The sequence below is a fragment of the Hyposmocoma kahamanoa genome, unplaced genomic scaffold (assembly GCF_003589595.1).
Source record: "Hyposmocoma kahamanoa isolate Upper Pololo Valley unplaced genomic scaffold, ASM358959v1 64, whole genome shotgun sequence".
Lineage (NCBI taxonomy): Eukaryota > Metazoa > Arthropoda > Insecta > Lepidoptera > Cosmopterigidae > Hyposmocoma > Hyposmocoma kahamanoa.
This window is the reverse complement of record NW_020653852.1, coordinates 4892500-4964588: the sequence shown is the minus strand read 5'-3', so window position 1 is coordinate 4964588 and position 72089 is coordinate 4892500.

The following is a 72089-nucleotide window of genomic DNA, read 5'->3' as shown; positions in this document are numbered from 1 at the left end:
CGAACGGAGAATGAGATTGGACCCCCTGACTGAAAACCATGCATGCATTTAATTTGAAGACTAAATTGTTGATTAAATGAGATAAAAATTAAGATATGTATAGTAATTAATGTCCATGGTATTGCAACTAGATTTTAGCTACCCGTTAGCAACCCATTTATACGTCTCACTTCTGGGCACGGGTTCTCAAGCAAGGGTTTAGGCCATTGTCCGCCGCGCGCTGGCCAAATGCGGGCTGGGTGAGTTCACACGTTTTCAGATGGTTGTGCACCTCCGACACGCAGGTTTCATAACGATGTTGTCCTTCTCCGAAAAGCTCATGGTAAATTTCAAATTAAATTTCGCATAAATTCCGAGAAATTCAGAGGATTCCAACACGCGACCTCTGCTTGGGTGGCGGTATGTCAAACTATTAGGCTGCCAAGCAAGCTTTTGGCAGAGTAACAAAATATTATCATAATTGCAATATAATCACTTATATCACTTATATTTTCGATACCTCCCACATAAATTGTTGTAAGTAAAAGTACCATTTTTTGCTAATTTTATATTTGATTGTTTAAGATTATGTGGCCAAAAGTCACAGTGCAGTCGCTATGGAATTACAACGGTCAGCGATTTCAAGAAAACTAGTGGAGTCATCGAGTATATAACCAGAAATAGAGACGAAATGTCATTGAATTTGTTTGAATAATAATCTGCCGTATCATTACGGTGACAACTGCGCTTCGATTGGCCAGCCCGAATTCGAAACAAGTGACGGGTCTCGTCAATTGTTTCACTTCAAATTGACTAGTTTAACTAGAGCTTTGCTGTAATGGACGAAAAAAAAAAACATATTTTATTACCGATGAAATGTGATTCCGTTTGTTTTGTAACTAGATGTTTTGCTGTTTTTCCCACACCACCGAATGGAACAGCCCTCCATAGTTAGAGATATTGTCTTTATTACAACAAATATGTAATATTTTTGGAATATATGGAGACTTGCACACAGGTTACATGTTGGCGCTGTACTATTCAGCTTTCTAATTTCTAGTTTCAGCGCAAACGAGAGTTGATATTTAAAAGTGATATAAGGCCCATTTGCCTGATAAGTTGCTAGGGATGGATGGCCCTTATTTCGCCTCTATTTCTGGTTATATAGTCGATGCTTGGGGTCTAGATGGTATAGCGGTTAAACGTATGTCTAAAATCTCATCTATACATAAAAAAGAGAAAATTTGCGTTATGTTTAGTTACCGTTTTGCCAGACGATTTTTCATTGCACCGTAGTGTGCTTAGCCTAAAATGTAAAAACAGGTCGCGCGTTTTCCGTAGAATTCTCACGCAGTCTCGGGAATTTCGCAGCTACCGTATCGTATCTAGACCATTATGCTGTGTACAATTTCGATAATTCTAAAACATGCATTCCGTTTTGCGGTAATGGAAATTAAGCCGTGGACCGATAACTCAACAGGACTCCTAATAGCGGTACAAGACCGCGTAGTCGGGTGTTTAGTTCCTATTGGTACACCAAATGCCGCGATGAGTGCGAAACAGTTATTTTTGTATCTTTGTTTTACACTCTTCTTCTTAGGGTTCCTCTCCTATCGGAGGTTGGATCCTCCAAAGAGCGAGGTGGTACTGTAGCCGAAACATTCCCTCAAAGTTTTCAACCAGGAGTACCGCCTTCTACCAAGACCATCGAGTATATAACCAGAAATAGAGATGAAATGTCATTTTATTTGTTTGAAAACTATTCTACCAAATCATTACTGTGACAACTGCGCTCTGGTTGGCCAGCCCGATTTCGATACAATTGACGGGTGTCTTTTGTTCTTCGCTTTGATAAATTGCAGCTTGATTGACAAGCTGCAATTTATCAAAGCTACTTTAATTTCTAGTGATAACAAACATATCAACTAGATGGCGCTTATTGCATAGATTGTTATGGATACTGCCGGCTATCCTTTTATTTTGTTTAGGATTAGCTCCATCTAGTCATATTAGGAAGCGTTAATTTATAAATTAGTTTATAACACACATCGGTATATAACCAGAAGACACCCTGAATACTGGCACCCTTAAATTAGTCATTTTCTGTCACACTTAATCAATTTAACGATTTTAAGTGCAATGGGCGTAGTAAAACAAACAGGATCCAATCCACAAAATTATCACAAACTCGAATTTTTTTTCCGAAATAACGTTTGTTCGAATTTTCATTACACCGAAAACCGAATTATGACGAAACCGCTGTTCTTTCAGGATATTTTGGATGTTTATCGCAAAGACACGTTAGGTTCGGTTAGGTTAGGTTAAGTTAGGTTTAAAAGAAAAAACATTTTCCTCTCAAAATTACTTTCGAGATTATGAAAATTCCAGCAAACGTTATTTCTGGAAAATGTTATTTCGGACTACTGATCGTTAACCGAAATGAAGATATTTTGAATTGAATTGCAATAAAATGCTGACTACATCAACGCTTTAAGAACAGAGGTGGGCAATGGGTTAAAACCCAATGGTACTCGCCCTGGGTTTTAACCCATTTATGCCCAATATTTTTTAGAATTAGGTATAATTATTCATTTGATTTACTCATATTACAACAATTTATTATCTAGGTACTTGCCACTCTTATACCTAAAGGGTTTGTGTGAGTGTTGCTCTATTCCATACGTATTACAAATTTCGATGTAAAAAACACAATACTTACTTTGTAATCCTGTGGATTCTCACTACTAAGGATGCACATTACGATTAGATTTTTATGAAAATTGATTCAATTAACGATTTTTTTGTATCGATTTACTTCAATGCGTCGGGTTAAATCCCGGGCGCCTGCCTATCTCTGTTCAAGAATGTAATTTTTTTGAAAGATTCTGGGGCGTTTAGGTCGACTTCTATGTATTTTACTCGAGTGAAAACGATATTTAGTTGGGTTGTGAGTTTACTTTAGGGCGAAAATCGTAATTAGCTTAATAATTATAATAGTGCTCAATTAAAAATATATATTTAGTTGAAACCAAAGTTATGCCTTGTATATGTATTTATTTTGTGCGTATAATTTATTTAGATGTACAATTGTCGTTGAATCTATTGAGAATAAATTATGTTACCATACATTTTGTTATCATTATTTTATTTTAAAGTGATAATTGAGCCTGTAGGCTCACATTCCGATACCTATTGCTATCAAACTTTTTTATTTGCAATGGTAGTAAAGGCAAGTAATGTTTGTTCTTGATTCCTTTTATAATGATTATCAGGGCTGTCAGGTCTCATTGAGAACTGGCAATTATGGCTATGGGATAAGTTGAATGAAGTCCTTTTGCGTACGCCACAACTACACAAATGACAATACAACATTGTGTAGTCGTTATATTTAATTCTTTTTTGCTTTTTGTCTGTTTTGTCCTATTTTGTGTTGCTTTTTTGTTTTTTTTTTGTAATTTTTATTTTGTTTATTAAATCTTTTATTTTTGTTTTGAATTTTGATTATTATTTATTTTTGTATCTACCTATGCGTTGTGGCGTTGCAATAAATGTCTATTCTATTCTATCATCATCAGATGCGGTAGGTCAAACAACTAGTCTGCTTCGCCTTTTTTTTGTTAATGATAATATAATTTAAACAGAAACCGGGGATAATTTAGGGCTAATTTCGGGGCATTTGATTTCATTTCATTCGACATACTGACTTCGTACTTGTAGTGGTTTTAGGGTCCGAGTCAAACGACATCTTAGGAATGACTGACGTTTATTGAGATACCTTCAATAACCGAACATTAATATAAATAATATTAAAGACTTAATACTACCTACTACATCTCCCTCCTTAAACTAAGTTACAAAATCGGAATTTACTGCTACATCTCCCTCTTTACTCTAATTTACAAAATCGGAATATAATGCTACATCTCCCTCTTTGCAATAAGTTACAAGATAGTAATCTAATATACTTTACATATATATGGCTAAATACAAACTAGACATTGATTAAAACTAACGATTTATTTTACACATTAAGAAGAAAAAAAAAACTACTTTAAAGAAAAAAAAAACTATTTTAACTTTTAGAATTTTTCAAATTTATTCACTTAAAGGAGATATACACCTAAAGAAGAACTTATTATTATACATTATGAAGGTTAATGACCATAAAAGATGGGCTGGCGCACAATTCTGCCACTGCGTGACTTTATTACATTTTGTGTTTCTGCGGGATTCGAACCCGCGTCACGCTGTAACTCCTGCCGCTGATTTGAAACCGAGCTACTGACATGTTCCCAGTCAATGTTTGAGGGATGGTAGGTAGGTCTATGGACAGGTGGCGCTGCCACTGGTACCTCGTTATCAATACCTTTAGTACTGGTACCTTTAGGTATTTTTAACAGATGTTGACGATTACGGCGAAAAACTCCTCCATTTTCCGTTTCCATCCAATAGGAACGATTACCTCTAGCCCTATTGATTATTTTTGAATTTATCCACACATTTTTGTTTCTCATTTTTACTGTATCATTTGGATTCAAACTTCCCAGGTTTCGCGTTCCTTTGTCGTAACTTTCCTTGTATTTATGTATTCTTTTCTCTCTATCTATTACCGTTTGTTTGTTTGCTGTTTTTGGTTGAAGATTTTTAACGTAAACTGGCAATCTAGTGTTTAGTTGACGACTCATCAATAATTGTGCCGGCGAGTACTGCTCTGCCGTTACCGGAGTATTTCTAAAATTAAGTAACGCAATTTGCCAATCTTCGCCTGTCTCTTCTGCTTTTACCATTAGTAGTTTTACTGTGCGTACATTACGCTCCGCGAGACCGTTCGATCGTGGATATAAAGGCGAACTAGTTTCGTGTACAAATTCCCAAGACTTACAAAATAATTTAAATTCTTCGGAAGAGAATTGCGTCCCGTTATCGGTCACAATTTTCTGGGGAATCCCGAATCTACTGAAAATATCTTTCAGCGCTTTAATCGTGGTCGCACTCTGTAAATTCTGTAACTGCGCTATTTCTACATATTTAGAATAATAATCCACTACCAGTAAGAACCTCTTCTCTTTTATTTCGAATATATCGGCCGCCAGCATCTGCCAGGGGCGGTCGGGCAAGGGGTGCGGCTGCAGTGGCTGCCGCGGGTTGGCAGCGCGATGTCGCTGGCAGGACTCGCAGCTCTCTACCACGCTCTGGATATCTGTCGACATACCCGGCCACCACATCACCTCGCGGGCGCGTCTCTGGCACTTTTCTATTCCCATGTGTCCTTCATGGATTCTCCTAAGCATCTCCTTCCTCAGTGCGGCTGGTATGACCACACGGTCATTTCTAAATAAAATTCCATTTACCACATGTAGTTCATTGTGCACGCTCCAATAGGCCTTCACTATCCCGGCTACTTGGTTCTTATTATTTAGCCACCCATTTTTATATTATTTAGCCACCCATTTTTATAATACTGACACACGGTTGTCAAAATCGTATCTTTTTCCGTTTCTTCTTTAATTTTCTTTAGCATTTCCGGTGTAGCTTCTATATTTTCATATAATGTATTTATGTGAATCATCACATCTTCACATAGGTCATCGTCGTTGCCCGATGCCGTTGTCGCTCGTGACAATGTATCGGCAATAAATAGCAATTTGCCAGGTTTATACTGTAAATCAATACAATAATGCTGTAGCTTTATCATTAGACGCTGTAGTCTAGCGGGTGTTTCGTTTAATTGTTTTTTAATTATTGTTTCCAAGGGTTTATGGTCACTTTCCACTGTGACCTTATCGTGGCCATATATATATTGGTGGAAACGAGTACACCCAAATACAACAGCCAATAGCTCCTTCTCTATCTGAGCCCAACGCCTCTCTGTGGGCGTGAGCGTGCGTGCCGCATATGCCACGGGCCGTCCGTCCTGCAACAGACACGCGCCCAGTCCGTGGGAGCTCGCGTCTACTGACACTGTCACCGGTTCCTCCGGTGAATAATATTTCAAAACAGGCGCATTACTTATTTTATTTTTTAATGTTTTAAATGCCTGATCATGATTGTGTAACCATATAAATTCAACGTCTTTACCAAGTAATTCACGCAAAGGAGCTGAAACCTCTGAGTACCTAGGAATAAACCTACACAAATAATTAGTTACACCTAGGAACCGTTCCAGTTCTTTTTTATCAGAAGTATCGTGGCCGGCCCCGCTAGCGCCTGCGGGCCGCCACGGCTGGCGGCCGCGCGCTGCCGAGCCGCCGGCGCCCCGCCTCAGCTGCTCCACGGTGACGTCACCCGAACCGGCCGCGCTGCCGCCAACTCGTGCCGCGGCGCAAGCGCTCGCTTGCTGTTCCGCTCGCTCCGCAGCTCTGCCCCATTGTATAGCCTCCTCTAGCGTCAGCGATGACTTTGCTAATAATTTTTCTTTCATATGCACGTCTTGTACCCCTCGTATTAATTGGGTCAATATCAGACTATTTTTTAAACCTTCGAACTCGCAATGCTTACTTTGAATCTTAAGCGAACTAAGGAATTTATCGAAACTTTGATCTTTTTGATAAATTTCGAAAAACTTGTGGCGTTCATAATTTATATTTTTTTTCGGATCACAGTGTTCGCTGTATTTTTTGCACAACGAAGCGTAATTATGCTTATCCGCTTCACTGATATCGAGTTCTTCTATAATTTCCCTTCCATACTTTCCGATAACGTGCATGAACAAGGCACATTTCTCTTTAGGGGATACCGAATCCTTCCCCGAGGCTATCAAAAAATAGTCAAAAGCCGATTTAAACTCACGCCAATTGGTAGCCATATTGCCATCTTGTTGTAACGGATCCGGTTGCTGTATCGCGGCGTACACACGACTCGCACTTTTCTCATCTTTATCGTCGTTATCCTTCTTCATTTTGATTCGAATTGAATGTATTTAGTTTTCACAAACACTGTAATATTATTTTTGTACGATTTATCGCGAAATCGATCACACCTGACACCATGTAGTGGTTTTAGGGTCCGAGTCAAACGACATCTTAGGAATGACTGACGTTTATTGAGATACCTTCAATAACCGAACATTAATATAAATAATATTAAAGACTTAATACTACCTACTACAGTACTATTATGACACGTGGTAAGTAAGCGACACGCCTAACAGTTGCAGTGCCACTCAGAGCTTTAAATCGCAAAAACCGCTGCGTACATCACCTTAAGACATAAGTTGACAAGACCCGAATGTAATATTAGAACATCACAGAAACTTTATAATGGCATTGCATGGGGTTCGAAGATATTGGGGTGGTTAACAGACACGGCTCTACCAGGGTTAACCCTATGTTAGAGAATGAGACTACCCCTATATTCTAGAGCTAACCAAACCACCCCTATATCGAAGATATTAGTCAAATATAAACTGATAAAGCGTTAAACTGAGAATGTAACGAAACTAAAATGCCTGCGTAAACTATTGATTTTCTCTGTCATAAGGAGATCGTTCTGCTACAGATTTAGAAATAAAATTACTACCTCCGAAGAAATATTTATTGCATACAGGATCACCAAAATTATTTGTACAGTAATTTTAATAACATTGACAAATATTTACAATAACTATTTACTAACTACAATTTCATTTATTTATTTACTTTAATATTATTTATATTTACATAGTAACCAAGTTTTATAGTTAAACAATAACTTAGAGTTTTTCAAGTATACTGATCATTGTGTTACTTTTTTTTCATTTGCCGTAATGTTACCATAAATGTTTCCTTCTAATTTTTATTTTATGACAACATTAGAGTTTCTAATTTCATTGGTCTTTGTTAATTGGACATCTATTTCTGTTATTTACTCTGAATTTAACTACTTGATTATTATTATTACTTGATTGAATCTACAATGGTGTAGTCATATTAAAATAAATTATATAGCATTAAATAAAGATAAAAAATAGTCATCTAGTTACAATGTAAAAATTTTTCCCCGAAAACTTCCTTTTCATAGTTAAGCTTATTAAAAAAGTGGCTGCCAGCGTTCTGGTCACCAAAATCTTCAACGAAGCTTCAACTGATTTACAAAAATTATTAATAATGTTTTGTAAGTAGCTCCACATTCTGTAGGGTTAGCACGACAAGACGAGACTTGCGCTAGAGTGACATAAAACGTGAGATATCTATGCGAGAATAGCAGTATCTCGCACTATATGTCGCTCTCGCGCAAGTCGCGTCCTGTCGTAATAGCCCTACTGTTCTTATGAAACAGTACAGTCTTCGTCAAATAATATCAAAGTAACATACTCAAAAAAATGATCAATTTTGTTTTTCGTTCAATGTTTAAAATCAAAATAATTATGAGTATATATTCCAATTTTTTTCATTCAATTGTTTTCATTTTAAATCTAAAGTGCACTTTATTAACTCGACTATGAGGCAACATGTTAAAATTAAAGATCTTTGCTGCAAGTCATTGTTACAATAGAATTTAAATACTACAACTGGAAATGCAATCGTCCTTGTGCCTGTTCATTGTAGATACAGTAAAATGAACACAAATTATTTCCGTACACTGCCTGCAAAATGCCCAGTTAATAGACCAATGTATTTAATAATAAATTGCTTAATAATCCAATTATACTAATTTAAATACCTCAGAATTTACATAATGTTATAATCCGTTATTAATAATATATACGTATTTACTAATAAAGTAAATAGAGCATTACGGACAATATTATTACAAGATTTACATTTTATTTTTTATTAAACAGAGTTTCAAATCATAATAAAATAGAACAGTTACGAGCGCCACACACCGAACGCGGCGCGGTTTCTGTCTATATTACATGGTTGAATTAGTAATGCTGCGCTCGATGAATATTATTTATCCGTTCTGTCGTATAGATTACACATAATAATGCGGTGTCAGCTGACGTCATGTCTAGCGTTTACATAGACTAGTAAGAATCAACAATTGCTAGCTAATAACGTACGTCGAAAAACAGTTCTGGTAGCAGTGATATTTTGCGGTTTGTATAGGTCTTCTGTTGTTGTCTTCTAATTAGTAGACATAGTGGATAAAACGACATCACTGTCAAAATGTTGACTAAAAAAAAGGGGGAAAATATTGGCCTGGGCTGGCCATATCTGCCCTATGGACCCAGAGAGATGTACATGTATTACTCGGATAGATTGTAGATGGCGGTAAGACCTAGACGCCAAGCATGTGGGACAATAGGGCAGGCTAATTAAAAAAATAGTAGAAACATTGTCAAAAGTTTGACAGATCATTGATAGAAACCGTGGTTTTAATCTTAGACGATATAAAAAATAAAGGAAGTTTTAATAGTGGGAATTGCATTGCCACCATAGTGTTTTTCACCTTACGATGCCTTTCTCAGGGCCGTATTCCAGGACTCTACTCAATGCTCAAGTCAGCATTTGAGTATGGTTTAAAGCACTCGAAATCATACTCAAGTCCCTGCCATTAGGGTCGTATTTCCAGTGCTTGTGTTTCCAGTGCAATTCTGACTTGAGCATAGAGTAGAGTTCTAGAATACGATTCTCAAACTCGTATCCTATAAAGAGGGATTATTCAGGAGAGGGCTAAACTTTCTATTTATTTAAAATTCTTATCAAAGGTGTTAATTTGGATGCTTTACTTTAAGAATCGGTAAAAGCCTGGGTGTGAATATGAAGGCAATGTGATGTGAAATCAACTTGCAAAATTTGTATATACAATCCTTTTTTGCATTTCAGTAACTATGTGTTTTAAGATACGAGTTTGAGCAAGTAAAGCGACGTTATACTGTTAGATGCGTAAATATATTTTCATCATGCCTGATTCGTCAGTGCATTTTTTCGTTATTCGAATGCACAACACTATCAATAATGATTTCGTTCCGCCAAAATAATAAAATTTACTCATGACAATGAAGTAACCGCATACAGACAGAATGCGTTTGTACGATTGTACAAACGCATTCTGTCTGTATGCAAATCATAATGTGCATGCTGATTAGCAAGCACATTATGATTTAAACAGTGAAATGTATAAAGAAAATCTATGTACCTAAAGTAATAAATTTTATTATACGTCAACGCGCTACTGTCATCATCAATTCTCTGTTGTAGAATAGCAATCTCTGATCGTAGGGATTGGGAAGCGCTGAAATTTCATTTATAACTGATTTTCAAATTGAAAGCATTTAATAAGGGCACCTTGACCGTATTGGAGCAATGTCTATACATTTGACAAAAGTCAGCATGTCTTGTATTTTCCATATAGCCATGAGTTCTTGTATTTTTTTATATCATGACTTTGAAAAGATAGTCCATAGATATCTTCGATCATGACCAAGTCTTACGCCTGGTTGGAAGTTTAATACCTACTCATTATATTAGGTACTGTTGCATTGTCATTCAGAGCTTTCACTGCCTGCAGACTTTATTCCCTGTACGCTCTAACTTGGCCTTTTTAAGGCGAGAGTGAAAGGCGTTATTTAAGTCGTGCTAGACCGGTTGCGGGGCACTGCCACCGCCCCCGTCACAGTCACATAAAGTTAACAATTCCCAGGTGCTTATAGTTTCAACAGCATCCTTTAAAACCGGAATACAGTAACACTACCGCTTGGCGGTATAATCGTACCACTGGTGTTATAATAAAGTGCGTCTAAAGTGCTTTTGTCACATAAAAGTAAAAAAAATACTACATGAAACAAATTAAAGTATAAGTAGGTATGTGAAATTTTATTTCTCATTTAAGCATAAACCATTTCGTTCGTAGAATCCTTAAACCTCTCTCCTGAAAAAGTTGTCTTTTACAGGCCTTATTACACCAAAGGTGCGAAGTAGGCGTATAGCGCATAAATAAAATTTACCATTTTAGATTTTTAGTTATTTTCACCGTTAAAATCAATGCGACGCAAGCTGTATTGTACGCATATACCCTATTTATACTATGTCCGTGTCATATAATATTATAGAACATCTCACAACATTCTAAAGGTGTCAACCACAACATCATGAAATTCTTAGTTGATATTATCTTAACTCTGGCACAACTATGTTTAATCCATCATCAATATTATTTCGTGTTAGTGTCCTTAATTGACGTTTTTTTCCAATATTATTTTTCATTTATGTCGTTATTACAGTATATTGTTTTACGGACTAGAATGCTTTATACAATTTTCATACTGCAAAGAGCAATAAGTTTTATATTAGGAAGGAAGAGCTTACATACAGGTACTATTTACGTATAGTTTTTAATCAAGTCAGTTGAGGAAACGGAACGCATTTGAAATTTGTTTCAGCTCAACGTATAATGGGCCTGTGTCTTTAATCGATATAGAGACAAATTAATTTAGACCTATAGAGTTTCTGACGCTCGTCTTGTTTATCTAGTCACTTTCTTAACGATCGTTGTTAAGAACCACTATATGTTGAGCTTTGAAAAGTACGTAACACACAGTGACACCATTTTATCGTTAGTAAACATCTTTAATTTGAACATTGAGATATAAGTTCTGTCCGAGTCAAATATTTAGACCACTCAGAAGATGAGGTAAATGTGAAAATGGTGTAAATGAATGCGTGCGTTTGTCATTTTGTGCTACCTATATGCGTGTTTGTCTTTGCATGCAAGCGTTCATTTAATACATTCATGGATATATTTAGGGGAGTGTTAAAAACGTTTTTTATATTAATCACTTTCCACATTTACGAGACCGTTTAATTTGAAAAAAGAATGACTTCAATCATCCTTTGATTTCGATTTAACTTTCTGATATATGTGGCCAGTGTTGCTTATAAACGTTATCATATTTCAACCCTTTTTTTTAATATTATGTGTTAAGCGTTAAAATCTACCACTTTGTGGGCTTGCAGCTCAAAGTTCTATGGATAACAAATTAGAAACAGTGATTTATACAGAATCATTGCCAAAAACTTGGTAGATGAACAGTAGAAAAAGTATTTTAAAAGGCAACATTGCCAAAAGTTTCACAGATAATTAGTAGAAACGGTGAATTAAATGGTAACACTGAGCTGGAAAGACACAATGCCATCGATAGGGCTAGCATAATAGCAATAGCAGCTTAGTAGAATAAGAACAAGTAGGGCAACTCCGTACCCAATAACAGCGAGGCTAATATGGGCGCGCAGCCAGAGAACAAAAAGTAAAGAGAACGGACACTCTCCGCCCCTCCCTAGCTTTAGATACCGCACCACGCCCCGCACATTGCCGGTCACATTGACTGAACGACAACAAGGCTGCCGACGAGCCATTTTCGTGCGAAGACGGCTTTGATATTTGAATATAGTTTTCATTTATTTATTACGCAACTTGTACGTTAATATAAAACATCATTTTACGTTACTATTTTTAGTGGTCGTGAATTGTGCTGTATACGGCTGTTTATCATTATTTTCCGAAAGATGAAACGAAGTAAGTAAAAAAACTTATGTCTGAGACTCATTCAGTTATTGTTTTCTTCATTTATTTACTGCAGAGTAATATAAGTATGTATAAAAAATACAGATTTATTATATCAATATAATGAGGCGCCATGACTTCGTGATCTAGTAGACAAGGGTTCTCGAATTTTCAATTCATGTTGCCGATTAATATTACGTAAGTAGCGAATATACCTAATTAATGATGATCAACTTGGACACGCAATTTCAAATACCTTGGTTACCTTATTTAAGGTACATGTCCAAAATATAACATTTTAAGTGCTTTTAATATATTTTTTAAATAAATCTTCAATATTACTCTAGTTAGTGAAGAATGAAAATTATGATATTATATCGATATACATAGACATGTGTAATTATTAGGATTCTGTATTCTATTGATAGAATCATAGATAAACCTGTGATAGTAACCCTGCCACTTCACGCATACATTTGCATATGTGCAGATAGCGCTTTGCTGTATGTAGTAGTAGTAGGTAAATAATTTTCGACCGTTATATGGAGTGTCCGGGGTGTGGCGCAACCGTGTACACACTCGCGCAATAAAGAAATGCGCGTTGAGACGACTAGTATTGCGTGTGTCGACACATACAAGCCCCGCAGCGACGTTAATGCTGGTTTCAGAGCAGTGCGGTTTTATCTGCTCCGAACACCGGAGCGGAGTAACACGTGTGGCGTTAGAATGTCGTTTTACAGTGACGCGGATTGCTCCGTACGGAACATGCTCCGCGTGAACTCCGCACTAGCCACCCGTGCGTTCATTGTAGGCGACTGTCTTCCGTGAATATTCCACTAAATTAAATACTCGGTTCAGAACATTGCGGATTCTACGAAAGCGGATGGTCCGCATGCGGACAGTCCGTACGGACCGTACGCACAGCTGTGAAATCAGCCTTAATATGGAGTTACCACACTTGTTTTTATTCTACTATGATAACAGGGTGTGTCTTGCACGAGAGCGACATGAAAGTATGATATATTGTTATTCTCTATGGGAGCATAGCAATATTTGGCGCCTTTCATCGCTCTCGTGGCCAGTCGTGCTAGCCCTGCTGGCTGTCCTTTTTCTTATAAGAACTAGAGCGAAGTTGAATAGCCATAGTTTGAATGAACTCTTAGACAATTATGTAACCGTATAAACTATATACGAGAAAAAAAGGTCGCGCATCTACTGGAGAATTTTCGTGCTATCGCGGGACTTCCCGCAGTTATCGTGTAGTATCTAGTTTGTACGTTACATACTTGAAATAATGTTCATTATACTATGTACAATTTCGTTACAAAAATTAACTTCAATTCACATATTTTCTCTTTGACCATTCCGCAATTACGTCATCCCCATGTTGATCAATATATTTTAAGTGACATATTAAATAATTATTTACTATTTAATCCATATTTAATTACTCTTTTAGACATTCCAAATAAGATTTTGTAGTCTACACTTACGAAACCTCTACATGTATTCTTAACTACGGCAACTTATTGTAAGTTTGAAGATTGTTTGGGGTTCACTTAGTTGATATTGTTTTCATCCTTGGCTTCGAGTCGAGTTTTATAAAACTCACTTTACTGGGCAACAGTTAATTTTTTATTTTTTTATTGAATCAGGACCACATCGCACTTACTATGAAATGCAGACTTAACTGCAGAAATATAAGAAAATGATTTAACAACGAAATATGTATAAATAGGAAATGAAACAATTTTTTCTGATCTAAATCACGTGTATTGGTTATTTCAGACGAACCAACATTTCGGGCTCTTAGCAGGTCACAAGGTCACGGCTGACTATGGGATAGCAGTTTGTTTGCAAAAAAACAAATATGCTCGATTTAGATCCGAAAAAATTGTTTCATTTCTCATGCGTAATAATAGCCAAAACCTAAGAACTCGAAATGAAATTTTCCTGTAAACAAAAATAGACACAAATTATGCATTCCTTAATTTTTTTCAAAGAGAGCGTTTTCTTTCAGTATAACATTTAAGAGCTCTTTAAATGTACTCGCACCCCATAAATAAAACTTTTGATAAAAATTTCTATGATATCGAGCTTTTAGGTTTTTGCGATTGTTAAAAGAAACTATTTTTTCGAATCTAAATTGCGTATATTTGTTTTTTCAAACAAATCAACGCTTCAGTCAGCCGTGACCATTTGGTTTGAGTAAAAAAACGAATCAACGCAATTTCAGTTCGAAAAAATAATTTCATTTCCGATAGTTTTACACAAATTTTTATGTAAGCTAAGTCACTGTTTCATTGGAGGTGTGACATACCGGAATAGAAAGAAAGCGTCACTGGTCAGACAATATTGAAAATTTCGTAGCGCCTTTTCAGCGTCCATGTTTTATGAGAGACTATTTTCTGTTCTAGCATGATCGGCAATCGGAGTAGGTATATGTATATTTATCTAAAACTTTAAAAACTAATACACATAGTGTGGTTAAATAATTATCACTAATTACAGGTTTATTTACACGGTATGAGTTTTTTATTTTCCCGATACGAGTTGACTCAACTCGCTCAACATGCACCATGGCCACGGATTGAGTCAACCCGTGATTATGGAGCGTGTAATCGTTAATAAAAAAAATTTATACCATGGTACGAAACCTGTATTTAGTGATAATCTTTTAGTGAATAACCACGAAAGTCTTAAAATCGGCAAATTAAATATTAATATGAATAAATAAATGAAATAATAATACGGCCATCAGAAAACTCAGAATAATTGTATATTATAGATGTGTAATGAAATTATGAAACCGTAATGAAGTATTTTATGAGTATGAGGCATTACCGGTTCCATATAATAACATTAAAATAAACTTTTTGAAAATGCTTCTAAACAGAAATGATAATATTTTCAGTTAATAGACAAACATTTCGAACTACCTATGTAAAAATAGTACTAAACATTTTGTTTTAATTATTATTATTATATATATATATATATTAAGATATAAAAAAAGATGTTTAACAATACGTATCGCAACTTTCCTACGATAAACGACCTAAAATCCATCCTTTAAAAAGATGACAGCTAATAACATACGACCAAATTAAAGAATACAGCAAATACGACGTATGAAACTCATTACTAAATATTGTATTCGACTGATTAACCAAGTGACAGCTGAAGTTTGTTTACTTTTAGTTAAATACTTACTTTTATATTATAGCAATGTACTACGGTAGTATATTTTTAGAACAAAAGTTTTGTAATTTTAAGTAAAAATATAAATATGTTGTTTTGATTTTTGCCTTTGTTTTCTTTCTCAGAGGTAATTTTAAATTATCTCTAATGGTAAACCAATGGCGAGATTCCTCGTTAAGCCATATTTTTTGTGCCCTATCGATTGCGATCCTAGCTGCCTTACCAGTGTTGTTACAACGGAAATGTATATAATTAGGTACAACATTTAAATGTTTACATTGTTGTTCTTTCTCAGAGGGAAATATTTATTCACTCTGTGGGTATTATTTGAAGTTCAAGTACACTCTGCCTATTCTGACCTCTGATAAATTACAGATTTTGAAGATTATTACTTAATAAGTGGCTTTTGGTTTGATGTTGATACCTTGGACGAAGACAATATTCAATAAAGTTCGACCAAATAATATCCAAAGTTACAACATGCAAGTTAACTACAAGTGAGCGTGTTAGGGTCATCGCAGACCAAACTGCGCCAAAACTGACGCCAGAAGGAGCAAGCAGGTCATGCTGGATGTGATCCCATGGATCGCGCTTGTGTTGCGCCGCAGGATCGCCGCCATTTTGTTACCTGAAATGAGATTAAATTCTAATATGTTATATTGTTTTTTATTTTAATATTATGTGACCCGTTTCACGCCTGATGGTAAACTACACGCTTGTCCATGACAATTGCAGTCCCACTCTTTAAATCGCAAAGATCTGAGAGGCACTGCCACTGCGCCCGCCTCCCTGAGACATAGGTACATTGACTAAACCCATGTGCCTGTAACCAGTAAATATATTTTCATCAGATAGTTCTTCTCTTCTTTTGCCTGGTCTTATTCCCATTTATTTGGGGTCGGCCCTTCTGATCACTCTTCTCCAAGACGGTCTGTCCTGTGTCTGTGGTGTGAACTGATGCTCTCGCCGATCTTTATTAATAAGGGATATCCCATGTGAGGCGGGGTCTAGCACGTCTCTTGGGCTGGCTACTCATGTCAAGGACTTTCTTTGTCATATGATCAGGCGATCATCGCAAAATATGTCCGTACCACCTATGTCGGTTCTCTAGCAACTTTTCCGGGATAGGCCTCACTTTAAAACTGCCTCTGATGTGGATGTTTTTGACGTGGTCTAATCTTGTAACGCCGCCTGCCAATCTAAACATTTTCATTTCCGCGCTGTGTATTCTATTTTCTTGCAGCTTTTTGGTAGGCCAACATTCAGCACTATACATTATGGCTGGTCATAGTGCAGCTTTGTATACTCTGCCCTTAGTACGAACCGCATTCGTTTATCATAGAACACGCGAGAGAGCTTTCTCTATTTCATCCATCCCGTATTTATACGATGGGTAACGTCTGAGTCTATTGTCTCATCATTACGGATGATTGAAATGGTCGACTTGTTTAAGTGGGGTGTTTTGAAGATCGAGAGTGTTTCTGTTATTAGTGCCGTTGAAATTGCAATGCATACGTTTGGTCTTCTCTCTACTTACTCGTAATCCGGCTCTTTCGATTGCTCCTCTCCATTTTTCTAGTGTTTGCAGCAAATCATTGGAATCCTCGCTAATGAGGACGATCACCCATTACCACTGTTAGTCGTAATTTACTATAAATATCACAAAAAGCAATTCAAGAATAAATTCAGATGAAAGGGTGGTCAACGTCACGTTGTGAAGATTATGTTGTTAACAGGTTTAGGTACTATGATTACTAACCCAACTTGCAAATTGTTATATTAGGTTTGCAGAACCATGGTAGTACCATAGTATAAAAAGACAAGTATGGTACTCGTAAGTCTATACAAACATAACAATGTGGCTTGTTTGTGAGCACGCCCGCCGTGTACCGAGTACGGATGTACAAATTCGCATAATCTCGCGAAACATTCGCGTTGTATAGCGCTGTTCGTCTCACGTGCCTTTCATTATAATGCGAATGTGTGCGTCCGTACACGGCACGCAGCGAGCGCACACAAATACAAGCCGCGCTGTTACATTTGTATGGAGTTACCATACTTGTTTATTACACAATGGTAGTACCAATGAACTCAGTACTGAAAGAAATTGCATAGGTTTTTCGTACAGTTCAGTTTCACAGTGATCACTTATGCAATTTTTTTTGTAATATCAAGTGACAGGAGTGACGGGACGAACAAGTTGTGCGCCTGATGGTAAGGTCACGCCTGTCCATAACAATTGCAGTGCCACTCTGAGCTTTAAACCGCAAAATGGCACTTCCACTGCGCCCGATACCCTGAGACATAAATTGACAAGTCCCATGTGCCTGTAATTTCACCAGCACCCTTACCCTTCAAAATCGGAACTCAGTAATGCTAACATTACTGCTTGGCTGCAGAAATAGGCAAGGTGGCAGTACTTCCCTAGACGAACTCTTTCAAAAGGAGCTCTACTGCTACTAAATTAGTGCATTAGGCAATGTTAAGAACTTTTACACTGATAGAAACGTTACTTACTGCCTTCAGAAACGAAGACATGTATAGAAGCGGGCTCTGTGTTGCTTGCGCTGCAGGTGTAGTTGCCCGAGTCCTTCAAAGTAGCGCCGCGGACGGTCAGTCGAGATTGCGTCCGCGCACCGGGTTCTGTCTCGACCGTGATGCCGCCTCGAGTCGCGTCATAGTTGATCATGCGATCGTTATGGTACCAGAACACGTATTGTGGGGGCGTTGGACTCTGAAATTTGAGAAAACAATATCGAATCAAACAACTGTAACAAGAACCTACTCGTTAAAAAGTTCACGTAAGACCATGTTTCCTGAACCATCCCCCCCGAATGGGTTCCGTTGCCGTTGTCGATTTCATCCCACGGTGAAGCTAAAAGGAACTCACGGGCCGGCCGATGGAGCTAGGCTGACCCGAGGAGGAGGGCGTACCGCGCGGTCTCGTCTTGATCTATGCCGAGCGGGTCTGCCAAACGCATGCGGGGAGGAGGGTTGCGGGGGAAGAGACGTGTCGGTGTGTCGTTGCTGCTCGTCCTATCCTCCGCGACCGAATTTGGGCGATTGGTTCGTGCGGTGGGCGCTCCAAAGGACTCTACGGAGAGTCCACATGGATGCGCATAGGGTGTTGCGGCTGAGCTTACCAACAGATTCGCCGCGGGGGCTGGGGGACCATCAGAACTTCACAGTTGAGGGAATGTTGTCCTGGCCCCATGGCCGCTGGGTAGCGGATTCGGGGGAGTTCGAGTTCAGGGTTCAGCCCAGTCCCACATAACCCCGGTTCTGCCCCCGCAGGGCCGGGGTTGCCTGAACCATGTTACCTAACCCAAACACCACGTGTACATTTTTATTAACACGTTTGTTCATGTTTATTAACATGTTCATTGACTTGTTTAACATGTTTACATATTTATTACCAATTTTACATATTTATTAAGATGTTTACATGTTTATTGAAATAGGTAATGTTTATTTAAAAAATAAATTAACAAATTCTAGTGTTGATTTTCACTTTGCTAACACATGTAACAGTTCGTGGTTAAATGGCTGCTCGTGAATGACTTGAACTTTGAATGGACTTTTTAATTTACTATTTAAACGTCACTATTGACACGTCGTTTTCAATCGATCGTGTATGATACCAGTTAACTAGCTTGGTACTCGGTGGAGTGAAAAGGAAAGAGATTCATTAGCAATCACTTTTTTGTAGTCGAAGTTACAGAATCTCGACTACCGCAGAAAAGTGGCCCGATTGTCGGTTTTTTAACGGATATATTGGGCAGAAACTTTTCAATTTAGTTTCACCTTCACCGTTTCTTATTGGTCGACTGGAAAGTCTGAAACACTCCGTTTGTCATACCAACCATTCGCCCGAAGCGTTTTGCTTCCTCCTTCCTAATGCGTACAATTATGCAAAGGTACAAAATACGCACGAATACCATCATTCATAATTTTCATTATATTGTCAATTGAGTACCTTCAAAGTCAACATATATTATGTACAATGAATAATAAACAAAATTGGAGTCGTGTTATAAACTAATAATGCAGAAAATACTACTATCAAAATACGTAGCCGATTTCACATTAAAGAAGCTCCAATCTCGTAGACAACCTGTGTACTATGCCCTTTAACATGAATAATAATTTTGATGCAAAAAGATATTAATAAATAATTACGAACAGATGGACGGATTGAAATACTGTTTTGCCTGTGTGGCATACAATGTTTTTCATCACACTTGAGAGGAAGTAAAAAAACTAGTATATTTTTTATCGGGGGACTAAAACGAACCAATTTTGATTCAAATGGTGATCGATCCGATTGGGTAGTCTAGAAATCAGAAGGATTTCTGAGCGAGAAGATGAACCTGATTCCTACTATATCTTTCTAATTTGTGAGTTAAATCAACTATTCTTTAGGTTTCAAATGTCAAAAGTTTCCGATCGGCCAGTTGTGAATCGCAATTATGCGCCTCGACTCGGAAAAGACGCAGTTTCCGATCGGGAGAAGCAAACAAAATCAAGCTGCTGAGGTGGTTAGTCATCCGAGCTTTAGCGACGGTGTGTATTACTCCGAGACTTTGTATTGGCTTTTAATCTCAAGGTGAAAACTTCACTTTTACCTTCGATTGCGTGAAAAAAAATATTTTAATCGTTTTCGCTCTACAACAAAATTCTGAAGTATTCGCGATATTTTTTTCCGACCAGACACAGATACAATAAACGCACTAACGCGGGAAAATAATATGGCGCCACCATCTATGCGGAAAAGGCACGGAACTAAAGCCAGCCAGTATGGCTGTATTTGAGTTTATTAAAATAAATTAAAAAATTAGGTAGTTTTTACTCTGTAGGGATTAAAGGATGCACTTTACTTCCGCTACATAAGGCTATATTGACGTACTTTTAGAGCATGTGAAGTGAAAAAGAATTTTAAAAAATAATTATAACTTTTTAAAAAAATTATGTAAGCTATGTTATATTTGAGTATGCATCTTGTAGAAATGATGGATGAAATAAAGCGGATTTATTTTATTGATACTAATTTTCTTATATAACATTTAAAATGCATTTCGCGGCGCGAATTTAGCACGAGACCGCGGCTGTGTTCGAACCGATTCTTTATGCGTCCAACGAGCTCCCGGCGGTTAACGTAGAAATAAAAAAAGAAAAATAACCGCTCTAGAGCCGTACGATAAAAGTGCCGTCTAGTTTTGCTCCACCAATACTTATGGGCAATTGTGATGAATGAAAATAGTAACTTTTCATCAAAATTGTAAATTACCTCCATTAGGGATAAATATAATACAAAATTCGCATTCAAACGAACGCTACAACTTGGTTGATACCAATTTAAAATCACAACCCCTGGTTTTGTTATTCAGTACCTTAGACATCTACCCAATTGTCTGGTCTCAAACTAACTAATTAAATTATTCCTTCTACTATTCATACCAAAACAACGGAATTAGGGGCACTACCCAAAACACCCGAACCAGTATAAATGTAGAAAAGTTCGTTTCCCAAATTGTTCGTACCGAGAACTGTTGCCAGGTTTTACTGAATTATCAGTAGATCTATTGCTTTAGGCCGACGTCTACGTCGCCGATTGATAATTTACGAAAATGTACTGGTTTCAGAATTTTTTTCTGTTATAATTATGCCTTAAAGATTTCTGCAAGCATGATTATAACAGAACAAATTTCTAAAAAACAGTAGATTTTCTATCGAAAATCGAACTCGGGCCTCTCCCAACGCTCAGAGTTTTTACATTTGGACAACTAGATACGTTAAAAGTATGTCAATTTTTCACTAACGCAAGACGTCGTTTCTAAAAAAAAACCTTTGATAAAAACTCGATCTTCACTAAGATTCAGTACAATAGAAAATCAATGTAAAAGCAAGACCGTTATGTTTTATGGGCAATTGATATCTGCGTACAATGTACGCCCATGCAAGGCTATCTAAACCTCTAGCATTGCAATAAAACTGGATATTTATTCCATAGGCTCTGAGGTATAAAATAAAACAAGAAATTTTTACGATTACTTCGTGAGATCATAAAACGTATGATCCAGTTGTAAACATGTCATCACACAAATAATAAGAATTTGGAGTTGATATATATGGAAGTTTATAGTGGTTTTATTTTCGTAATAATTTTTACGTTCGATCAAGCTTTATTAAGTTCGTTTGGCTTCATTTCAAGCGTTCAATTTGATGATTTATTCATATCCGTTGAAAGTTAAAAGGGAGGATTTTATTTATCAATACTGTTGGTGATTAATTGTACGTGCGTTATTAAATGCAATCATATTTTTTTGATGGCAGTAATTTTGAGTTCAGTACGAGTACATTTTGTATTTATATGTATTTAGTAATACTATTTTAGATTATTAGATTAGTACATTATTTGCCAAGGCGAGAAAGTAACCGATTACCAAATAGTGTGTAGTTTGAGAACCATAAAACACACGAGTTGTTGGGAATCACACTTCCTTCCGAGTGATGCATAGTGCTTTATACTACACCTAGGAGGAAAATAATAATAAAAATAATATTTATTTGATTCATATACACAAACAGCATAATTAAAAACAATGTTACATAAAAAGAAACTTATTTCACTGATTGTATGTGCTACTTATATAAAATATGTAAACTACCGAATCCTAAACTAAGCAAACGCTTGTATTTTGGGACTAAGTGTTCCTCCACTCACTGGCTATCATTAGGTAAACACAGTACAACCAAGAGGTAAAAACAACAGTATAAAAAGACAATTGCTATGGTATGTAATTAAAAAAACTACGACAATAATAAAATTAAAAAAAAGGCTAATCATACCTATTAAAAATTGGGTAATAATCCTAAAAAAAATAGTTCAAAATAAAAAATCTTACTCTTTATTTATTGATATTTATATTAGGGGTTAAAGTATGAAATTGCCGTTTTATTGCAATAGGTTCTTTGAACTTTCATAGAATCTTCATGGTTTGAGGTTTTCGAATGAAACTTTTTTCAAACGGTTTCTGTGATTTCTTTTTTTTTTTAAATTTGAAACATTTGAATATCGACTTTCAATTGTTTTTGTTATTCAATTTAGATAAGAAAGATGGATACTGCGAAAATTCGAGTGATTTTTGAATACGAGTTCCGACGCGGAACTAACGCGGCAGAAACAGCCCGCAATATCAATGCTGCGTTTGGAGAGGGGTCTACTAATGAACGCACCGTGCGATTTTGGTTTAAACGCTTTCGTGATGGAAATTTCGACTTAAAGAACGAGTCACGAGGAAGACCGCCCACACAGGTGAATAACGATGAATTAAGAGAGATAGTGGAAGCCGATCCTAGTCAAACTACCCAGGAATTAGCGGCATGGTTTAACGTTACCTTACCCACAATATTGACTCACTTGCGTCAAATCAATAAAATAAAAAAATACGAAAAACGTGCCTCATGATTTGACTGATCTGCAGAAAGAAACGCGTGTTGAAACTTGTGTTGCCTTGTTGAACCGGTACAGAAATGAAGGAATATTGGATCGAATTGTAACATGTGATGAAAAGTGGATTCTTTATGATAACCGGAAAAGAAAAATGCAATGGCTGACCCCAGGTCAAATGCCACAACAGTGTCCTAAAGCAAAACTTACCAATAAAAAGGTAATGGTAACTGTTTGGTGGTCTCAGCATGGTGTTATTCACTATAGTTTTCTCCGATCTGGTCAAGCAATAACGGCAGATGTCTATTGTGCCGAACTCCGAACCATGTTGACAAAACTAGCAGTAAAACAGCCCCGACTCATGAATCGATCTTCACCATTATTGCTCCACGACAACGCGAGACCTCACACAGCACGAGAAACCATTTTGACCCTTCAGGAACTGCAGTTAGAAACCATTCGTCATCCTCCGTATTCACCAGACCTTGCTCCAACGGACTACCATTTTTTTCGTGATTTGGACAATTATCTACGTGACAAGAAGTTTTCTTCCCAGGAGGCAGTACAAAATGCTTTCACACAGTTTGTGCAGTCTAGATCGTCGGAGTTCTATCGCAAAGGCATTAATAACCTTCCCATTAGATGGCAGCAATGTATAGATAATAATGGCAACTATTTTGATTAAATAAATTTGTTAAAAATTTAAAAAATAAACAATTTAGATTTTCAGTACAAATCGGCAATTTCATACTTTAACCCCTATTATAAAACTGCTAGTTGTTACAAGTCAAGTAAATTTTTCTCGCTTTTCCAATGTAAAAACTTTTTTTTTTAATATCACGTGACGGGACGAACAAGTCGTGCACCTGATGGTAAGCTACACGCCTGTCTATAACAATTGCAGTGTCCTCAGAGCTTTGAAACGCAAAAGTCGGAGAGGCATTGCTACTGCGCCCGACACCCTGAGACATAAGTTGACAAGTCCCATGTGCCTGTAATTTCACCAGCACCCTTACCCTTCAATACTGGAATTCAGTAATGCTGACATTACTGCTTGGTGGCAGAAATAGGTAAGGTAAGGCGAGCTCTACTATTACTATGTCTTGTTTATTTCTAGATTTCTCAGGCAGTAGGTTTTTCGTAACTGTTTAGAGAATGTTATGATTATGAAAATCGAACACGCAACAACAAAAATTTCGCTGACCCGATGGAAGTTGACCACCATGATGCACCGTAGCGTTGCTCTAACTACCTAAGCCACGGGTCCAGTTACCCAGTCGTCAAAATTCTCCTGTGTGTCTTTGTTATAGACCTTTGTGGCTTTCGGCATATGTCGCCACTAGTTAGTTAGACATCTAATGAGAGATTTTCGAATAACCCTTTCACCGCAACCATTTGCCGCAGTTTCTTTTAATATTGGTGGCGTCATAAAATCTTCACTATCACTCACAACATCTCACTAATGTTTTGAGTAAAATAAATAGAGTAAACACAAATAAATAAAACCGATATCAGAAGTTTGTGGAATTCTTTTATTTATTTTTTTATGATACTAAATCATAGCCTAATCGGCCGGATCGAAGAAATTTTTTCTAAGTGTCGATCTTTGTATTAATAATTATAACAAAGTAGTGGAGTAACTTCACAAAAATAATTGAATGTCAATTCAATACAAATTGAAAAAAGAATCATCAAAATTGGTCTCAATATACATAAAAAAACAGTCGAATTGAAAACATCCTCCTTTTTTTAAGTCGGTTAAAAAGAGAACCTCTTCCTTTTTTGAAGTCGATTAAAAAGACTGTTGCTATTATTATCCATACATTCAAAATATGTTAATGTTATTTAGTTACATTTAAATGCTTTGGTTATATTTTTTAACTTGTTTTCCCTTATTTTCTGCTTTCTTTTCTTTTTTTCTTGTTTTGTGGTAGTCAAATAAATGTATTTTATTTAACGAATCAATGAATGTTTTCTATTGTTCAATTTACCTTTTCCACGATACAAATGAGGTGTATAACGCTGCCGAGATCGACGTGGTGTTCTCCGGAGCCGAGAATGAAGGCCTCAGGCACCACTATTTGCAACCGCACGTAGTGCGACACGATGCCCGTGCGGGTTGACACCTGAAATAGAGAATTTATAGAGTTTCATGAGGTTCCAGTTTCATAGCCGTGTAATAATTATTGTAGATTAGAAAAAAAACAAAACACGAAGAAAAGAAAAATTGTTTTTGATAAAATAATGAAAACTAAAAATTATATTTGAATTTAGAATTCCAAATTCAACCGCAGTAATACCAGTTCAAAGTAGCCAGGTTGATAAAAAAAACAGGTTGATAAAACGACAATTTCATAGGTAAAATCCTTTTCTTTGTAATAGATGAAGTTATATATCCTTCTCTGTTATTGTAATGTATTATTTTCACTTTTGCTCGCCGATAGTTCAAATATTCAATATGCCTATAATAGTCTTAAGTACGCAACTCTTTTCTCAGTAACCAATAGTATTTCTTTATTTTGAATACATGAACGAGCGAATGAATGTTTGAAATGTTCTTTATCGCTTTTGAAAAATTACGATGACTACACAGAACAATAATTTTTATGTAAAAAATAATGCACAATAACTCTGCTGCAAAGTATGAATAAATTGCTTCAGACAACTTTAAGATCAAAACTTGAGAATTTTGGCTATGGAAATATCAAAATAACGAAGTATAATTAGCCCTTCGTATTTTCTTTAATGACGTAACAGAGCAGAACAATCCGGGTTCGGTTTCCTGCCGAAAACAATATCCCACGGTTGGAGAAACTTTTGTTAAATTGCCTCAGGTGAAAATTCAGGATAGTACCTTTAAAATGAGACGCTCTGATACCCTTGAGCATTGGGTATTCGGTGGATAAATAGGTGGATAAAAAGCTTTGCAGAAGACAGTATGGCATTTACTACTTTATCTAGCTCTTAAACGTAAGAGCACAAGAGCTACTTTAATGTTTCTTTTTCGGTTTTATAAAAACACATTAGGACCTCCACAACTCAAAGTGCATATTAATTTAGCTCTTATACCCACTATATTCATTAAGAAATATGAAAATTTAAACCAGCTTAAGTCTAAGCTAATGTGCCGTCTCAGCTACGTGCTACGAGCGTAGCACTTTGCTACGTTCCTAGTAAATTGTGTGGCTCTTTCTACACAATTTACGGTTAAAACGAGGTCATGTACGTAGGAAACTTGATTTACGTCATATGCATAGAGGATTCTCGGAGTTACTTTGTGTACCTTGGATAGTGTTTAGATAGAAATTATAAGAATATGCTATTGTACTCCTATTAGTCGAGTAGCAACTGTTTTCGTGCTAACCTATCACCGCTTAAGGTAGATGGTACATGACAGTGTATTTGTAATTTTCATTTCTAAGTTGCATATATTTATGAATCTGTGATAGTAATACCTTTCGCCAATATATAGGACGTCCGCGGTTTACACTGTGGGTACTGGATGAGGAGGTCCTGGTTTCGATTCCCGGCAGAGTCAATTTAGAAAATGAACTTTACAAATTGTTTCTGGTCTGGGTGTTCTGGGAAGTGCCCCATAGTGGATTCCGTTGCTCTAGTACTCATAGTGCAGGGAGTTTCCTAGTTTGAAATTAGGCAATTGGTGTAATTTTCTGGCATATTATTATTATAGTGATCAAGAAACCTTTTTACTTTTAAAACCGTGGAACAAGTGAGAAGTCTCCAATCTGTTTTAGACTAGTTGTCTATGGCCTACGACTGAATATTATTTTACAGAGAATATTCAATATTTTTGAACACGCAGAATGCACAAATCTGTCCCGGACCAGCCAGATATACCAGAGAGTGGTATTTTAACCGTTCACTTAAACTATTGCGATTATGGAAGGGAAGACCAATCAACTATGCGCGACTAGATAGTTGTCTATTATGCAGCTCAGAACAGAAAATTTACAGTAAGACAATTAATTGGGTTACGTTGCTAGGGATTAGCTTTGAAGGTATTGGCTTTAGCGATTCATTGTCTTTATTCGTTGAATTCGAATGGATAGATAAAAACTTATTTATTGAAACTAATATATAGCGCGCACTATACGTTTTCGAAACTGGTAACTTACATAAACAATATTTAAAAAGTAATTACTACATTTGAAAATAAAACTCTTTGGCTGTAGAATACAGTTTGTTTCATCCGACTGTCACTTGCTTTTACATTTTGGCGACTTTTAGAAATTGGTTGTCTGCATCACAATGGATTTAACTCGTGAAAATTTTCGTAGTATGATTTTCTACGACTTTAAGTGTAATTTAACAGCTCAGCGGAGCTTTGCTCGGCTTCAAACTGTTTTTGGCGATGAAGCACCATGCAAGACGACTATTTATAGCTAGTTTGCAGAATTCAAACGCGGTCGTGTGAATCTCAGTGACGAATTTCGTGATGGTCGCCAGTCCACTGCCGTCAACAACAAAAACATCGATGCTGTACGCCGTATGATCAAAACAGACAGGCATGCGACATACCATGAGATTCGGCATCTTTAGGCATAGGCATGAGTCAAATACAATCAATTACTACACAAACATTTGGGTGTAAAAAAGCTGTGCTCTCGGTGGATCCCACACAACTTGACGAGCCTCAAAAAAACGTATCGCGTTACTTGGTACAATGCCATGCTTACCAGATTCAACGAAGGGGCGTTAATTTGGTGTGGGACATAGTAACAGGTGACGAAATATGGATTTATAGTTACGATCCCAAAACAAAGCAGCAATCGAGCGTATGGGTCTTTCGAGATGAGCCGAAACAAACCAAAGTGGTGCGCGTACAAAGTGCCTCTAAGCGGACGATTGCTTCTTTTTTTTAATAAAATTGGACAGGTAGCTACTGTTGCTTTGGAGAATCCTTGTACCGTGAATAGTGATTGGTACACGATGATTTGTTTGCCGGAAGTTATTGACAAACTCCGTAATAACCTTAAACGCCGTGCCATCTTGCACCACTATAATGCCAGTTCTCACACGGCCAGACAGACAGAGATTTTTTGAAGGTGAACAACGTTGACTTGTGACTTGTGACTTTTATTTATTTCCAAAAATTAAGAACCAGTTACGCAGTTAACTATTTTCATCACCTGAAGAGGCTGTCGAAGAGTACGAAAAATATGTGTCAGAGATTGTCACGGAGGAGTGGCATAAATGTTTTCAAAATTGGTTCATTCATATGAAAAAGTGCATTAAGGCTAACGGAAAATATTTTGAGAAACATAAACTACGTTTCTGACCATTTATAGTATTTTTTCCTTCATCATTTCGGAAACTTGTAGTGCGCCACACGTACTATAAGTATCAAATTTAAAAAAACAAATAATAGTAGAAACTTTAGATAGAAATTAATAATTTCAGTGAAAAAGGTTAAATCAAACTTTAGGAACCCCACCAGTGAGGATTTCTGGAACATACCACTTTGTGGCTCCCCTCAAAGTTCGCGTAAGCATTGGTGGCGTGGGTCACTGTGTCAGGGGAGACAAGAACCGTATATAGCTGGACTATGCTAACGTCAGCCAGTGCAATAGCCTTTGTTCCTATTGCAGTGGAAATCGTGGCTCCCCGGGGGCTGCAGGAAAAACAACTCGAAAAGAATTTTCAGTTCGCTTCGTTGAAGCCTCCAGTGGCATAAAGGCTGGTATTTTAGGAAATAAAATAATTTTTCGGATCTAAATAGCGTATATTAGTATTTTCAAGCAAACTGGTCCCATGGTTATGGCAGACTGAATAAATTCAGCTATCCAAAAGGAAAAAGTTGCCAGCCTCCTGGGCATGGTGCCCCAGATTACGACCGTCGATGAAAATTTCCAACTTTAGCTCTTTTAGTTAAAGTTAGAAAATTTAATGAAATATTTAATTAGATTAGTTAAAGAATTTTTGTTTTGTATATTAAGCATAGTATGTTGTTTCCCACGTTTAGTTCAATATTACATGTTTTTAGAGCAGTGTGCGAATGGTTGCTTTTTAATTACGAGAGCGACAGTTCGACTCCCTATGGTGGCAGGTATCAAAGATTTTAATTTCTATATTACGAATATTTTTGAATATTGATATTTGAATGACAATTGATTGAGTTCTTCCTGTTATCCCCATATTTCAGAATCACTGGTTACCAGTGCTGTACCGTTTTCAATCATAGCAAACAAAGTTGCGTTACAAATTGAAGAGTTGAAAGAGTTATCGCAAACAAGGCAGAATTTCCTACACAGCAATCCTCTGGAAAGTTTTACTCAATTACCTGGAAAGTTTTACTTATGTATATTATCTTTAGTTTTATTATCACCTGTATAGCATACACGTTAACATTAAATATAATAATATAAAAAATGCTTACACAACATCAGCGTACAATTTGAAGTAATCAAATTGGCGTACAAAAGGGTTTCTTTTTTTTATTCGGGTCAACAACAGTTCACATTGACAAGAGTTACAATTCAGGATTATACTAATTTAGTAAAACGAATTAAAGTTAACCACAGTTTACAATTAGAAAATTTAAAAAAGAAAGTCTTGCCCAAACAAATGAATAATTGTGTGTCTGTGTCAATTCTTGTGAAGCGAGAGTGTTTGTGTGTTAGTATATATATATAGGTAGTGTAGTGTATTGCAGTGTAGTGTAGTGCAGTGCAATGTAATGTAGTGTATAACATATAATATATGTCTTAACTCTAAACTCTGCCCGACCTAATACAATACATTACCTAGGTCGTAGATCCTAAATAATAATAACAATGGAATGTAAATACAATTAGCCGCTCACGCGATACATGCAGCCGTAGACGCATACCACACCTAGAGGTGCCGGTGATGATTTTATACCGATTTATCGGATATCGAAGTTATAACAGGTAAAAGAACTAATACTAATTGCTATTTCGGTAACTACTCTAGCAAACCATAAAGTTTTTAATGCCTGGGTCTGTCATTTAAAAAAATAAACAACTTCAAAAATACTTCACGACAATTCAAATTCAATTCAAATTCAAAATAATCTTTATTTCATAGGTAAGCATTATTACACTTGAAATCGTCACAATGGTTAAACTCTACCGCTCATTCGTAAGGCGGATTCCCCTGAGAAGAATGAGCAAGAAACTCTAGGGGTTGCTCTTTGTAAATAACATTTACAATATTTTTTTATTTGAAACATCAGATTGAGACTACCTCCATGAGCTAAACGGGTTACTACCACGGATTTTTGTCATCCAAGTACGCAGAAGTTGTATAATAACCTTTAGTATAAAGTTTTTGTTTCACTATAGTTTTAAACCTCGTGAAAGGCAAATTTTGTATATCAACCGGAATCTTGTTATAGAAGCGTATACATTGCCCCTTAAATGATTGTTTGACTTTGTGAAGACGACTATCAAGAAAAGCTAGTTTATTTTTATTCCTCGTATTAATGTTATGTCTGTCACTATTTTTCATAAAGAAATTACTATTCCTTTTAACATAAATTATATTTTCATAAATTTATTGTGAGGCTAGTGTAAGAATGTTAATTTCCTTAAACTTCGTGTGTGTTATTGTTTGGGCTGGTGATGTCGGTGTTTATTTATTGAAAACATACCTTAAGTAGCGTTTTTTATGTTTACCCTGAATATAAATATTTATAAACTATACTTTAAGGAGTAATTTCATGGTAAACGTTAGAACCACTCAAACGGAATATTATCATATTTACCCAAGTACACCAAAAATTTCATTAGTGCTTTTTAAGTGCAGGATTTGCGGTGTATTACTGCATTTTATTTGAGATGTTTTTGTTGTAGTACGGAGGGTATTTATTTAGCAATGCAGAATAATAATTTTTATTTATAAAAACTTGTATTTAAACTGAATCCTTTTCTAATTTGCCAAACCAAATAGCCGCCATTTTGCGGTGGGATGAGCGCATCGCGTGAGCGGTTAGGGAGTAGCTTCCGTAGGTATGAGGGTGTTAACTGTTAAGTGATCTGTCTACGTGTTGTGTTTGTGCGAAAAAGGTTTTTTATTTGCGACTTAAAGTTGGCTTTGGAAACAAAAAATAAATCAAGGTTACTAAATTTTTCGTTGAATAATCTAACCATCCGCGTGAATACCGCGTTTTTGAATTTATTATTAATTTTATATTTTTTAGAATTTATATTTAATTTATTATTTATTACATTGAAGTAAATGTTCTCAACTAATTCAGGGTTGCCAAGCCGATTGTGAAGGAATATTACGTAAAAGGCATACATTTGACGCCGCTCTTCGAGGGTTAGGAGGCCATGAGACCGACAACTATCCAAGTAGAAATCATTCCTTAGATGGGATTTATAATATAAATGTTTAATAAACATTTTTTGAATCCTTTCTACGAGGACTATGTAATCCTTATAGCACGGGGACCACATGGGGCTTGCGTGCTCAAGGATAACATAGTATCCTACGTATGCAAAATAGACCATCTTAAAGGTTAAGGGGCATTTGAATGGCTTACACGTTCTTACTACGAAACCCAGGTCGCGGTAAGCTCTCTGTACGATTTTTTCACATGATCAGTGAAAAGCATCTTTCTATCAAAGAACACTCCCAGATCACGCATCATGCTAACCCTTTTGATTACAACGCCATTAAAATTATAATTAAATAAAATTGGATTTGTCTTCCGTGTGAAACTTATAGCTGTTGAGTGAATATTCATATATACTTTTTTGTCATCGGCGTACATAATGTGTTTAGAAGTCATCAGACAATAAGCGATGTCGAAGAAATAGGCGTTATAAAATAGAGTCGCAAGATGCGATCCTTGGGGCACCCCCGAAGGTACCGATATATAGTCCGATTTGTACCCACCAATCACAACAGCCTGAGAGCGATCTGATAAATATTATTGTACCCATCGCAGTAAGTCACCATGTATTCCCAGGGCCTGCAATTTATAAAGTAGGATGTCATGGTCTCTGCGGTCGAACGCCTTTTTGAAATCGGTATAGATAACGTCGATTTGCCCGACCCCCTTTATTTGATTTAATACGTAATCTGAAAACAAGGCTAAATTGGAGACTGTGGAGCGCCGTCTGATGAACCCATGTTGAGTGTATGGTATGCCTTTAGAAATTAAGGGATAGATCTGATTGTACACTAATTTTTCAAATATTTTGATGACACAATTTAGTATTGAGATTGGACGGTAGTAATCTAAATACGTAAATAAAAATACGGTAGTAAAGATGATTTGAGCGTTTTTCCAAATACCAGGAAAACACAGTGTTTTAGAGATTTGCGGAATAAAAGACTGAGAGACAGTGCGAGGCTCTTGGCACAAGATGACAAGAAAAATGGCGGAATCATATCATAACCGGCACCCTTATTCTTATGAAATGAGTATAACAGTTTGAATACGATTTCCTCGGTCACTTCTGTATATGACAATATTTCATTAGTAGTGTACGTGTTGAAACTTAAATTTGGTACATAGTTATTATCACGTGAGGCATGTATGAATACGCTTTGAAAAAAATTATTGAACGCTGTACAAATGGTGTGTCCGTCCGTGTATTCTATGTTATTTTGCCTGAACGTTTTTTGGGTAGTTAGACCCACCCTTTTTAGATTTAACATATTTCCAAAAGTATTTCGGAGTGTAACGAATTAATTTCTGGGTATTTCTCATAAAAAGGCTAAAACGCTGGGCTTGGACGGTCTGTTTTCTAGAGCGCAGAAGAGAGAATTCGTCGTAATCACGCGGGTTGGCAAATCTTTTCCACTTAAGGTGCATTTTGTATTTCTCTTTTATTATTTTGACCAGGGCTGCACTGTACCAAACTGGGTAGTAACCATTAACTTTTGGATGGTATTTAGGTAATAACAATGTGAAACATTTAAAAAGTTTGGAGTAAAATGTTTTACTTTAATTATAATGTATACCTAAGTTCGTTTACATTGAAATAAATAACCGATATTATGTAATGATTGCATACAATACTTTATGTCATTGATACAATGTTATTTGTATATTATAAGTATTTCACGTGTTTTTATAGTTTTTTTTATGTACATTTTACTATTTTTACATCTGTTTACTTATTTATTGCTGTCAGAGGTTCACTCGCCCCGGGCTTGATAAAAATCAGCGCCACGACACGGTTTAAAAAAAATGTTGACCGCTTCGTCTATGGATTCATCTTCATTATTTAAAATAGTGAGTCAGTCAATTTGCATAAGAAATTCATTTACTTTAACATAATAACACGTGTAAAAGTTCGTGTCTATTTCGATATTTCGATTTTCGGTTCACGATAACAGCAACATTGATCTGAATCGACGAGGGTAAAGCCTCGAATGCAAATGGTATTGGCCTATTTACATAGACAAAATAATCGCGCGTACTGTAAATAGGTATAATGCGGTAAAATTCGTAAAGTTGTGTTGATGCATTAGTTACTTTTTAATTTCTATACATTATTTCTACCTTTTACAGTGGCAACCCATATTATATAAACTATAATGCGCAACCAAGCAGATAGTTGCCTGTCCGAAAGTTACCCCCGCTTCGAGCCCCTATATCGTCCGCGTGGACGCGACATTTCATTTCATATTTCAAATTTATATAAAAATATTATAATTTAAAATGATATTTTTTTTCCGAATTTATCATGGTCACAGTTGACCCGTCAACTGTGATCATGGGACCTGTAAAGGGCCCGAAACGACGGTTTGTCTGAAAAAACAAATATACGTGATTTAAATCCGTAAAAATAGTTTCATTTCCATTTGTGTAATAATCGCGAAAACCTAAGAACTCAATATTATAATTCAAGTTTATAACCACGACGTTATCCGCCGGGACTAGTCGCAGTTAACGTGCTCGCTGTGCTCGAGGCAAGCCGCATGTCGCGAACTGATGGCAAACGCCCGGATATGGAATAACACTCATCCCTTGGAGTACGGGCCGGGCACTGGTGTGGGACGCCACGTGTGTCGACACACTTGCCCCATCCCATTTCCAGCATATCAGTAAGAGAGCTGGCTCCGCAGCTGAGCTGGCGGAAAGTTTAAATAATAATAATAAATCATTTATTGTCTCCACTAAGAATGATAAGTACATGGATCTCGGCTCCGACTATATATTCACACCCTTCGAAGGCAATCCTTGGTCCGTGGGGACTAGATTACACAGATAGACTAAACAGTCTATAAGGGACACCCAAGGGCCGGCAGCTACCTTGCCCAATTTATTAGCATAGCTACACAAAGAGGGAACGCTGCCAGCATTTTGGGCACCTTGCCGCGGTGACCCAATTTTATTTATTTAAGTCTAGTTTTAGTTTCTAGAATTTACACTTTAATTGTAATGTATACCTAAGTTCGTTTACATTGAAATAAATAACCGATATTATGTAATGATTTATAATTGTAAGTCAATGATTGCATACAATACTTTATGTCATTGATACAATGTTATTTGTATATTATAAGCATTTCACGTGTTTTTATAGTTTTTTTTTATGTACCTTTTACTATTTTTACATCTGTTTACTTATTTATTGCTGTCAGAGGTTCACTCGCCCCGGGCTTGATGAAAATCAGCGCCACGACACGGTTTAAAAAAAAATGGTTAATAAATACTACTTTTAGTATTAAAGTTTTTATAGAATTGATATTCAATTATTTTTTGTGAAATTGCTCCACTAGTTTGTTATAATTATTAATATAAAGATCGACCACTTTGAAAAAATTCCTTCGATTCGGCCGAATTCGAACCGACGTCTGCTGGCAAACCGTGGCAGACGCTATGCCAACTAAGCTACGCAACGAACCAGCGGACCTCACGATTTTTTCTCTGTGCTTGTTTTTGTCGGATCTTTTATCTTATTTGGTTCTCAACGACTTTTTAGCTGTAGCGCCATCTATGAGAAATCTGTGAAAGTATTTCGCGACTCAGTTTTAATATTCTTTTTAATTATTTTTTTTCTATATTGTCTCTCTCTTTTTTTGTTTATATGCGTGTCGATGCTTGTGTAATAAGCAATTTTCTTTCTTTCAAATAATTATAACCTTATTATATAAAAAAATACCAATTTCAAAAAGATGCTCATTCGCTATCGCTGTATTCGTTACCGCGGTCTCCTCAACTACAACTGAAAAGCAGATAGAAGTCCTCATCGAAACTAATCATATCATTTGAACCGAAAAACAAGGTAGCTGAACAATGTTCAGGAGTTCCTCTCATCTATCATAACATTTTATTTTTATTGGAATTACATCAATTTGTCAAATTTTATTGAAGTCGGTTAACGGTGGGTGAAATCTAATAAACCGGATTCATATCCTAATTTGCCACCCTTAAAAGTGCAGTATTTTTTCAAATTTCAATGGGACCACTACCGAAGTAGGGGAAAAGGGGCTAATGGGAGTCACTTAAGCAATTATTATAATAACAATTAATTACAAACAACATATTTATTGCAACCACCTTATAATAAAATTGACATATTAAACTAAAATCAAAAAATAAATTTTTTTTAAAGTATTAACTTTAAAAAAAATTACATTTTCACCGCCATAGCCCTTATGTGTTGGCAATTATGGTCATCTATTTGCAATTAGGCTTAAATAAATACCACAAACATAGCCCTTGCTGGAGTCACATACTGTGCATTTCGTATGAGCCCCAAAGCACACGCAATGTGCACTAGTACCACTTTGTCTTGTCCGAATTCATTGAATATTATGCATCTAATTCCTTCTGGGTCATCATTTCCGTCATTTAATTGAGATTGCTAAACAACAGGTTGAGATTGCAGTATTTCAGCTGCTTCTAAGTCTTCTTCAGTGAACACGTTGGGGTTCAATGGAAAAATACCAGCCACCCTAAAGCCAGAGTCTCCCTGACTCTCAGTTGACTCCTATTACCCACAAATGATCTGTCTATAAATAAAAAAGTAATCAAAAAGTTCAGAAGTGCAAAATAAGTGGAAATTACGTCCCTCAATGCCAGCTTCAATATGTAATAATATATAAAACTTTCACTAATGTACATAATGAAATGAGTCACATGCCTTCGATTTTATATCGTTCGAGAACTAGTTCAACGGGGAGCTATATCTTTACACGTTTATCTCGCTCCAACGCTTGACTACCACTGAACGAATCGTTCGCCGCGATGATGGGAATGAATGGCCAAGCCATTGCGGGGAATCTGGCTCCCAGCTCACGTATAGTTTTTGAGGTACACGAATGACCACCATTGTCCACCGACCACGATTGCCCACTTTGTAACTCTTTTCCAACAAAAATAGAATCATTGAAATCGGTTCACAAATGTTGCAGTAATCGTGTAATATACATTAAAAAAATACAATCGAATGGAAAACCTCCTTCTTTCCGAAGTCGCTTAAAGTTAATTAGCGTATATGGGGTCCTACTGCTGGACACAGGCCTTTTCTCACAACAGGAGGGTTAGGGTTCCCACGCGGATTGTGTACTCCACATACACCATTAAATTGCATTGCAGGTTTTTTCACCATTGAATTTTAAATTAAATCTCAGAGATGTCCGGATTCGCACCCACGATCTTCTCTGCTTGAGAAGCACCACGGTCTTTTATCATGTTATATAGATTCTATACATTACAAGCTGATATTATATGAGCTACCTTAGTTTATTAACTCAAAATCGTAAGTATTGCTATATACTTGAATACAGCATTTAATGCAGACAGTGACGCTTTACAGTGGAAATTTGGTAGAGCGGGTGTACCCATTATACCCAGCTAGGCTATGCCAGGGCGGGACACTGTAACCTACACCTTTTAATAAAGGCAACGGGCCTTGTTTACATTAACTGAGGCAAATATTGAAGTAAAATATTTAAAGATGTAGATGTTATAGGCATATTTGCATAACAGAAATTCATATCACAAGCTGCTTTGTGTTATAGAAAGGCCCGAAGGTCGGCCCTTTTTGATATTGCGGACTGTTTCGAGATCAAACAAAGGTTTTTAGACGACTGTGGCAATGTTAAAAGGACTGTAATTATGTTACAATATGAGAATAGTTATTATGTTATAAACGTATTGTAAATTAGATAAAAAACTAAGGTAGTGAGGTAATAGGGCCGGTGGCCGAAAAGCAGCACTGTTCGACACCTTTTTTAAATATTTATAATAATAATTTGTTTGTGAAAATATGTGAAATTTAGTTTTGGGTTTACTATTCAGCAAAGTCTGGAATTAAGGATATTTTAAAGTTTTGGAGATTATATTTTACATGACTAAATGAAATATATTCGGTGTATTATTATATCAAAATAAATCACAGAAGCCTTAAACAGAGTGAATAGAAGCTGAATAGCGCCGTGTGGGTCGGTGACGTAATGAAAGTTCAGAGGAAATTATTTTATATAATAGTATGGCCAAAAAGTCTGAATTTAAGCCATAACAAAAAAAAAACCGAGCTAATACATACTGTTAACTCGGACACAAATAATTTTTTTGTGAAACGTACTGTCTATCTCTGATATCGGAAACGTTTTTTATCTTGCGTGGCACATTTCGAGAAGCAAATTAGGCCGCAATTAGTCCCGCGCCCGCTCGTGGCGTGTTGTCATCCATATAAATACATGGAATTTCATCCGCCGTGCTCCCAACCCGACTCGCACCCGCTGTAAGTGTAAATAAATACGAGAACTTTGAGATGTAGAAACAGCTAGGTTGATTTACTTCAGCTACTTTCACAGTTTAATGGCATTCGGTATTTTGCTTTGAGGTAATGCCGCCGATATTAATAGAATATTTTCCTTGCCAAAACGTACAGTTAGAGCAATTTACAACTATAATATTTTTTTATGAAAAGTAGTAACTGACATAACGTATCAACTGTATGTGTCAAAAAGTCACAATTTATTTAAGAAGCAATGTTTACATTTATATAAAAAGATTCCAGTTCATATTCAAAATTTGCTATTTACGAGTGAGGAAAATTTGCTATGACATATGACTTGCTACACGCCTATCCATAACAGTTGCATCCATAGCAGAGCTTTTATCCGCAAAGATCTGAGGGGCACTGCCACTGCGCTCGTCACTCTGAGACATAAGTCGACAAGTCCCAGGTGCCTGTAATTTCACCAGTTTACCCTTCAAAACCGAAACACAGATGCTGACATTACTGCTTGGCAGCAGAAAAAGGTAAGGAGGCAGTACTTCCCTGGACGAACTCTTTCACAAGGAGCTCTACTGCTACGGATTTAACTATAGAGAAACAAAACTTTATACTATTTCTTATATGACTTCGGTGTACTTTGATGTCAAAAATTCTTGGTAATATCCGTTTGGCTCTTGTAGCTCCTTTTGATCTGTGATATTTGATTTAAATATTGTAAATAATAAATGTGTACAAATGTTTATTTACTAAGAGTAACCCTAAAGGTTCATGTTCAGTTTCCGCAGGAGAAACTGGCAATTTGCCTTACGAATAAGAACTAGAGTTTAATCAATATGACTATTTCAAGTGTAATTTGTTTGACTATGAAATAAAGATATATTTGTGTCTCAGTTGAAATTTAAAAGCACAAGCCACACAGATCTCTTACAGTTTTGGCATTCCTATGCTTTCATATCGCGTTACACATGGATGTCATTACCTAAAACCATCTGAAAGCGACATAAGTCTTATTATAAAAATAATGATTGTGCCTGATCGTATTTGTTTGCGTGAACCACATAAGTTTTGTTCTACAAGTGAATAAACAAACCAAAGTCAAGACAATCCTCCAATCTAGTGTCAAAGACAATCGAATAGCGACCGTATGGTACAGTCAAATACTAATATTTGCAAAGAATTTGCCGTGAACCAGGGCGACAAGACAGTGAACATTAAACTTACTTTTGCTACTATATTTCCTTATACGTATAACATAAAGTACATGGTTCTGGTAATAACATTACTGGACATTACTTTGGCTACAGTCAACTACCGATACAGCTATTTATTACAATTAGAGACTATACACACGTCGTATATTTTACGCATGAGAACGTGATTCAGTCGCATCTATAAACTTTCCTTCACTTTACCTATTTCTGCCGCCAAGCAGTAATGTAAGCATTACTGCGTTCCGGTTTTGCTAGGTAATTGCCTCAGATCTTTGCGATTTAAAGCTCTGAGTGGCACTGCAACTGTTATGGACAGGCGAGTAGCTTACCCATCAGGCACAAGATTTGTTCGTGCCGTCACATGACATTTAAAAAAAAAAACATATTATAATTTTATCTTATTTCAGGTAACAAAATGGCGGTGATCCTCCGGCGCAACACTAGCGCGATTCATGTGATCACATCTAGCATGACATGCTTGCTTCTTCTGGCGTCAGTTTTAGCACAGTTCGGTCTGCGATGACCCTAACACGCTCACTTATAATGAACTTGCCTGTTGTAACTTTGGGAATTATTTGGTCGTACATTATTGAGTATTCTCTGTCTTCTAAGAACTTGAGGTTGTATATCATCCATATACTGGTCTTTTGATACCAATATGTAGAATCCTCTTATTCCCAAATAAAACACTTACTCTGCGAAATGCACTTTTCAATGTTTTTAAAACCCTCATTTGTTACAACATTAGGGAACTAGTTACATATTTTATAAAACTATATTTGAAATGTGGAAATAGATTATCTCTATTTTCTACTTCTATTTCCTTACTGGCAGCCACTAGGTCGTCGAGTGTCAGTTTCGACAGGGAAATAGATTATTGAAGACGACCAAGAAGCTTGAAGACGACCATTTCTTTTCTTCTTTTTTAATTTTTCGTTTGTAACCGATCGTTTGGAAATAGATTTTAGCTGAATCGATTTCTAAGTCAATACCAAAATATTAATATCAATTCAATTATTCATTGAATTATTAAACAATTATGACGATTAACATTATCAATAGTGCCCTTGCTGGTGGCAAACGTTCTCAAAGTCTGTGGCGTCGTAAACGCGCGTCATCTGCGTGTGTGAAAATGCCGTGTGTAAACGCGCTATACGGCGACACCACAGAGCAATAAATACAGTAGAAGTGCTTAGTTGATGTGACACGTGTATAACAGTACGCAGAGTTCCGCATACATGAGCTCAGTCCGCCATTTTTATCCGCCATTATGCTCGTGTCAATTATCTCGCGCAAATCCCCGAAAATCGTAGAAATAGCCTGATTTTGCTACCTTGGGAGTGCAAAAATGATAGTCATACTTGTAATATTATCCATGGTAGTGTTTCATATAGTATCGTAGTTTCGTATCATTATGTCTTATTTTGTTAAATTTAAATAAATTTTCAATTAATACTTTTTTGGTAAAAAGAAACGAAAGTAAAGTCGATACAGCTGCAATATGGTCGCTTCTTTTTTAGAGAACTAAGTAAACATCTCGAATTCGTCGTCGTTCAGCTATTGACCGCTAGATGGCAGGACATTGATTGAAATTTCAGTTATAAATGTACAAATCAAAACGTCGTAACTTGCAATAATAGGTATTGAACTTTCAACGATATGCTAACAGAGTAAAGTTGAAATTACATTAACAGTCCAGAATTTCTTACATCGTTTTAAATTAGAAACTACGAACAAACATTATCAAGATTTCATAGTGTTTAAATTATGAATGTGTGAGTTTTGGCAGCAGCCGTTTTAGTAGTAATCGAGGTTTAAGGCACTTCCATTGTTTTTTTATTCCGTGGACGGCATTGACGATTGCCAGTGGCGGAGCAGGGCTGTGGCGTGAGTACGCGTCTCTCCCCCGTCCCTTTCCTCATCTTTGCAACGCGTTTTAAACGCGCGCGAAACGCGATGTAAGGGCTTCGAACGCGCTTCACGCGCACGTTTTATACAAACGTTATATTATATATATTGTACGCGCGTTATATTATAATCCAATAATCTGCTTTTTGAGCGTTTACGGAGGCGTCCTAACGTAAAATATACGCAGTAAGATCTGAGATAATTATTGAAAGGAAAGTTCGGAAATGATTGAACACAGCAAAAACCTCACCTCAGTTGGTTGCATAACTAAGTAGAAGAAAATTGTTGGTAAATTACAAGACAAACGAATATTTGTCAAAATACTGCATGAAGATGAGGACGAGACTATGTTCAAGTAGAAATTACCAATTCACTACATTTCACTACATAAGGATCTTAGCTGTCTTCATTATAAACGTAACAAAAGGTTTCGTGAGAATTGGTGAAATGTGTACTATAGAAAGGTCCCTTGCGGTCTGTAGTTCAGTGGTACAAAATAGCGAGCAAAATTAAATTGGGTTGTTAGAGAACATTTACAACGTTGTGCATACTTGTGAATTCTAGAACCTATATAGAATAACGAGTTAGGTTATGGACTTACTAGTCTCGCCCTCGGAAATTCGATTTGAAAGTTTCAACGAGAAGAGAGACATTCTGGAAAAAACTAATGGGTTGGCTAAAAGTCGTTCGGTTTTTACTACTCAATAGCTTTAAACAAAAAACGAACTTATTGTTCCAGTTATTGATCCACGGTATTTTCAAAATTCTTTAAATGGATGCGATTTTATAATGAGGAGATATCCCAGTCACACGACATAAGAGCTGCATTTTATATATTATTATAATAATATAAGCAAAGAATGTAGATTAACGTGGCTAATACGCGATTCATTGAAATATCTAGTGTGTGGAATCCGATGCTTAGTGCTTACAATTCCAATGTTATAAATGAAAAAATGAAAAAGTTTATTTCTGTTTTTTTAGTTGTTTTTACTTCCTAGCCCAAGGAGCACACTTTATACGCCTTAAAACTGTTATATCTATAAACAGTCTTAATATTGTATAGATTTAGATAATAGTTCTCGATAAATGATTTTAGAAAGTAGAAATTGTTCTTAAACACTTATTTCACTCAAGTCAAACTTTTAAAACCTTCTTAATACTAAACAACTTAATTAAGTTTAATCTCTATTAAGATTTACTTTCATAGTGCTTATTTTAAGTTCACCTGTAGAACAATTGATTATTTTTAGTAAAATTGTTTTATACACATCCAGTAAAGTCTACTAATACTCTAAAAACGAGTGTTCTTAAGTTTATTCTAAATATATTTAATTTATAGATATTCTGTAGTGTTTGTACTGACAAACACTTTATAGCGCGTCTTCAGTAGATTTTATTTAAAAAAATAATACAATGTAAAGGTGGTGAGCCTTCGATATTAAGTCACATCATTCAATACAATCAGCGTTACCAATGCCAATTGTTCAAAATCCCCAAAAATCACGGTTAAAATTCCCAAATTGGGAGAAAAAAAAAAGGAAGAAAAAAAGGGGAGAGCAAAGTTCATATTCTCCACAAATTCCCCACATCTCGAGTTTTCATTATTTATTAGAAATACATCGCTTAAAATATTATAAAGAATTAAGAAACTCAAAATGTAATAATCTATTACGTTTGCTGTGAATGTAAAATGTAAAACTAATTATACAATTAGATTATCTTAAATCGTTTATTTATTTTAATTAGATTCGACATTAATCTGTAATCAGTCTCTGAAAAAAAAAAAAAATCATTTTTCTTTGCTTTACAAAATTAAGTAAATTGATTGCTTGTTGTGCATTTGGTGACACTATCTTAATGTTAGAAATAATCAATGAATTTCGACCTATATTTAATATTTAAAGTTGACGAGTGGTAAGTTGAGGTGTGGAAGTACCAACTGCTCGGCTTTGTTTATCAATAGCGATTTCGTTTCGCTTCATACCGGGGACCGGCCTAAACGGGAGACAGAATCGCGAACTCAACACGCACCGACTGATAATTTTATAATTCAGAACCAAGTGCTCTAATAATAATTATATTTAAGCTGCTTGTTAATAATACGAAAGATGTGCGATGTTGAAAAATACATCGATATAGTCCATCACAGTGTTTCTAACAGTAACGATCAAACTAGCGATGCATCAGCAATTGATAGATTAAACAAAATGATAAAATGTTAGAATCTCCAAATTTTCCTCACATACCGCCAATCCCCACAAAATTCCCAATCTAGTTGAAATTTCCCACAATTTGGGAAATTCCCCACAACTTGGCAACACTGGATACAATAGTCGTAATTTGCGCGCGAGCTGGGTTTTGTTTGTTTTATTTTATTTTATTTTATTTGGAACAAAAAACAGTAGTACGTAGTAGTAGTAGTTTGTTGACAAATAAATAAACATTGTGAAGTAATTCCGTGTTCTGAAATGATAAAAACAATTGAAATGAGCGCGTGAACTACTGTACTTCATTGTTGTGTATGTGTATTGTGCCGTCTGTCAATAAAATACTCTGAAATCATTGTGTGAAATATGGTTGGCGTGAAGAAATAACCTCAATTATGTAATTAAAATTTTATTTCTTCCAACATAAGTTAGGTATGACATTAAAATATTCCTTATATTTATATGATAGGGAATTTATCCACTTTTCTAGTCATATATAACACATTCCATATAATTATACAGAATATGGTTTTTTTTGCGACAAATTGGACTTTTTAAATTGTTTTTTTGACCTAGTGTTTTGAAAAGTTTTTTATTGCACAATACGCTCACTTTTATAAAGGTTTAGTAATACTGTCAAAAAAAATCGCTTAGAAACATCGCTTTCTGTAGACAATCATAAAAGCTTCATAGGAGTGACTATTCTTCTACAAGATCAACTACATAAAGCAAGTAAAAATAATCTTTTCGTATTCTAGTTTCCTTATAGATAAAGCTATAGACAAAATGCTCCCAACAGTGTTTTGAAAAAAGCTTTAAATTCTTATCGCCATTTTTATTTTTAAATAATGACTATGAAGTAGCCGAGAAAAATTTCTTTTCTTTTTAAAAAGTAAATCTATGTTGAAATTAGCTTGAAGAAGCCTAGAACTTCTTGGAAATGGTTTGTTTTGTGAGATATTTTGTATATTTAAGCTTTCTTTAAATATTTAAAACCGAAAATTGATAACTGTATTTTTATAAAGTTTATATTGTATACATAAATATTTGAAATTTAGCGACCGCATTACTTTTATGACAGGTTTTACATCACTTTTCACAATGTATTTAAAGTCGCACGGCAATTCGCGATTTCTAATCGATTAAACATTGCGCGAAGAAGTCAGACATATTATATCTAATTTCGCCATGTTGCAATTTTGATAGTTTATATTTTGTAAGCCATTAAACTTGAAATCTATTAGTATTAAGAGAATTGCGTCTTATGTTTGTAACGCTTTAGTATTTTGGTTTTAAAATAATATTACTAAGAAAACTATCATAGACTATAAATTATCTAAAAACTGTCTACAAGACTAAATAAAAACTGTCTACATTCTATAAATGGTCTTGTAGTATTCTAGAAGGGTTACTTTAGGAAAAATATAAGAATCACTCTTAACACTACCTACAGATAGTTTCTCAAAGCACTCTTGTGATTTACTAATAAAGTTGTGCCCACTTTTACTTTAAATTATCTAGAAACCTTTTTCGAGATATCTTGAGGGAATTTGAACTCTTAAAATATTCAATCGAATTAAATTCTATTAGATATTTAATAGTATATATTTAGATATTGGTGTGCTGCTTGGGAGTAGGTGTCATCCGCCTCTGACAGGAAGTGCTCTTTCGTTATCCTTTAGTTTTAGAAATAAACTCAATTGAATAGTAATTTAAGAAACAAAAGTAATTAAACTAATTTTACTAGGACACAAATGTTTATTTACCAATAACATCCCTTAGAATTTATTGTACATTCTTCTCAGAAGAACCTGCGTTACGAATGAGTAGTACAGTTTAATGAATATGACGAAGTATAATTTGCTTACCTTTGATATAAAAAATATTTATTATTATTACACGCTAGAAATTTTATTGGTGTTGAAACTATAGAAAAAACAAAAATGTTTCGATTTCAGTTTCGCGTGTGGATACATTGAGTGTGGTTTGTGGGAAAAAAGTGAGTAACAATGGTAACGCCACAAGTAATCCAGATAAAGGTAGTTGTCGACAGTGAAAGAGGGTAGACAGATATGTCTGTTCTTAAAGCTGTCATCTGCCGCTGGCCAGTCAACTCGTGACCATGGCGCGTGTAACCGTTGCGAATTGTGGGTAAAAGTAAACTTATATCGGGGTACGAAACCCTTAATTAGTGAAAATCATTTAGTGAATAACCACGAAATCTTAAAATCTATGATTAGGGTTTGTTTCTTTTGATATTTTTCATTTAGTAGCAGTAGAGCTCTTTGCGAAAGAGTTCGTCCAGGGAAGTACTGTTACCTTGCCAATTACTGCCACCAAGCAGTGATGTGAGCATTATTGCTGTCCGGTTTGGAAAGGTAAGTATACTGGTGAAATTACAGGCACAAGGGACTTTTCAACTTATGTCTCAGGGTGACAGGGGCAGTGCCCCTCAGATCTTTGCGGATTAAAGCTCTGTGTGGCATACTGCAAATATTACGGACAGGCGTGTAGCTTACCATCAGGTGCAAGAATTATTCGTTTTGTCACTAGATATTATAAAAAAAAGAAAACCTCGTAAATACCAAATTTTGAATATCATCTGGAATCTTTTTATAGAAATGTACACATTGCTTCTTAAATAAATTGTGACTTTTTGAAGACGGTCGAGTACAGCCAGTTCTTGACAGTCGTCTCCACATACAGGTAATACGTTATGTCAACCACTAGTAGTTATATACATATATAATCATAAAATACGAAACAATATAAATCTTAGGTACATTGCAGTAGTATATTGTGGGAGCTGGTGCTTGATGTAAATATTTTCCATGTATTATAAGTCACCAGGCCCCATCCCTTGAATAATGAGACTTAATTACAAAGTAATAAGGAGTAAGTGAGCAGATGATTAAACTTGTTAAAATAAAATAAAACTATAAAACTAGGACTAGACAGTACTTATTATTAGCGTGCGAATTAGATGCATGTGCGCGTGTGTGTGTGTGTGTGTGTGTGTGTGTGTGCGTTTGTTGGTTGCGGGTATTGTGGGTGTGGTGTTTGAATATGTGCCTATTTATTATGCTTAATTGTAATTGATGAAGCATAGCCTCCGTGTCCTCATAGCAAAGGTTATGTGACCAGTTTACAAATATCTTCCGGCACTCATATTTGTTCAATTCACAGATTTTAAACCTATCTTGGAGCTTATTATAAAGATAGCGTCCAATGAAACAGAAGAACCTATGACTAAAAGCAGTTTTGAGATGAATGCCAGTAGCGACTAGGTAATATGGACGTAGTTATAAGAAATGAAACAATTTTTTCGGAGTCGAGTATATCAATTTCTTTTTCAAACAACGTTTTGGGCTCTTTACAGGCTCTGTTATCACGGCTGATGAGATCGTCTTCAACGTCGTGAACTATAAATATAGATACCAGCATATTTATTTATTGGAGCACTAGTAAGATTCCCAAAATAACGCAGTGTTTTTTTCGGAAGTGTGGTTAGTTAATTTCGTTTTTTATTTTAGGTCTAATTCGAACAAAAATTTTTTTTTTATTTAATAAATTTTTTCTATAATTTGTTTTTGTCTACAAATTCTGATTTGTCGAGTGAGTCGAGTATAATCGATAATCGCAATTATACATTCTTGTAAATTTTGCAAGTTTTAGTTCGGAAAAGTTTTTTTTTATATATTAAACTTTGATTTAATCAAACTTCAATTGTTGCAATTTTTAAAAGAATCTAAAAAAATACATTATGTTTAATTTCTATTTTTTCAATAAGAGACGTTGATTTCATTACAACTTTATGCATAATTCTTATTTACTTGAATATAAACATTACTATTGTATGTTCTCACTGTTTTGTTGCCCTACATGTATCGGTATGTGTAATATTTGCCTAAAGTACTGTAAGTGCCTACTTAATGTGAAATATTTCAGACACAAGATCGTCAATATTTTTATACGTTTCAAAAAAACACCGTTCGATGTCGAAATTGGTCTACTTGTTTTCATAGTCGCGGGAGATATTTTATGAGAAGTATTATCACTAAAGAGGGATGCTTAGGTAAATAACGCGAACAAGAAACAATGTGTTATACATGAGAACCCACAAAACAATCGGGTGCGTGCGTGACGAGACTACGAGTGACGTAATTTCGCCCTTAATGGAGTTAGGGCAGTCTGTTTCAATACAGTAGCTCACTTTATGGTGTACTTGCCTGTTACTTATACAATTACCTTATACCTGCGTGCAAAAAGCTTTAAAAGCATAAATCGAGGAGCAGCAGAGTCTTATAGGCTCAGATTCAACGAAGCGATATCTCGGATTGTGTGCGTAGTGTGAAGAAGACTCCGTCTGGCATCCGTAAATAGAATGGAAAAGAATCCACTTCTTGTCTGAATGTGGTGAAAATTGTATCTTAGAAACATCATTACCGTCCTCACAATCTACCCTATCTACCCGGTACGGACGCATAATGTGTAAGTAGGCACTGCTAGATTGCCACTCTGAAACACACAGAAATAAACACACACACACACACACACACACACACAGACACACACTCACACACACACACACACACACACACACACACAAAATAATGGATAAAAACATTGTAAGGTAGTAGTAATATTCGATTCGAGTAATATTCGAGTCGATACTATCTCTGCTGGAATTCTATTTTTTCCCGTACTAATAATGCTCATTTAGCTTAGGCCGAGCAGCAGCGATACTGGCTTTATTTCAACAACGAAATTAAATTGTGTATCGTATAGTGTACGTGTTCTATTTAGTTCAGATGTTATTAAAAAAAATGTTATATGTAAAATACCTATTGAATACAACGGTTTTGTTGTAAAATTTCGAGGTAAGTTCGTGTTTGTTTTCTATCGTGAAAATTTTTACGAATCAGCGTATAATCCTTAATTTTACTAAATATTTATTCCAAAGCGATGGATTCCACACTTTCACTGGTTCACTTCACAATTGATTCCGCATAGGAATCAACCAAAGCCGTTTGAGGTAATATAGACTCTTAACTTACTTAATTATGTTTATTTTGAAACGTGTAGCTAGAGCTTGTAAGCTAAGTAGCAGTAGAGCCCTCGTGAAAGAGTTCGTCAAGGGAAGTACTGCCACCTTACCTATTTCTATCGCCAAGCAGTAATGTCAGCATTACTTTGTTCCGGTTTTGAAGGGTGGTAAAAGATGCTAGTGAAATTACAGACACATGGGACTTGTGACGGGCGAAGTGACAGTGCCTCTTAGATCTTTGCGATTTAAAGGTCTGCAACTGTTATAGACAGGCGTGTCGCTTACCATCAGGTGCACGACTTATTCGTAAAATAGCAGACCCTCCTGACACAGGCCATCCTTCAAAGGAGGCTCTAGCCACTATTGTTTAAGAAACCATGTTTTAAGATAAATACAGGCTTATATTAAAGAATCACGGTTGCCTGTTAGTGTGTCTTGTGTCTACGTTTACGTAGCGCCTAAGCTAGCGCATTGAACCTGGTTCAACTTTCAGAGCCTGGCTCCCGTATACAGGCTGCTAGAATTCATTCGATGAACGTACTATTACCAGGCATTGGTGTCCTCCAAAATACGAACGTGTTTATGTGTTAGAGCGTGTAGTGTAGCATATAAATACATGCCTTTACAGGCAATAAGAGTTTTTATGTACATATCGTGCAGCTGTAGAATATAAATTGTGTTAAAGTCAAAGAATCATTCATTCCTTAGGTAAAATTTTTACGCTTGAAAACGTCATTTTCTATGCTACCGCTCGTTCACTACGCTGACCTCCATGAGAAGAACGAGCAAGAGACTCTAGGGATTAATCTTTTCAAATAAATTTAAATGCTATAGAATAGACTTTGAATCATATTTGTATGGAATCGGACTCATGTTGTCTTTCCACACATCTTTATCTAATACGTGGTCTACAATTTTGTAATATGAGTTTTCAATTAAATTACTTTTAATGTAAGTTTTAAATTTAGGAAATGATAATATTAATGTATGCTCCGGAATGTTATTGTAAAAACGTATGTTCCCTATAAAAGAATCGTTTGCCTTAGTTAAACAAAATCGTGATACCATAAGTTGGGACTATTATCAATATCTTCTTTCTTAACGAAATTATGCATGTTTTTAATTTGCTAAGGCTGCTAATAGATTGACTGTATGTTTGCAGTTATGCGTAAAGTCGTTATCAACTTCACGAAGTCAAAATCGTCTCCATGCAGCAGAGATCGTGGCTGCAAATATGCAGCAGTCAATCTGTTGACAGCCTAAAGGTCAACATGTATTACAATAAGAGTGGATTTGCATTCTTACTATAGCTAAGTGCAACATTTGCGAAATAAATAAAAGTGCTTATGTAACAAATAATCTAACATTTATTCACATATTCCAATTACGTATTACGTGCCTATATAATAAGAAAAACCATTAAAAAAATTATAAATCGTATCATTGTCTTTATACAATAACGCAGTATGGCAGAATACTTAGATTTTCAACTACGCGTACAGTGACGAGCAGAGTAATCAATTTTTTATTGAGTACAAAACACCTATCTTCTCACGTATAAAAAGAAAATTACAGAGTACAAAATCGTGGAATTCTGCCGTACTTATTGCGTTATAGAATAAAGGCAACGATGTTACTGGAGATGGTAATAATACTCGTATATACATTGGCTTTCTAGAATAACGGTCTGTCTTAAAAATACCTAATTGAAAAGACAATCGTAACCTCCGCTGCATACGCAGTCCGCAGAATACGTGAGGTTACTGATGTTAGTACTGCTAGACTAGTTACATCCGTAGTATAATGTCCTACGGGATTCTCATGTGGGGTAAAGCGCCAGACACACAAACCATTTTTGTATTGAAAAAACGAGCGATTCGTTCTGTGTACCGTTTAGGTTCTCGGGTTTCTCCGAGAGAAAAGTTAAGGAAATGGTGTCATGGCATCACAGTAAATTTACTAAAATATTTTATATGCCCGTAAAAATATACATAATTAAAAAAAAGATACCCATAATATTAACCTTAGAGCTAAGTTCAAACTCATACTATCATAATTTCGTTTAACCAAGGTAAGCGACTCTTTTATGGGGAACTGAGCAAAGCATATATTAAGATTATCATTTCGTAAGTTTAAAAAGTATATTAAAAATATTTTAATTGAATAGTCATATTACAAAATTCAAGACTACGTGTTAGATAAAGATATATGGAAAGACGATATAAGTCTAGATTCCATAAAAAATGATTCAAAGTGCATTCCAAAGAATTTAAGTTTATTTGAAAAGAGCGTTCCCTACAGTTTCTTGCTCGTTCTTCTCAGGGAAGTCAGCGTAGTGAACGAGCAGTAGTTTAAAAGTGACGTTTTCAAGTGTAAATTTATTTTACTTATGGAATAAATGACCGGAATAAGGTAAACCGCTTTGTCTGCTTATTACGCCTATGCGCAAGCTTGGCTAACTTATGGTATCATTTTGTGGGGTAATAGTGCTCATGCTACCAGCCTCTTTATTCTGCAGAAGAAATGCATGAGAGTATTGGCAAACATAACGGAAACAGATACTTGTAGACCACATTTTTTTAGTTTGAACGTTGTGGCTTTGACGTCAATATATGTATTTGAAATTGGTAAGTTTGTAAGAAAATACAGGCACTTGTTTGGACAAGGAAGTGATAATCCCTATGTACGTAATTTGAGACCGTGAAACAAATTGATTGGTTCTTTTACAAATTTAGAAATTGTTAGCTTGGGTACACACAATATGGCCATAAGAGTCTATAACAAAATACCTCTTAGAATAAGAAACATTGAAAATAATTACATGTTCGCAAACGCGCCGAAAAGTTACTTGCTCTCGAACAGTTTCTATGACCTAAAAGAGTATTTCGATAATAAAAGTATATGACATTATGTGTACAGTATAGTAAGTTAAGTTGGCATGAGTTTATGTGTACCTATTAGTATTAGTATTAGTATTAATATAAGTATAGTGAAGTAAGTTATTTGCAGTGCCCACAGGGTTTATGTTGGAATGTAATAATAGCTTTAAGACCTTTTGTACCACATAAAGCACTAAATGATATGATTATGATTCTTTGACTTTGTATCCCGCCCGAATGCTGTCACGTGACTGTATATCATTGGAAAGTTCAGTGACTAATTCACAATACATGAATGCAGTGGTGTCATAAGTAAAATAATAACTCTTTTGTTTTGAGCCACTATTTTTGAAAAGTGGTATGGAAAAACGAGACGTTTATTACGTATTGAAATACGTGTAGCGACTCTGTGAGAACGTTATCTAAGTTTTTAATAACAGTCATTGTGCTCTGTGCACATGTAGACAATTTAAAACGTGTACAGCTTGTGTTTGGTGATATTATAGGCGCATGGGACTTGTCAACTTATGTCTTAGGATGACGGGAGCAGTGGCAAAGTGCAACTGTTATGGACAGGCGTGTAGCTTACCATCAGGAGTTCGACTTGTTCGTCTCGTCACAAAGTCTCTTACAACAACAAAAATGATCGAACAAGAGCTTAGTAAAAATTAATCCGATCGAAAGCTATATCTACATATAAATAATTCAATTTCGGAGTCAATTTTTATTTTAAAGCCTTGTCAACACAAGGGTTCATTTTCATTTCGGTGTTAATTAAAATTTTTGTGTTTGATTCAACAGGATTACGTTTGGGCTTTGATTTAACTGAACGTCACGATACGGATTTTTCAAATAAGCGAAACAGACCAGGCACGTAATGGTCCCACAAATGTAGGGCCCCGCGGTCCCATAATTTCTACAATTTAGTTTTACGCTTTGATTTCATGAAGCAATTAAAACAGTTCAGTGCTAGGATTGGTTTGTCCATAAATGTTTGTTGGCATGTGCGAATGCCATTGGGATAGAATGATATTACTTTATCGCAGCAAACTGAATCGAAGTTTGCATTACTCTGCCCACGCCGCCAAAATTTTAGTTTTAACGGAAGCTGCATAACATGTTCCGTATTGTGGTGATAAATAAAACTAAAAGGAGGACTCCACGCATATGAACCACTTGCATAACCAATTCATTTTTGTATAATTAAGTTTATAAAACAAGGTTTATTTATAATTTTTAAGTTATTTGAAAGTTGACGACGTTTCACCATGATAGAAATAGATTTCTCACAGATGGCAAGAAAGTTGTAAACCAAAGATCTGCAACAAGCTCATAGAACAATTCGTAAGGTCTGGTTCGTTCCGTGACTTAGTTGGCATAGCGTCTAGCACGATTTGCTGGAGGTTTGAATCCAGCTGTATCAAAGGAATTTTTTCTTAGCGTTCGATCTTTGTATTAATAATTAAAACAAACGTTTATTATATTAAGTAAAATATAAAATTTTAATGCATGTAAAGTGAATATGTTAATAAAGAATTTTTGCTTGAAATTTACTTATTTACTCCGCTGGCTCAGCGATCCGAAGTGGGTCCTGGTTTCCGATACGAGTTGGCGCCAGCGCGCCGTCTTCTGCGATCTCCCAGTCGCGGAGGTCTTTTTCCATCAGTATCCGGGACGACCAACCGGTGGTCGACCACTAGATTGTCCTATGTAGGCCCTTTTTATTGCCCTGTGAGCTGACATACTTTCGAGATGTCCGAGCCAACGGAGTCTTGTGGACTTGATGTCTTCGATTAATATAGTGATTACGATGTCTTCTAGCTTGTGTATCTTTTGCTCGAAAGAGTACTACGAGTATAAACCCTTGAGTAGGCGTATACAATTTTGGTTAGGATGTGGTCAAGTATTTCTGAAAGAAATGATAGAATTTATCGTCAGGTTATTGGGACTACTGGAGAGACAAAAAATATTTTTATTGGCCTGTGGTCCTCCATAAACTCGATGCAGCACTGTACCGACGGTGTTAATACGGGTTTGATGGTTTTTCGTAATAATTTTGGGTACATGATCGGCTTTCGTGTGTTGAGTGTCGAGGCAATTACGTTTGTGGTGAAGGAAGGTAACAATTTTTCGCTTCGGAAAACCGAACAGGGAAAATCACTTCGGTGAACACGGTTTACAATTCGTTAGTGGTTAAAATTGATGTATTGCATATGTTTATTTTGATTTTAGGACATTTTTGTTATATATATGAATATGTACACGCAGTTATCTTAAGATGAAAATGTTTAGTAGCATTAGAGTTCCTTATGAAAGAGTACATTCAGCGAAGTACTGGCACCTTACCTATTTCTACTGCCAAGCTGTAAGTAACGTGAGCAGCGTTCCAATTTTGAAGGGTAAGGGTGCTGGTAAAATTACAGGCATATGGTACTTGTCAACTTATGTTTCAGGGTGACGGACGCAGCAGTAGCGTCCTTCATATTAAAGCTATGAGCGGCACTGCAACCGTCATGCACAGGTGTGTCGTTTATCACCAGGCGCACGACTTGTTCGACCCGTACTTTGGTATATAAACAATGTCGCGTACAAAAAAGGTCTATGTCTATCAATTTGAAATCTGCATTAATGTTAACTTTAGCAGATACTCAACGAAGTTTTTAAAGTTAAAGAAAAATACAGACAGCTGATGCAAAAGTTATGAGACGCTCGGATTGCTTGCATATTTCGTGAAGATATTCACGTCGTATGTTTTTTTTATACAGAACATTTCAGGTTCCATTGACGGTTTGCACTGGTGTTTGTTTGATTCCCGGTAATCGGAAAGTGAACATCAGGTGAGATAAGAGTGAAATGAGTACTTATTTCTTTTATAAAAATAAAACTTTTCTAAGTTTTGTACTGGTACACCAAGAACACCGAAATCCACGAATATCTGGAGTTCTCAACTATTCCAGAAGAGACGGACCTGTATAGATGTAAACATAGGGGTCGGCTTAATACTCATCCGGATCTTCTCGCTAAAGCACTGGTTGATGATGGCAACATCAGGAGACTAAAACGTATGATGACGAAGACAGTCACTGAAACAGAGACTTCCACCAACATCAGAACTCACTTAAAAATTTATTTGTAGTCTGACGACTGACAGTATACATAAAAAAGTTGGTTCTGGTCTGGTTGTTGTAGCTAGTACTCCAGAGTGAATTCAATTGCTCTGGTACTGGAATTTACCAGTTTGAAACCGGATGATTTGTGGAAGTCTAGCACATCATTATTAACTTTCAATTTTCCAAAGGACAAGGATGTAACGTGTTTCAAGTAAACGTGGTATTATGTTACATCAATCAGTCTCTGTATGCAGAGTTGATTTAAAATCATATTGGTAACGAGTGTGAAGCTGCGCCCACTATACGCGAAATAAGCGCCTAGACGTCGAGTTGCGGACTCTAATCTGTTATACCATACCACATATTATTGTGTGTGACGTGTTGCACTGGTAACGAAATAACGTATACCTCATAGCTTGCTGGTGCTGGAATTCTAAAATTACAGGGTTGTTTGTAATATACTAACAACTTCCGAACCGTGCTGGCTCGATTCATACTGGGAGAGATGGTTTTCAAAAAGTCTTGTAAAGAATTTGGATCATAATGTTTGCTTTCTACATTAAAGAAAGTAATACATATGATAATAAATTAAATGAATTGAAAATCGTTAATGACGAAAAATATTGACTACCTATTTAATTATGAATGTTGGCGTAGATATGGCTACGTTTAATTCTAGATACAGTTTTCTTATTCTCTTGTAAATCAGCTAGTGAAGTAATTTCCAAAAAAATACAAAATCTTTTTTTTGTAGCAGAAATTGAGTCAACGAATGCCGTTCCCCTCACGCTCGGATCTCCGAACAAGGATTAAAATATTCATGCTTTCGCCGGGCCAAATTATTCCGCATGCAAGACTTTGGGGCGGCACAAACTGTGTGAGATACATTTTTAAGATATGGCCCTTCTGTACGCCCTTTATGTGTCTTTGTATGTTAAATACAGGATCATCGTGCTTTATATCTCCATAGTTGATAACTTCGACTCAGCTTTCAGCACTTCGGAAGCTAGATGAGTACGTTCCATGTTTTATTGTATATTGGACCTGTCATCGAATTTGAATTTCGGCAGACCCATTGCTTTCGCGGCCAAAAAGTCAACCAGAAACTTCGGCATCCTTTCCAAAATGAGGCGTTACTTTACACCAGGACAGTTGCTTTAGCTGTGCTAAGCACAAGTTCTATCGTATATGGTGTACTACTGCCACGTACGGGATAGTTCTACTACATACCAACTGACCACCTTGGTGTCAATTTAAAACGATGCCGAGAGACTTATAGGTGCCTCGGATTTAGTAGAGGCAAAGCGCCTTGAACACTGCCGTAAAATTGCCTGCTTATCGGTATTTTAACAGGATATATCACGGAGAGTGTGCGATAGAATTGCACAAAACCATTCCGTTATCCCCTTTCGCTCATCAGGGGACTAGACGTAAGCTAAGGTTCCACCCTTACGTTGTGGATATCCTCAAGATTTACACGTAGCGTTACGCTAGTATATTTATGTGGCGTTTGGTTCTGGAGTGGAATTTCCTGCCTGCAGAATTGTTCCCTGAACGCTATAATTTGGGCCTTGTCAAGGCGAGTGTGAATAGATATTATATAGTTGTGCATATTCTATCTTCGGCGTCATCGTCATTTTCCATCGAGTGAGATAGAATTGATATAGGCATGTACTTATTCTTTCTTCTTCTACAGTCTCTAGTCACCCACTGCTTAGCGTATGCCTCCTCATTTGCACGCCATTCTCTTCGGTCTTGGGCCATTTGTATCCAGGTCTTTTTGGTTACCTTGACTGTATCGTCCGTCCAATCAGCCTTCTGGCCGTAGACGCATCGGGTACCGGTCTCTCCACCCCTCTTCTTCACCGGTTATCCGTTCTAAGGCTCATGTGATCCGTCTAACACCATTTTCTTTGCACAATGATACGCCTCACGTCAGATAGCTTAGTGTGCCTCCGGATTTCTGTATATTTTATTCTGTCCCTCAGATTGACACCCAACATGGCGCGTTCCATCTTTCTAAAGCACTTACTCCTACAATTTAAATAAAAAATTGGTAGTACTGCGAATTCTCTTTTTGAGGCCGTGTAATTGGTATCACCTTGTTATTGGCGGTTGTCGGGCGCATTATTTATGTTAATATTATGTATTACATTATTGAAAAGGGACTTGTTCAAAATTAATTCCATGGGATTATCTCAATGATGCAGAAGTACTCTATAAGCCATATCTCTACGTTTTCCTTTGTGAGTATATAGGTTGCTTAATGTAGGTATATTAATTATTTATACATATTTTCTTACTTACAAACATCATTTAGAAGTACAGTCGATGCCCAAAGATATCTCACCCCCTAACCGTCTATTTGGTTCTGAATAGTATAGTGAAGCAAAGTGTTAAACAAAACCTTGTGAGTTGCGAGCCGTAAAAATTCATTTTGGTATGACTTTTTATTCCATCATTAGTGAATGACGTTTCAAGAAACTTCTTAGTCACTTTGATCTAGGTAAATACAAATTTCGACCATAAAGCTGGAATTCCTTTACATTTTTCTGTTGATATTTTTTTCTGCGGCATTGACTGTATACACAAACGAATATCTATTATATTTTAATGAGTAATAATTGTACGGTATGTAAGTTTGCGTATATTGTTCCTAACTACAAAGGGTCCTAACTGAAAATCAGTGCTGGGAACGCATTGCGATTCCAGCAAACACTGAGTTAGTGATCCTTTTGCTACCGCAGCTGGCACCACACAAAGTAATATATTAATAATAACACACACACTCAATATAGCCCCGCACTAGGGAAACCCTGTGTCGCGGGTGCCATGGACACACATATAGACAACCACAAATTACACCCAAGCTACGAGAGAAATAAATGTCCATACAAATATTTCTCCCGGTCCGGGAATCGTACCTGGGACCTCTGCATGGCAGTGGTATATAACCGTTCGACCACGAAGGCAGTATCTTTGTATTTAGTGTCCTTGTTTAATAATCTCTGTTATTTTTTGTTTTGTTTTTGTTTTTGTACTGTAATTATTTATTTGTATCATAGATTGAATGTTTTGATTAATGTGTCTTTATTTTTTATGTCTTCTGTTTGTTTCTTTTTTCTTTTGTGGTGTCTTGTGGACTTTTGTGTGTGTACTAATGGTTAAATAAATGTATTTTATTCTTTCTTTCCAGTACGGTTCACAGAATTGATCTTCGCTAGTACCGTGCAAAATATTTACGTACAGAAATTTAGTTCCTCTTGTGACTGCTATATATACTGTGTGATTTACAATTAAAAATTAAGTGATATCCGACGCGTTACAGTAGAGTACAGGGTTAAGAGCACGTCAAACTTGACAATTGATATTTAAATTCAACTCTATGGTACTTGCGATAAGGACGATCCGAAAATTTTTGAAAAGGGAACGTATAAATCAATCTACATTTAGAATAAATATTCTACATCCCTGGACATTTGTCCAGGGATGTACCGCGACCATACCTACTTCTACCGGCGAAAGAAGTGCTGTGAGTATTGATATATACATGGCGCAGACTACGTAGATGCCGCATGCGGACCTCGAGTAACATCAGCGAGTCGCGCCCGAATACTACTCGGCCCCCCGCGCCTGCCGCGAGGGCAGCGCATGTTCAGCGGCCAGCAGGACGGCCGCTACCGCGCGCAGCAAGTGAACGTGTTGTCAAGTGTTGTCAAGGATGTTGGTGACAAATCTCAATTTGCCAATTTTATGTCCCATGATGGTGCTTCACATGTCTGCTTGTATTTGCGTATTTGACATATTTGGCAAATAATCATCACGTCTAGATCGAATGTGTGACAAAGTATTTGTCTTGTTTGCCTATTCGACAAATACAGCAAACACCAAACTCGCATTACCGCGCGCTGGTTGGTTTCTCGACGCACATCAAAGGGGCCAAATACGCAAGTAAACCGTCTACACTATGGTCATATTCATTCATTTTAACTCCTTATTTGCGTCCATGTGTAGACGGTCATATTTGTCAGTGTCTCCACGTCTGTCTGTACGTCAAATATTTTTCCAAGTACATCAAACACCTAATAGCGAATACAAGAAGCCATGTGAAGTGCCGCTATCACAATGAAGCGTGCAGCGGCAAAGCGCCTCAGATCTGTGCGATTAAAGCTCTGAGTGACAATTGTACTGCAACTGTTATGGGTAGGTATGGCGTTTCCCATCAGATGCACGACATGTTCGTTCCGTCACAAGATATCATAAATAATCTCAGTACAAAATACTAAAAAACCGACCTCAAAATTTAGGCTTACTGTCTACATAGACTGCACGTCATACGCACGCTATCGTCATTTTATACTTGCGTGCTCCATGCTTGCATTTTGCGTAGAATTGAACTAAACTGTATTCACTGGAACGGCAATGCCGCATTGGCGTTCGTCATGAAGCTCGTGCGGCAGCATGTCACTACTCGAGCGTATTGCGAGACGCAAACGCGTTTATTTCGCAAAGTGGCGGCACCAGTGGGTAATTTTGTTCGTATTATTGAACAACATGTGGACAGAACTAAGGTGCAAACTACGCTTGTCGTCATTTTCAGCTCCCGTAGACAGTAAGACTTATTCATCTCCAAAGAAAGAATCATCAAAATTGGTTCACAAATACCGGAGTTATCGCGCAACGTACATAGAAAAAAAAAACATATAGACGAATTCAGAACCTCCACCTTTTTTGATGTCGGTTTAAAAGGTACTCAACAGTCGTCTTACCTGACATTCATAAGTGCCGTTGTCCCTCTTTTGGACAAATTTGATTTGTAGTGTCCAGTCTTCTGAGCCTTCGCCGTGAAGGACCTGTAATGGAATTCATAAAACAGAATATTAAGCGTTGTTGGTAAAACTTTGTTTATTTTTGCTACTACTTTAGTATTCTTCGTATAATAAATCCACATAATAATATGGTCATACATCAAAAGTGCTTTTTTAGATGAAACAAATGATTTAGTATAAAAACTTGTTACACACGGCGACGCGCGATTACATCGCTACACTTGCGATTTATAGGTAATTGCATCGATGCAAACGCGCGACTGCATCCACACAAACGCGCAATTGCATCGATGCAATCGCCTATGTATCCCAAGTGTAGCGATGCAATCGCGCGTTTGTATCGATGCAGTCGCGCGCTTGCACGCGTTTACATCGCTGCTTAAAATTGCGCGTACACACGCGTAAAGATTAGCGACTGCATCGCTACTGCATCGCGTTTGCATCGAGTTTGCATCGTTGCTAATAGTAGCTGTGTGTAACCGTTCTTAGGTTTTCGCGATTATTACACGTAGGAAATGGAACTATTTTTGGGACCACGGTACCGGTATGGACGGGTTTGCTGCTGTGCTTAGAAAGAGAGTTTCTTTTCTTGGACAGAGTGCCAGACAGTATTAATAGCATGATAGCTGCTATAGCTAGCAGTTGCGTCTCGTCCACACTGCGACATCAGTTGTACATTGGCTGTTATAATTAGTTTAAATGTTATTTAATTTTTAAATCAAAATATTGTCCTTCTATGGATTTGCTATATCTGTATAAGTTGCTCCCAAATTCTGAACACTTCCTACTTAAATAAGCATTATATAAACATAATGAAACAACAATCACAATTAATTGTAATTATTTAAGTATTAAATTAATAATAACTTTCAATAATCAAAGTCCTGTAGGGAATTGCATAATTGAAATAGTTGTTGTTTTTATTCATTCTGAATTTAACTTCGTAATTGTCGTGTGTACCGCTAGAGGCCGCGAGTTGTTATTATAATTGTGTGATTATAATTATTTAATTAGTGAATTATTAAATACTGAAATTACATAATGTTATATAAACATTAAAGTCGTAGTATTCAGTTTGACGTATTTGTTTTGAAAGTAATTGCACTGACATTTTAATTTTGTGATTACCAATTACGCCGCTAGATACCACGGCTACCAAAGAGGGTTATAAGGTTTTGGGCGGGAAACTAAAAGGTGACTTGCCGAGTTGTTACGTGTAAAGAAAAGAAATAAAACGGATTCCAAATACCTACTACTATATGTTTATTCATAATCTACTTGTGAATCAGTGACGTCGATCTTTTGGAGATAACACTATACTTATTTCATCAAAAATCTGTTATTCAAAATGTGTTGTGACAAATTTCCTGTCTGTAACATTGTGTCGCACTACGTCACATGACCCTTGTGCCACAATTTCCAAATAAATTCAATTTCAATTTGCAACATCCCTCTGTGCTTGACCGCAACCAAATTTCATAATTACTACTTAACCATCAATATTGTTTGTTGTTGTTAAATTTAATTTTAATTAAAATGGGACAGTAAATAACGCTGTTTAAATTTCATTTATTTGCAAATAATGTTATATGTAGGATTCTAGTTCAAAGTGATTGTTGTTTGTTGTTACTTTTTAATACGGTGTTCAATGAGAACACTTTGATATCGCTCTAGATGTTAACTGAATAGAAGACAAAACGATTTTTTCTAAATTTATTCTCGCTGGTACTTCTCGGCAGAGCGCCAAGATTCATTACGATACCCTGCCACTTATAACTATCTTTTTTAGGAACACTATGTAAGTTCTGCATACCAAGGAGGTGGTAGGTACGTATGTTAATATATCTTAAGATATTCTGATACTTGAGCAACTTTTTTCAAGATTATAATAAGGAATTGGGAGCGTAAAATGATATGGCAGATTCTTATGTTAATATTGTCAAGAGATCTACAATACTCTGATACTTATGAGTATTTTTTTAGGAACACACTGAAGAATTGTGTGAGGAATCATTGTGTTTCTTTTAAGGAGGCAGCAAATACATTATAATTATATTATAAAAATAAAATATTATGACGCTCTGCTGCTTGAGTATCTTTTTAAGATTACAAAAAGAATTCGGAAGCGTAAAATGAGGTGACAAATTGTGTTAATATTGTCAAGATGTCTTACGATACTTTGCTACTTATGAGTATCTTTTTTAGGATTACAATGAAGAAGTTTTGAGCGCGAGAAGAGAAAAAATGTTTAAAAATGATATGGATAATTCAGAATTAGAATTAAAATGTTCCAATGAAATTGCAGTCGTATTTTGCTACGTCTAAACTAGTATTTACAGATAACAACTCAGTTAATTACTAAACGCTTACCGGGGCATAACTTTGGATTAGAATAAAGTTGATGTCAATTTAGATGAACGTACAAATCAACTTTGAACGCCAGGCTGCTGTTCAAGTTAGGCGCTTAGGGGGTTATATGTTTTAATACTCGCTAGATTATATATGTACGGATATATATATGTACGGAATTCCGAAAAGCAATTTTTCCAAGTGCTGCGAGAGGTGATTAAAATTAAAAACCATCTTAATTTCACCGGGGAGGATGGTTTCTCTGTATCACGGGCTTGGGATCCAGTATTTCTTTGATGAAAATACCCAAGCAGACATAAGAGTACAATACTACTAATTTATAGTTTTATTTTTGATTGGTTTTTAATTAATAAGTTTAATTCAATAACAAAAAAACCTGTAAATGTGTTGAAACGTTGGTTTGTTTGAAAAAACAAATATACACGATTTAGATCCGATAAAATAGTTTTCATTTCCTATGTGTAACAAACCTAAGAATTCTTGCCTTTGCTGTGAGATAACCTCGGTAGCCCAACTTGTACTATGGAAGTTGGAAGAGATGATCCCGGGTTCGATTCCCGGTAGGACCTATTTTGGTAACAAATTTTTCTTAATTGGTTCTCATCTGGGTGTTCTAGGGGTCGTATTCTAGAACGCTATTCAATGCTCAAGTCAGGATTGCACTGGCAACACAAGCACTGGAAATGCGACTCTAATGGCAGGGACTTGAGTATGATTTCGAGTGCTTTAAACCATACTCAGATCCTGACTTGAGCATTGAGTAGAGTTCTAGAATACGACCCTTAGCGTGTCAAGATTCATTGTGATACTCTGCTATGTGTATCATATTTAGAAACACATTCATAATGTATCTTGTTTAGAAACACACAATGAGGTATTCTATTATACGTATTCTTAATGCTTGATGACCTCGGTGGCCCAACTGTGTTCTAGGTAAGAACCATTTGGGAAATGAAGTTTTCTATATTGGTTCTGATCTAGATGGTCCGCTTAGTGCTACGGAGTTATTTACGTTTCTCGTAATGCATGGAATTCCCTAATATGGGATTAAATAATTGGTATGGTTGTGTGGTACATTACACTAAGTAACACGATTTTTGTCTCTGAGTTATCAAATATCATTTTCTAGTTGGATCTATCATAAAAACATGAAAGAACTTGACCCTTACAAAATCTTTCAATCAAAATCCTACAAATTGATGACAAAGAAAATTTGTTACATAGTGCTATTATTACATTATTAATGTACAAAAGCCCAAGCTTTGGGTTATTCGAGTTTTATGAAAGTTGACGACTTTGTAGTAAATTTTAATCTCTACGCTCTAACACGCTCGTCCGCAATAATATATTCCATATTGATGATATTCCATAATCATCCTTTCTATTGAATTAGAATTCTCTGATGTTTGTTTCTGAAAACGTAACACATCAAAACATCAAAGTCGTATTTGTCTAAGCTTACCTTAACGCTTCAGATATATGGTTAATATTTGATGTCGCGTTTTATCAGATTAAAAAGCTTCACAAAACTATATTTGCCTGTTTTTTGTTTTTAAATTCGAATGACTGCGAAGCTTGGACTTTTCTTAAAATATATATATACATTACTAATAATAGTATGTAGCTAGTCTCACCTGAAACCTTTCATCGTTGGTATACGTGAACTTTCCGGAGCTTAATATATGCCAATCACGTTTCCTGATCCAGGAGACTTGCTGTGAAATAAAATACACGATGTTATCCGGGTAATACATTCTTAAACGTATTTTAAGTGTGCGTGGAAATAGGACTTTTATCGTAATAGGTTTTAGTGTTCCGTGAATTTGAAGTAAAAATAGTTTTATTTGACAAGCAAGTGAATAAAAAAGACGATGACACGGAAGTCAATAAATTGATATCCTATAGTCTAGTTTGTTATTGTGATTGATATAAAAATCGAACAACACAAAGAGAAATTCCTTCGATTCCTTTATAACTACCAAAGCCTGAGCGATGTCGCTATATTAATTACAATATTAAATTTTTTAAATAAAAAAAAAACTAATACCATGACATTCATTTAATTATCTCCGTGGTCGGACGGTTACCATGCGTGGCCGGACTGCCACGCAGAAGTCCCAGGTTCAATTCCCGGGCAGGAAGAATTTGTATGGCCTACATTTATTTCAAACTAAGATAATGATCGTGGATCGCGATAATCATAATTCACCGGAAATTATAAGAATTGCGAAATGTGATGTGGTCCAATCCTACGTATATCTTGGAGCTTTAATTTCGAACACTGGTGGATGCATAGATGAAGTGAAAAGACGAATGGCAGTATCTAGAACAGCAAAGGATAAACTGAAGAAAAGTTGGGGGAATAGAAACATTACCAAGGCCACTAAAATCCGGCTGGTTCGAACACTGGTTTTCACTGGTGGTTATTTCTGTACGCTGCAGAGACATGGGCGCTCCGTGAAATCGAGACGAAGAAGATAGACGATCTGGAAATGTGGTGCTGGAGAGGAATGCTTGGGGTATCGTGGACAGATTTTCGTTCAAACGCCTCCATACTCCAAGAACTCGGCATCAAGCAGTGTCTGTCTACTGTGGTGCAAACTCGCATCCTAAAATTCTTCGGTTATGTCTCAAGACGGCATTTTGACTCCACAGAGCGTCTTGTTGTACAAGGCAGAGTGGACGGCACTAGACTGCGCGGAAGGTACCCATTCGATGGACCGATCAAATAAAATCTGCAGTCGGCGGTCCTTTACATGAGTGCACGAGGGAGTCCACCAACAGAGAGAGATGTCGAAATGTCGTGAGGCAAGCCACATTAGCCGTTAACTAACGTACTCCGTGTTGACCACTACCACTCTGTCAAGAGTGATACGAAAGAGAAGAAGACATTTATTTCTCTCGTGAGTTTGGGTGTAATTTGTGGTTGTCTATGTTGTCCATGGCACCCGCGACACAGGATTTCCCTAGTGCCCATAGCCCCATGTTGAGTGTGTGCATTATTGTTATCATCTATTTTTTGGGAAAGACTTCTAGTTTGTTATTATTATTGGTGTAAAGACGACTCAGACTACATTTGTGATTTAACATTCTGAAGGGTAAGAGTGAAAAGTGGCAGTGCTCAGGTCTCTACGATTTAAAACTCTGAGTGGCATTGAAATTGTAAAGAGTAGGCATTGCTTCTCCATTAAGACTCGGTCCATATAGCGAATCAGCAGTATTTTTTTCAATGTCCATAAAGATGTGTAAACTTTTATTTTATCGAATATTCTGTGAAATTATATGGAATATATGATGCTTATATATTTTAATTTATTTACTGTGTCACTTACGTTCTAGAAACCGAAAAATAATCATGTTTCTATAAATACTCTATTATAAGTTAGATGACAACTCTGCGAGTTTTTTTTTGAAGCAAATTGATAACTGAAGAAATTCTATATCATCATCATTTGAGCCGTAAGATGTCCTCTGCTGGACGTAGGCGTCCCCGAAGAACACCACAACGACTGGTCTTGCTTTCATTTAGCGGATTTTTGCAACTGTCGTTCGTCATCGGTCCACTTTGTGAGTGGTTTGACCACGCTGCGTCTTCCAGTAAGAACTTTCTGAGTCCATCGGCTGTCTGTTCTGTAGCAATGGATCCCGCCCGCTATCACTTAAGTTTTGCGATTCCTTGGGCTATGTCAGTTACTCTAATTCTTGTTCTTTTATTGAAAAAAATTGAAATTCGAAAAACCAAAAACCAAATTTTATTTACGCTTCCATTTGTATTAGTCAGTAATAACACTACCCAGTGGTCAGGTTTGTAACAAAATCTTATAATCTGAATATTACAGATCTGAGAGTTCATACAATACTGCGGTCGGCTTTCTTAGTCGATCCATTGAGTCACAAAGGATTAATTCCGATCTAATTAAATCAACCGAATAGAATGATCAGGTTATGTTAATCTAACCAAAGCTCCCTATTGTTACTGGAATATCTTGATAATAAGTACTTGTACATAGTATATTACAGGGGTTCCTCTGTAACAATGGTATTAGATTTAAGCTTATCAACGATCGTCAACCCGGCAGGTGAGACAATTGTAGCCGATCCTACTTTTTGGTGAGGCAATTCCTCGAATGAATTATTTCGCTGTAACGTCATTATTACTGTTGAAAATAGATATCCCTAAAGATTTCCAGACTAGCCGTTCGGACGTGACTTGCATCTATCGGTTACCCGCCGCTCTTACCAGGTTATCTGTCCATCTAGTAGGGGGCCGTCTCACTGAACACCTTCGGTTAGTGTTCTCTATTCGAAAACCACGAGCTATGTGCCTTGCCCACTACCACTTCTAATCTCTTGACCTATGTCGGTGACTTTCGTTCTTCTACTCATTTCTATCTATCTTCTATTCTATGTATTCTATCTTCTCATTTCTGATTCGATCACGTGGAGTGACTTTGAGCTTTTTTATGGCGACGACGTTTCAGAGCCGTACGTCATCGCTGGCAACATTCTGACACTAATTGAAGACTTTTATCTTCAAGTATTGCGGTATTGCGGATGACAAGACGTTCCAGAGCTTCACGAAAACTACCGAGTAGGATTCGACGATTGACTTCTGTCTCAAAGTTGGCTCTGCCTAAGTAGACGGTTTGTACAAGGTTCCCATTGTTATAGTGCTATATTTAGGCCCATGTTCAGCAGTGAACGTCTTCCGGCTGATATGATGATGATATGACGATGACGTCATTATCAAATTCCAGCTCAACGCTGGTTGAATTCAAATTCTAAAAATACCTAATAGAAAGATCTATAACAGGTACATAGAAGAATTTCGTCGACTTGCTCACTCGATCTGTAGGTTAGTTGGCAGAGCGACGGCGACGTTACGGTACAGCATGGTCGCGTGTTCAAGTCCTGTTCGGGTTTAAGGAACTTTTCTTTGTGTTCGATCTTTGTATTATAACTAAATTCCTAGCTACGAGAATCTAATTGAAAAATGAACAACTTACTCCTCTCTCATTCAAATGCCCCACAAGACAATGTAGGTACGCAGTGCCTCCTAGTTGAGCAGTGACATTGCTAACAGAATTATTGGCTGTGACGTCAGTGAGGGGTTGCTGCACTCCACCACGCCAGCCGCGCGCTCTTGATGTGCCGTGATGCCCTGGAAAATTAAATTAGTTTTGAAGCTTTACAAATACTAATACTGTTGTTTGTAACAAACTAGTGAAGAGGGCGTTCTCTTCTAGCAACAGTTATGTTCCATAGGACAAAATCGTGTATCAAAGCTCCCATTGAAGTTGAAGGATTTCTAACTTTAAATACATTCACATAAGAATGATTGAATATAGAGCCATCTAGTATTGAGAAACGTAACTTCAAAAGCAAGTAGTTCATACTAGTTGTTTATAGAATAAGATGTAATGTAATCAGATTTAAAAACAAAATATTTGACTTAAATAAGGTTCATTTTTCCATGAAAAGGTGAAAAAAAAATGTATAAAAATTTTTATTTTCTACCATGAAAGACACAAAATTCCTGTTACATATATTAATAAGTACTAGTTGTATTAGCTAACTATAGTTTGTGAGGCTATAAACTATGCTATGCTATAGCTTCCAGGCTCCCCCACCACGGAAATAATTATGACTTAGAAAACCTTTAACAATTACGAAAATGTGTGACGTGTGTGTGCGTGTGCCTGTGTGTGTGTGTGGGTGGTGTGTGGTGTGTGGTGTGTGTGTGTGTGTGTGTGTGTGTGTGTGTGTGTGTGTGTGTGTGTTTGTGTGTGCGCCTTTTTTTGTTTATAAAATTCTACAATCTCCAACTCGTACAATGATAGAACCTCGTCGCAAAAGAAGTACTAACCATACCTATTTGTTTTACATAATGTATAGGATCTTCAAGTTGTGGATGCTCTTATATAATTATCAATAGGTTATTGGAGTGTTGTCGAAGTTATTTGACTAATTTAGTAAGAAATTTGCGTCCAATCAAGATTATCATAGTATGTAATGTAACATAAAATCAGAAGTGCGCGCGTTTGATTCTACAGCCGTTGGATACTATTTCAACTAGTTTGTTCATTGTATGTGATGTACCAGACCGTAAATATTATAATATCGAACTTTAGAAAACTCTCGGGCATTTGTAACCTGCCTTTTCCACGCGGGTATGAGTGACAGAGACGACGCTCTAGACGAGCAATAGAGCTCTTTGTCAAAGAGTTGGTCCTGAGAAGTACTGCCACCGTACCTATTTGTACCGTCAAGCAGTAATGTGTGCAATGCTGCGTTTTTTTTTGTACATGGGACTTGTTACGTTTATGTCTCACATTACTGCTTGGCAGTAGAAATAGGTAAGGCGGCAATACTTTCCTGGACTAACTCTTTCGTGAGAAGCTCTACTGCTATAAAAATTGATCTTCTCCCTGCTCTCAGGTATTTGCTATTTAAATCTCTAGGCGGTACTGCAATTTTTATGGATAGGCGTGTCTCTGACCACGAGGCCCACGACTTGTCAGTCCTGTCACAATTTCAGCAAACAAAAATTTAGAAATTACGAATTATACTATTTCCACTAAGCAATTCTGTTTTTTAAAAAAAATTATGTTTGATCTCTTCCAAAGCTATTGTGCAAAAAAGCTGCATAGTGAGTGGTATTTACATAATCTCGCAAATCTACACATTTCTGGTTTCTTTGTCATCAATTTATAGAATATTAGATTACGTTAAAAAATATTATTCTCTATTTGTTTTTCAATATTTTGATTTGAAGACCACCGCGGTTGAGTGACTTGCACGCTGGTTTTAATGGTTTCGTCATATTTGAGGTCCCGGGTTCTATATTATCGCAGGTCTAAGTGTTTGTGGTACCGTCGTTATTTCCGATCCCATAAAACAAGTACTTTAGTTACTTATGAATCAGGGTATTTGATGTTCCCTAATATTTATTTATTTATATTATATTTAAACATAGAGAACCTCGAAAATTTGAATGTTTTCTTCACCACAAAAACAAAGTTTTCGGGGAATAATAATGTTTTTTCCTGTAGATGCCCGGAAACAAAAATCATGTTACATTATTAACGGGGTTAAGGAACGTATTACAAAATATCCTTATGTAAAACTTGAATTGCTCCATCGGTATTTGTTGGAATATCAACATGAGTGATGCCCTTTTCATTTGTAATAATCCAAGCCAGACTGCGTGAGGGGAAATCCAAGAGGTTACATGACATGAATTGAATTGTGCATTTCTTTAGGGAGATCAAACGTTAACTTGACGCTTGAAGGTTTGTAATATCCTTTGAGGATTTTTGGACGGAGATCGTTTAGAAAGTTTTTCAGGGAACCTGTTTTATTAATATCGAAGAAAGAAGTATTAGCACGTAAGAACTATAACCTAGAAACTAATATAGGATATTGTTGCTAGATTAGCATGATATATTTACGTTCTGGTTTTCAGACAACTTTGTTTTTAGCAGTAGTCGAGCTCCTTGTGAAAGAGTTCGTCCCGGGAAGTACTGCCACCTTACCTATTTCTGCCGCCAAACAGTAATATCATCATTACTTTGTGACGGTGTGACTCCTTACATCGTCATCCCACCTTTTTATCGCCTTTTTCCGGTTCCTTGCCACTCGTATATAAAACTCTTGTGCGATAAACATTTTTAAAAATCGTAAATATTTATAAAACTGGATTTATTACCACTAGTTCTTTACCGTTTTGAACTTTGAACTTTAAACGTACTAAGCAAGATGTACGGAGGAGCGCTGGCTGCGGAGACTACTACTACTCTCCTGGCTACGTTACAATCCTACTGAACAGTCAACAGGACTCCACCAGCGCCAGCAGCGCTTCCACAACTTTGTTGGTGAAATTACTGGCACATGGGACTTGTCAACTTGTGGTCTCAGGGTGACGGGCGCGGTGGCAGTGCCCCTCAGATCTTTGCGATTTGAAACTCTGAGTGGCACTGCAACTGTTATGGACAGGCGTGTAGCTTGCCATCAGGCGCACGACTTGTTCGTTCCGTCACTTGATATTATAAAAAAAAACTTGGAAATTCCTTGTGCTATGACTACCACTGTCATGAAACTGTGGCAGCCAAATGGTTCGATCCATCGCTTCTCAAGCAGATGGTCGTGGGATTGAATCCGGGCTGCCTCCTGTCTCTCCGAAATGTCCCGAACGTTGCCGAAGCATTCCGGAGGCTGCCGACTTGGTATCCCTAACTTTACAGCAGGTTTGTTTCTGTAGCTACGTTCGTTATTATCCAAATTTCAACTATAACGTCATGCTATTAAGGTGATACTACTATTCGTCACATAAAAATCAGTGGGCGTTGGACCTAAGCTTATCTTATTACATTGTCAATTTTGCAAACTAATTTCAATAAATCCTTATATACCTACCGTTCTGTAATTTGATAAAAAACCGATGCAAAAATTCTTTCTGATAATGTTATATAATAGAAAATAGAGATAAATTATAACTCATTGGAATAAAAGAACCATCCCATACATTTGAACGTATTTAACGTATTAGAAAACCTCATTCAAAAAATATTTATTACTGAGTAAGTTCATACAAATTCTTATTATCGAAATATTACGATCTCAAATAACGATGTTTACAAGACATTTATAGCACTGTTTTTCTGAAACAACTTTTTACAAACAGGAAATCATATTTTCAAAACTTTATTACATAGAAAATCATGTAATGAAGTTTATTAGCTTTTTAAGTTCAAAATTACTGTTCCAAAGTTCTGGCCAATTTCAAATGAAATAAACTCTTTTCAGTGTAAAATTCAGATTTGGAAACTTTTCAAATCAAATATTTAGAGGATTCTAAATTTAAAATGGTGGCGTTATTCATATGTTGTAGATTATTTAAAAAAAATATCAAGTGACTGGCACTTAACAATAAGAAATAACAGAAGGAACTTATAACTTTACATAAAACTAATTAAACTACTTAATTTTGGAAGTCATGGCAGTGAAAAGGCGCTGACTTAGTATAAATGCCTCGTTTGCCCACGACACTGGTATTCTGCCAGGAATAATATTCTGTTAGGTTAATAGAGACGTTACTCATCATCTCAGACAGCCCTTGGTGTCATCGTTTATTTAAAAAGATGTTTATACGAGTATGCAGTGTTTTTATAAATGGGACAGTATCGGGAAATCCGTAACCAAATACAAAGAAACTGTCTTCTGAACCATTAAGTCTGTTTTGTGAAAACAATATTGGCATAGTCAATTTTTTTGTCACGCGTGAGTTGTCTATAAAAATGAATAAAATTAATCAAAATTTTTTTAGTGCTGATCGGCTGTTTCATGATTTTTTTTTTAATTTAACCAACTTGTAATGTCCCAATTTTTTTCGTCACAGTTAATTAAATCATTCTTATAAGAAACTGAGTCTATCATTATTAAACAAATTGGAAATTATATTTCTTTTGTATGAAAAATCATTTTATTAAATTTGACCAACTACTGCTGTCCCGATTTCTTTTCGTCCCATACAATGTAAACATCGTTATAAGAAGCTAAGTCCATCAGGATTAAAAAAAAATTGTCAATTTTGTTAATTTTGTGTGATAAATATTTTATGAAATTTGACCAACTTCTGCAGTCCCTATTTTTTATCTCATACAATAAAATGCTCCTTATATAAATCTGAGTCGATCAGCACCAAAAAAAAAAAAATTTATCATTTGTGTTCATTTGTACGGACAACTCACGTTTGACCAAAAAATTGACTATACCAAAAATGTTTACATAGAAAAAGACTTACTGGTTCCTAAGACAATTTCCTTTTGTCTTGTATGATTTCAGATTTCCCCATACTATTCCATTTACAAAAAACATTGTATACATAATTACTGAGAATGAGACATAAGTTGACAAGTCCTATGTGCCTGTAATTTATTTATTTCAAGATGATTAATAATAGTAAAAATTAATATTGCTGTATTCACTTTGAAATGCAACGTGTTAACATGTAATGAGTTATGACGTGTCGACTTAACGTGGTTTCTGGCGCCCATTCGAAGACTCTTGAATTACGAAATCCGTAGTTACGACCGTTTTTCCAATTTTGTTAAATTTGCAATAGAAATGAAGTTAATTTATTCTTTTTTTAGTTTACATATAAGTAATATGACAACAATAACATTTATTCTTACTTTTGATAAAAAAGTTGCTAAATTTAATTACGCAAGAGAATTATCGCCGCCGTCAACCAGACAACCTTGACAAACTGGTTATGGTGGGTAAGGTGGATGGACTCTGCGGTTGATCACCTAGCAGAAGAAGTGACCAACGACCGCCTTCACTGGCCTCCTTGTAACAACTGCCCTGAGACAGGCCGAAGACAGAACCAGACGGAAGGAAATCGTCCACAAAGGCTTAAAATCGTTTCTAGGATACAACCTTCGGCAATGGACAAACCGACTAAGAAAAGAAAGAGGATTATCAACAACTTAGCTTGCTCATGGCGGCAGTAAAAAACTTATTTGTTTTCAAAAGAATATTATGTTCTTTTTTACGGTATCAAGTGAAGGAACGAACAAGTCGTGCCCTTGGTGGTAAGCGATATGCCTGACCATAGCAGTTGCAGTGTCACTCTTAGCTTTAAATCTGAGGGACACTACCACTGCCCCCATCACCTTGAGACATAAGTTGATGCACTTTGCCTGTAATTTCGTCAGTAATGCTGGCACAACTTCTTAGCAGCTGAAATAGATAAGGTGAGCTCTACTGCTA